Source organism: Petromyzon marinus, chromosome 2 (genome assembly GCF_048934315.1).
Source record: "Petromyzon marinus isolate PM22_M1 ecotype Great Lakes invasive population chromosome 2, UKy_Petmar_22M1.pri1.0, whole genome shotgun sequence".
NCBI lineage: Eukaryota > Metazoa > Chordata > Hyperoartia > Petromyzontiformes > Petromyzontidae > Petromyzon > Petromyzon marinus.
In genome coordinates this window covers 19,684,425-19,744,635 of record NC_133668.1, presented here as the reverse complement: position 1 = coordinate 19,744,635, position 60,211 = coordinate 19,684,425, and the positions used below count along the sequence as shown (strand labels likewise).

At 43.6% G+C, this 60,211-nt stretch overlaps 1 protein-coding gene across 7 annotated transcripts; it reads right to left on the bottom strand.

Annotated features, from left to right (window-relative positions):
* Positions 1 to 11,687: 11,687 nt before the first annotated feature.
* On the bottom strand, positions 11,688 to 59,905 carry LOC116945437 (leucine-rich repeat-containing protein 3-like). Of its 7 annotated transcripts, none has more exons than XM_032959759.2 (4): positions 59,800 to 59,905; positions 58,359 to 58,537; positions 35,506 to 36,391; positions 11,688 to 19,729 (listed from the first exon to the last, which is right to left on the bottom strand). In XM_032959759.2, exons 3-4 carry the CDS (start codon positions 35,959 to 35,961, stop codon positions 19,328 to 19,330), a joined length of 858 nt encoding a protein of 285 aa, XP_032815650.1. In that variant the 5' UTR covers positions 35,962 to 36,391; positions 58,359 to 58,537; positions 59,800 to 59,905; the 3' UTR covers positions 11,688 to 19,327. The 7 variants fall into 7 exon arrangements, with proteins under 7 accessions (XP_032815650.1, XP_032815667.1, XP_032815693.1 ...); XM_032959776.2 differs by having other exon boundaries at positions 58,359 to 58,470; positions 59,800 to 59,893; XM_032959802.2 differs by having other exon boundaries at positions 58,359 to 58,467; positions 59,800 to 59,877.
* Between the last annotated feature and the right edge of the window lie 306 nt (positions 59,906 to 60,211).

Below are 60,211 nucleotides of genomic sequence, written 5' to 3'. Positions count from 1 at the left end.
TTGATAGAGGACATCTTTTTCAGATGGGCATCCCACTCGGACTTTTTTTTTCTCAAATAAATTACCTGCCTGTAAAGGATTCGACTTTGTGGTCATTCTCCAGGGATATTAAATCAGCTCCAAAATATTCATTACACTACGCGCGCATGTGTGTGTGTGAGGCCTTCAAAGTTAGCATCAGTACATTATTTCAAGACCTGGTTTGTGACCCCACTAAATCTTGATGGATGAATCATTCTTTTCTATGTGGTTATGGTGTTTTGGGTCTGAAAAGAGTTGCCGTCAGAACTGACATTTAAAAAAAAACCTTAACGTTTGGACATAGCGTGGTTTATTTATTCGAGGGCTTGCTTAGATTGTTTAAAGATAAGGTTGTCTGTAGTTTTAAGAATGAAACATTATTAACAAATTACGCATTGCTGGAATTTGAAAATGCGAATTGCTTAATGTTTCTCATACAATTAGTGTACGTGTAGTGCAGTCCAACCACGCGGAGACGAGGTATTCTATAAGGGCTGGCAGCCGTTTATTAATACACGCTCTCACACTGCATCCTACACTCACACCAGTGTAGGTGCACTCCATTCTCCGTCCTTCACTTGGACCTGGGATAACTATATACGTCGGGACCACTTTGGCTACCCCTAGGCTCTCTCACCCGTCTGACCGGGGCGGGCACATATACCCTGCCCACTTCAATCCACCATCAGAGCACTTGTGCCACGCCCATTTTTTGAAACCTTTAAAAACGGTTGCCATCGGTGACCCTTCCCGCTCTTTGCTCCTGAAGACGATCCCTTGTGTTGTGATCGTAACGTCGTGGATTTTATTTTATTTGTATGCTATTTGTTTATTTCTATCTACGTGACTTTACCGAAAGAAGCAAAGAATCGAGCTTAGGTCAACAGGCTCAGAAGCAGAACTTGAAATCCGTACATTATGTTAATAATATTCTTTGGGTCTTTCGGTAAAGCCACGTAGATAGAAACAATAATACAAAAAAATAATGACGTTTCGATCGCAACACAAGCAATCGTCATCAAGTGAAAAAACAGCGGGAGAGCTGCTGAGGCAGGATGTCATAAAGGTTTGAGATGGGTGTAGCCCAAGGGTCAGGGTTTCTTGTTCGTGTTTTTGTTTGTTGTGGTTGCACCCGATTAAAGAGTTGAATGGCTCACAGGGCTATACCAAAATAAATAAACTGAAGAAAAAAAACTGAACTGAAAAAAATAAGCGAAGTGGGCGGGGCTAGTGATGAAATTTGCATGTCAATGTAAGATCGGGTTAATCGGAGAGCCACCTCCACGACGACGAAGCTGCGGAGGTGGCCATTGTATTGCGAGAGGTTAGCATGATTTGAAGCTTTCGTGACTGCAGGAATCCATACTCTTTGGTTCTTTCGGTAAAGTAACGTGGGTATAAAATAAAATAAATCACGACGTTTCGATCCCAAACACAAGCAGTTGTCCTCAGGTGGAAAAAATTAGAATCCAGCAGTGGAACTGCTGAACCAGCGAGAGAGCTGTTACAACAAGAAGTTATAGATGTGGCGATGGGCAAGCAAGCGGGGTCTGAGCTGGAAAGGAATTCCATCCCCGGACGCAAGCACATCAATTGTGTTAATGGGGGAGATTAGGGAGAGAGGGATCAGGGAGGGAGATTAGCATTAATGAGCTTCCGTCGCCGCATAAGAGTATCATGCCCGCATATGCGCACAACAACAGTGTTAGTGAGAGATTAGCACCATGAGAGTGCAATCCAAAGGGCTTGTGAGCCTGAGAGGTGCAATCCAAACACAGTATGCAAAATCCGTGATTAAATCCCATCTGTAAAGGATGTGATTCCTGACATGCAATACCCTGGTGTCTACAAACTGAGTTGTGGTTGTGTCAGCAGTTACATTGGGGAAACGAAACGACATGTCTTGGACCGCGTTCGTGAACACAAGGCAGATCTGAAACACGGTAGGACCAATACCTCTGCCATTGTTGATCATTGTTTTAACGCTGTGGGCTAACACGAAATTTATTTTTCCAAGACGGAGGTACTCTGCAAACCTCCCGGCTACCTTTAGAGATTTGTTCATGAAGCCAACGAGATATATAAACACAGACACAACTTCAACCGAGAAGATGGGTACAAACTGAGTAATCATTGGAAATACGTTATTAACCAGGTAAATTCTTAACTGACTGTGATGTTTCCATTCTACCTGCCTATGTCAGCTGTTATTTCCGACTCTCTGTGTGTCTATCTCTCTCTCTATGCCTCTCTCTTAGATCTCTCACATCAGAATCAGAATCAGAAAGGGTTTTATTCGCCATGTAAGTTCACACCGACACGGAATTTACTTTGGCAGGATGGTGCATACATTCAACATATAGGAATCTAAAATCTTAAATAAGTTTTAAACAAGTCTTACTATAATAAGGGTTAAAAGTCTAACACCAAGGGGCTGAAGTATATAAAATTGAATAAATATCGAATATAAAATAGCTTTAAGATATAATTTAAAAATTAAAAATACAAATCGGTTAATACCGGCAAGGTGTCATTATGTAGATGAAATGTTAAAAACAGTGTAAGCCCTTGGCCTTGTTTAACAGGCCAGCAGCAGATGGGAAGAAACTGTTTTTATGGCGTGAGGTTTTGGTCCTGATGGACCGAAGCCTTCTGCCGGAGGGGAGTAGCTGAAACAGAGAGTGTCCAGGGTGGGAGAAATCGGCCATAATCTTCCTCGCTCGCCTCATGGACCTTGTCGTGTGCAGGTCCTCGAGGGTTGGTAGATTACAGGCAATTACCTTCTCAGCAGTGTGGATGATACGCTGCAGTCTGCTCTTGTCCTTGGCAGTGGCAGCAGCGTACCAGACGGTTATGGAGGAGGTGAGGATGGATTCAATGATCGCTGTATAGAATTGCACCATCATTGTCTTTGGCAGGTTGAATTTCTTCAGCTGCCGTAGAAAGTACATCCTCTATTGAGCTTTCTTGGTGAGGGAGCTGATGTTCAGTTCCCACTTGAGGTCCCGGGAGAGAATAGTGCCCAGGAAGCGGAAGGACTCTACAGTTTTGACTGGGGAGTCTAACAGGGTGATGGGGGTGAGTGGGGCTGTATTCTTCCTGAAGTCCACAACCATGTCAACTGTCTTTAGAGCATTTAGCTCTAAGTTGTTCTGGCTACACCAGGTCACCAGATTGTCAGCTTCCCACCTATAGTCAGACTCATCCCCACCAGAGATCAGCCCAATGAGGGTGGTGTCATCCGCAAACTTCAATAGTTTGACGGACAGATGATTGGAGGTGCAGCTGTTGGTATACAGGGAGAAGAGCAGAGGGGAAAGGACGCAGCCCTGAGGAGTTCCGGTGCATGTCCTTTGGATTGCACTCTTATGGTGCTAATCTCTCATTAACACTGCTGATGTGCGCATATGCGCACATCCCTCCCCCATGAACACAACTGACGTGCTTACGTCCGTGGATGGAATTCCTTTTCAGCTCAGACCCCGCTTGCTTGCCCATCACCACATATATAACCTTGTTGCAACAGCTCTCTGGCTGGTTCAACAGTTCCACTGCTGGATTATATTTTTTTCCACCTGAGGACGACCGCTTGTGCTACAATCGAAACGTCCTGATTTGTTTTATTTTATACCTACGTGACTTTACCGAAAGAACCAAAGAGTATAGAGATTAGCATGTCAATGTAAGATCGTAGAGCCACCGCCACATCGAGGAAAACGAGCAACGGTGGCTGTGTTAGTGAGACATTTTACCTGTTAATGTAAAGACATTTAACTTGTTAATGTGACACCAGAGAGTTGAAAATAATTACTAACATCAGATGTTATAAAGGTTTGAGATGGGTGTAGCCCAAGGGTCATAAGCGAAGTGGGCGGGGCTAGTAATGAAATTTGCATGTAAATGTGAGATTGGGTATGTTAATAATATTTGCTAATTTGTAAAATAAATTTAAAAGGTACAGTATATAAAACCATTACGTTTAGTATAACCAGTACTAAATTGTGATCTGTCAGTCATAGCAGCATCGTGATATTGCTACAAGAAATGTCCAGGGTGAAATCATAGGAATGGCGGTTCCTTCAAGTTGTACTGGCGATTCCTTCCCATTTTAAAGTCCAAGATCACGACCTTCTATTCTCTTCTCTCTCTAATACTGTCTGTCTCTATAAAGAAGCTTCATTTGGCCAATTACTGGACTGTCCTCTCCTCTCCTTCTCAGTCTCATAGCTTTTGACCCTTCCCTCGCTTCCCTCTGAAAAAAAATATATTTAAATTAGGTTGACATGCATATCCCTCCTAATTGAATGTCATACTGAAATGTTTGCGTTTACCTGCTCGATAAATCACTAAACAAAAAATAACTACGTAATTTTATGGAAGTAAGGGAATCAATTCATCTAAAACTGCAAAATTGATTACTCTTGGAAAATCCAAAACTGTATCGCTCTCTAACGCTCAGTGATCGCGAGTACTCTTCTGCTTTAGATCCATAACTCGTATATATATAAAAAAAACACTGTCTCGTGGAAAAAGTGAGATTTCCAAATCATCACTCTCTAACTTTACATTCTGTAGCGGCTGTTACAAGGCGAGCACTTCCGTAATTACCAGTGTAAAATAAGCCACAGTTTGCAGACATAATAATGTCTTTCTCGCTCTGCTGCATTCATATTGTCTGGACAAAACGAGACCCGAAGAATTGTCTGTGATCCTACAGTATGTATAACAATGACGTGCCTGCTTCTATTTTAAAAGCGATGGTGTGTGTAATCTGTGTTCGTAGATGCAAATCATAAGCTATTTGAGTTTCTATGCTCTTAAGAAAGCTTTTTTTTCGATAGCCCGAGGGGAAGCTGAATGAATGGCTGCTGTTGGTTCACAATGCGCTTTACAGTTTGGTCATGGTCTCAGCAATGGCATTCCAGGCTTCCTTTGATGTTTCACTCATGAAGGTGGTAACCGGATCTGGTGTGCGCCGTGCGGATTCAATTGCTTTTGGGGAACATTTGGCGCCAGGTGGTTCACTCGTGTTATCCGGCATCACGTGTACGCTTGTTTGGGATGTCACTGTCATCCCGGTGCTGCCTCCAACGTGCCCCGGCTATTTGCCACGCTGTTTCGTGGGGCAGGAGTCTATTCTGTGGTTTGTTTCGATGCCGTGGTTACGAGATGGGTACAGTTGCATTGGCTTTGGCACGGTCGTATTCACAACCAACGTCGGTCGTGCCCGCTGCGTTTCTAGTCACCGGCAGCCAAGGAAGAGGAGTCGAGATGGGCGTTGCCGGTGATGGCTCGCATTACTGAGTATAGGACGGGGTCCAGGTGTCTGCTCCTCGCTCAGATAGGAGTACGCGGGGAGTACACGAGGGCTGGGCTGGTGGTGCGCCGAGTTCCCGTGTCCGCTCCCCAGCTCGTATCCTGCGAGCTTCCTAGACTATGATGTTGGTTCGCGTCTTTTCTTTCTCGAAGATATCCGCCATCTCAGGTGTTCTCTGTGGTCGATGCACAAGGGATATGCCAGGTTGTGCTCGTGCTGCGTTTATTCACCGCAGAATGTTCAACCTTATGTTCGGTATTCACTTGGCGATTATTCAAAGAGATACTATCCATTGGCTACATTGGAGAAACTTGCAGCTAAGCTGTGGCGTTCCTAAAATCTTAAGCCACAAAATTGTTCAACGCTTTTTTTCAATTAAGCTAACAATTACGCTCATCATAGTAACATGTTTTTTTTTCTAACAGCGCTGGACTTATAATTTGAAGTTCTTAAGTTCAAATCCCATTGAGTTCGTTCTCATGGTCAATGAAGTGAGTATCACTTTTTGGAAAATCCAATAGCGATTGGCTTATAGAAATATTTACCCCTGCGATGTAAATGTGAAATTTACATCACTTGCTCACGGATGAGCATAACACTTTGAATTGTTCAGCAAATGTGCTCACCACACCTCTAATTAGCAGGGTCGGCTACGTACCATACGAAAGAAGTTCAACGTGCGTAAAAAACACATACATCTCATCTCCGTGAATCACATCACACTTTCTGTACAGCGTCTTGAGATGCATTTGCATTTCGTTGATTTGTAAATACAAATTGTGTTTTGTTCATTGGGAGGTGAGGCACTGTATACGGGTACTCTGCGGTTAAACTCATCATACCATCAACAATGTTGTGTGTGAATCTGTTATCTGCTGGGTGGTCAGTGTTTCTCTAGTGTTCTTGAACACTGTGTACTCTTTGCCAGTGGCTTCTTGTTAAACATAGCTTCCACATTGATTATAATCAGACATTACAGGAGGATGTTGCATCTGATGCTGCTATGTAATAGTATCTTTAGATGAGATGAGTTCGGCGCTAAATGTTTCATGCTATTTGAGTATTCACTCTAAAAAATAATAACCTGAATCGTGACAATGAAGAATTCTTATTTGGCAGTAATGTACTCTTGCAGTTTCCCGTTTAAAGCATCAGACTAAGTACAGTACAACACTAAGCATGACTAAAAACGCATGGGGGTGCGAGGGAAAATCATCATAGAATATCCTGAGGGCTGAAGCTACGATCTCTTACTTTAACTCAAAGTATTAATATCTTATTATAATTTACATTGTGCATTAGTCAAGGCACTGAACAAATACTGCAATTAACTCTTTGTACAGCAGAAGTGTGATGAGATGAGTTGATGAGAAGGATTATGGGATGTGACTATGATGATGCGTGAAATAAACGATGATGAAAGTGACAACGAGTAGTTTTATATATATTTTATTATTTTAATGTTTCCCTTCAACGTGACTTTACCGAAAGAACCAATAAGAATTACTGCAGTCACGAAAGCTTTAAATCAAAAGTTAGCGATGAGTTAATATTCACACCCACACACTCTACTCCTGAATTTACCTGAACAAATCTTGACTTAAAGCTTTCATGACTGCAGCAATTCATATTCTTGGGTCTTTCGGTAAAGTCATATAGATAGGTTCAAAAATAATAATAAAATAATAACAGAAAACTATGCCGTTTTGATCGCAACAAAAGCGGTCATCTTCAGGAAAAGGGGGGTTAGCTTCCAAGGCAAACTGTTTATAAGGGTTTTAAATGGACATAGCCCAGATGTCCGCAGCCAAAGAGTGGTGGGCAGCCAACCCGACGGTGGTTGGTTTTCCACCAATCAAAGGGCTGCCAGGTGAAAATTAGCATGTTAAAGAGAGATTAGCATGTTAATGGCAGATCGAAGAGCCACAACCAAGGGGTCGGCGCACGAAGTGACTGTGAAAGCGCAAGTTTGAAATGGGCGTAAAGCACAACTAACATCGGAGGGTGGTAGGATGGGAACATCATAGCCAATTATGACTTAAACTGGTTGATAACGTCCTTCCAATGATTGCTCAGTACCCATCTTCTCGGTTGAAATTGTGTCTGTGTCTATATATATGGATAGCTTCATGAACGAATCTTTGTTGATAGCCAGTGGGCTTGCAAAGTACCTTCGTCTTAGAGAAATAAATTTCGTGTGAGCCCACTGCATTAAAACAATGATCAGCCACGGCCGAGGTATTGGTCCTACCGTGTTTCAGATCTGCCTTATGTTCACGAACATGGTCCGAGACATGGGCGCCATCCTTGATACATGGCCTACCAGCTGTGGACCAATTCTTCAACCACATCAATTCCATACACCCATCCATCAAATTCACCATGGAGGTGGAAAAGGATGGCAAGTTACCATTTTTGGCTGTTTTAATCCAAAAGAGACCTGATGGTTCAATAGGACACTCTATCTACAGGAAAGCCAGCCATACGGATGCCTACCTAAAACCTGACTCCCACCACCATCCATCCCAGAAGAATTCCCTCATCAAAACTCTACACCATAGAGATTGATGTATTTCCGACCATCACCACCTAGCCAGTGAACTGGAGCACGCACACCAAGCCCTCAAGAAGAATGGCTATTCAGACTACAAAATCCATGAAGCTATCACCCCAACCGTTGGGAAAGAACCATCTGAGGACCCAATCAAAACCATCACCTTGCCATATATAGCAGGGGTCACCAAAAAGATTTCCAAAATCATGAGCAAACACAAAATCCAGGTACGATTCAACACAGTACAGAAAATTTGTGATTTGATCCCATCTGTGAAGGATGTGATCCCTGACATGCAATACCCCAGTGTACTCTGCAAACCCACTGGCTATCAGCAAAGATTCGTTCATGAAGCCATCCAGATATATAAACACAGACACAATTTCAACCGAGAAGATGGGTACAAATTGCGCAATCATTGGAAGGAAGTTATTAACCAGTTTAGGTCATAACTGACTGTGATGTTCCCTTCCTACCTACCTATGTTAGCAGTTATTTTCGACTCTCTGAGTTACATTCACTAACATAGCCACCGTTAGCTGTTAGTAAATGGCGGCTTTCCATGTTTTTCCACCTCCATGTGGCGATGGCTCTTTCCGAGCTCTCTCCGAGTTAACATTTACAAGCAAATCTCTTACATTGACATGCTAATCTCTCACAAAAAAATGGCCACCCCCACAGCTTCGTTTCTGAGTTACATTCCTTAACACAGCCACCGTTAGCTGTGTTATTAAATGGCGGTTTATCATACTTTTCCACCTACATGTGGCGATGGCTCTTTCTGAGCTCTATCCAAGCTTACATTTACAAGCATCTGTAAACATTTGTAAACAGCTCTTTGAATGGTGTCGACCTACTGCAGGTCACGGAGACCTCTCCTCCATTAATATTAGCTGCCCTGCCCATCTCTAAACCTTTATAAACAGCTCTTTGATTGGTGTAGATCTACTGCCGGTGTTGGAGCCCTCTCCTACATTAACATTAGCTGCCCCGCCCATCTCTAAACCTTTATAAACAGTTCTCTGATTGGTGTAGACCTACTGCCGGTGTCGGGGCCCTCTCCTACATTAACATTAGCTGCCCTGCCCATCTCTAAACCTTTATAAACAACCTGCCTTAGCAGCTTTCCCCCTCTTTTTTCACCTGACGATTGCTTGTGTTGCGATCAAAACGTCGTGATATTGTTATTATTTAAAATTTTATTACATTTTTTCTATCTACGTGGCTTTACCAAAAGACCTAAAGAATATGAATTCCTGCAGTCATGGAAGCTTTAAGTCAAGATTTAATGGTGGGACAGTAATGTGTATGGCCAGGTAGTGGCTCGCTTGAGACCATCAAAGTGACTGCATGGGGGGAGGCTTTCCGAACTGAGGTGGCAATGTTTATTTTTGCTTGTCAGCCTCAGGGCTTGAATCCAGCATCTCAGCGTTACTAGCTCAGTGCCCAGACATTGCTACATTAAAGCTTTGAGCCACGCAACTTCCAATTCACATATCTCCTCACTGTTTCTCATTTATCTATTTATAAATTATGATTTCATATTATTTATGACTAAGAAAAATATCAAAGCCATACTTGGTGTGGATCGTGCTATAACAAAGTCTAATATCGACTAGATAGTTTTACTGTCACATAATGCTGATGCTGAAGAATGGTAGGTGTGAACACTGCTGTGTTGGCTACCATCACATTTGTTCAGAGGCCCCTCTGCTATAATATTGTGGTGGGTTCAACTTAGGCACACACTTGATCTTGGAGGCAACACATTTATTAACTATCACCATAAAGTAAATATTAACATTACGGGAGAACGACTTCGGGTGGTGACCACTACGGCTAGCTACACACACTTTCGATGGGAGAACTATTCAGTCGAACCAGGACAGCTAATACGCTGCCTGGTCCACGTGCGCGAAGACCGAAGACCGAGGACCGAGGAACGAAGACAGCGGATTTCTTCCCTGAGATGAACAGCCTCGATCGGGCTCAGGACTCGGCTTTTATGGGCCTCGGCGTGGAAGGGCTCCACTCCTGGCCACGCCCCCTTCCAGATCCTTCTCGAAGACTCTGGCCCCTACATCACGTGTCCCTCCCACTCCCTTCTGGGCCCCCCTTGCCACCTCCTCCGGTCACGTGCCCTCTCAGGTTCACTCAGAGTACCATGTCCTCGCCCGACCTCTCTCCCACCGTCACCAGGGCTATGCCCCCTTGAGAGCCTTTCCATGCCATACTCACTCTGGTGTTCGAGACTTAATACATGCAGTTCCACTCTTCTCTCGATACTGGCGCTACACTACCATGGCTCCATATAGATCCCTACACTATGAATGAGCACACTCATGCAGAACCTCAACTCAATGGAATGTTTTCTCCGATGGTGTTTGGTAGAAGTTGTAGGATTTAAAAAAGTGTAACCATGCACACAAACAATCCACAGGAACCTTTAAAACCCAAACACACCATACAGAGGCCAAAAAAATGCTTCTGAAACATGAAACGTCATAAAACTATGAAATTACCCATAAATGACTTAATTAGGGTTACACATAGCAATCAACCCCCCCCCCCCCCTCCTGGCAGACTAATGTCCACTTTCAGGCAAGTGCTGAGTTGTTTTGTGCCACAGGCACAGTTGCCACTGAGGGATACCTTCGAATGTTTGAAATGAGATGTGACATGAAGCACTTTGAGTTGCTAAGGGATTGAAGTGCCATATGAAATGCAGACATGATTGCTATTAATCTGTAAGTAGCACTAGGATAGCATTGACATGGCTCAAGGGAAGTCAACAATCGTTGTGTTATTGAGGGAATGGGCCCTGCCATAGGAAAGGTGGGATTACCACCACTGGCTCAAGGCTACTGATGGAGATGATATCAACCCATGGCTCATTTGAGCAAGGACACTCTTCGAAGGTAACCAGGTGATTATTGATCAATCGATTATTGCTTTCACTCGACTATCCATTAAAAGTCATAGAATGGATAATCGAGTCCAGTTCAAGCAATAATGGCCCTCCACAGTGATGGCGATGCTATTTTCAACAACATAAACTGCTGCAAACATTCCAATGTTGAAATTCAGTTTTGTCTTGAACAAGCAATGCATGGCAAGAGGCCATTATGAAAAAGTTTACTTTAACAAAACATCTGTCCCTTTGTGCTCAACTTGGTTAAAATACAGTAATTCATACTTGCTATTGAAATACACCGTAAAAAAAAACTGCACTCATTTCCTGGACTACCAATGGTAGAATGCACTGGTTGTTATCCCCTCGAGTTGCTGTCTCAATTAATGACTTTCTCCTATCTTACTGCATTTCATTTTGGTAAAAAAAATTGTCTATCGACTTTCTTTGTGGCTGCAGCTGAAAGCTGCTGCAGTGGTACTTAGGGAAACGTTATATTTGTGTTTTCATGATTTGGGCGTTAAATTATACTGGATGTTGTGTTTTAATTTCAGTCTCTTTAAAATATATGCAGCCAATTGTATACGCATTACTCCAGCATTTCATAATTGTGGTTAAGATCCCTAAAAAATGACACATCGTAATCTACAGAACTCTCACCATGCTTTCCTATGCTCAAAATGAGTGTAACATTGAGATCACACAAAATGTAAATGAGAAGATGTGTACATTGCAACCCTGGTTTGTGGTGAAAAAATTAAAATTTTCTCTTATATTTTATTTGCTGTTCAATAATAGTTTAATGTACATTTTTATATTCACGAGATATATACAATAGAACAAAGTACTACCCTTTTTCCAATTAGCACATTGTGATGAATAAATCAAATGGTCCATTCTCAATGGACAGCTTTATTTGACATTACAGGATGCACAAGTCCACTTATTCGTCTCACAGAGTTACCTAGCAATTTGTTTCCACATGGATTAGGCATTGTTACAGACGTCTGATATTTCCACATCAGTCCCCAACAATAAAATGTTCCACTGCTACTGGCTGAGCTGATGGGTGGACAGCACTTACATTCATTACCGTTATTGAAGATAATGTGTGGTAGTTCTATAGCACTGTTTATATCAAGTAAATGTATGCAGTATACAAAATGTAGTCCTCTTTACACAATTATAATAAAATGTATTGACTAACTACAGCAGTTTGGAATGCCGTAAGGAGATCAAATAAAGCCAATGCACATTTAAAAAAGCATAGCGTATATTGAACTGGGAGACAACTCAATGAGATTTTTTCTTTTGTAACAGAGTTCTGAATTCCTTCAGTTTTGTAGGAGCCAATTTTCATTTCGTTGATGTTAAAATGCAGTTGCAATGTGATTTAGGCTGTGACATTAGCATAGAATGGCCAACTCTTTAAAATAAATTCAAGGGGTCTTGATCATCCTATTTATAGCAGACCATGCGCTTTGGCAATTCCCACAAAAATGTCACTTGGCAGGAATCTAACCCTCGCCTCCATGTAAATTGGCGCAGCGGCAAGCACAGTGACCAGCTGCTTATTACTTGCAATCGTAAATTTTTTTAAACAATAAATGAAGTCCACAGAGGTGCACTAAATGCGTTCACGTTGTGTTCTTGTGATACATTTGGGACTTACTCTCAACATAACCGAAAGGAAGGCTGCGATTGTCTGGTTATCTTGAGTGTAAGCGGTCCCAGGCTACGATGGTCATAGGGAGAGAGGCGGCCGAACTCGGTGAGATACAGCACGGGAGGTAGAATGAGACCTAAGTCTGATTCAAGTAACGATTAATCAGCCAGCGACCAGATAACGTGTCATGATTCAATACAAAACACCTCCAATAATAATTTGTGTCTCGTTTTTTTACGCTCTCATTTGTATTATTTGTGCCTATTACATAATTTGTATATATCGTCGCTCAAGAATTATAAATATAAAATTAGCATATATTTTGGCAATGATATTTAAACTACCTTTTCTCGTCGTACGATTCGATGCGTGTATTGTGAGCATAAGAATACATTTTAATGTATGCACCATGACATGCTTCCTAAGTACGTGTCTGTGCAATGTCCATGTGCAAGATGCAAATCAACGTTGGGCTTGAACAGCTACACAACAAATCTCCACCTTTGGAAAGGTTCACAGAGTTAACGCTTGTTACCCAGTGATGTTTCCAGCAAGCGCTATGACTGTTTCTTTTTAAATGTTGTGAACAATAGACAATACATATTACGACGTGCATTAATACTGTGTATACCATTTTTATTTGTGCAAGCGTGACTTTTTGGTTGATGTTTTAAAAGTCGTGGCTATGACATGAAACACGTGTGGCAAATGGTACCTTAACCTCGCCTAGGTCTCCTCTAGGTCAGCTCACCCTAACATGAGAACCTATTGTTACGTGCCTGCGTCAACAAGCACACTTAGGAAACAAAGGTGGCTGCGCATGGTGCTGGGTACACGACCTCCTAGTGTGGTTTAATAAGTGCCTGTAGCAGTACTTGTCCTGACAGTGTGTAGGGCTTAAAGAGGGAAAAATCCTCGAGCTCACTCGCTGCTCGCCTCAAAGGTCTGGAACTAATCATGCCAATCAGACACACACGACACAATAAGTATTTACTAATAAGGCAGATGTAGATGCTCCTTCAATTCCTAATCATTACCAATGAGGCCATTACATTGATGGAGTGAGGGTACAGGCAAGGGGGAAATTGATTGCCGATGCACAAGATGGAGATAAGAGTGTTAAAGTAGGAACGCTTACATTTTGACAAGGACAGTCCATAGCTGAATACACACAGACACAATAATCCCCACAGCCATGAAGCTGTTGTTCTCGCAAGTACTGTAAGGGAGCATCTATTAAGGCTAATATCTGGCCAGTGCTGATGTTTACGTACTGCAACAGGCACCCGTGTCAGGCCAAGTTAACCGAGTGCAGGCCTGGACAGGTTCATATCGTAGATTCTACTGAAGTCATCCATGCCGAGAAAGGAAGTTGGGTTATCTGGTTCGGGTCGACCACTGCACCCCGTCAACACATACACTATCACCGGCCTATACGATTGCCACATTGCGGGGCAATATACACACACATATAAAGAGTGTATTTCCACACTGAAGACACATAGACAATGCATTCTAATCCTATTACGTCTTCAAATGCTGTCGACTCTGCTCTGCCTAAAATGGATCTTTATTGATTACGTCTCACGTGCTTGCCTATACGGAGTAATGCTGCCGTCTCGGCCAAAGCTAATTCCATGTGCTGTAGGCCACTACGGTTTGAAGTATGATTATATAAAGCAATAGTACTTGCGATTTTACATTACAACCGAGAGTATTGTGAGATCGTGTTCAAAGAAACAGGATGTTAAAAAGTAACAATAGGCACAGCGGGAGACAAATTAAGCGCATACATTTTGCATTTTTAGGGGTTCCTTTCTTACAATATCTAAGCACGAGATTTAGCAAATATGTCAAATAAAGTATGTAATGCACGATGAAAATTATAGAAACTAAGATAAATATAAAAGCATTCCCGTAAAAAAAATCGAGTGGCAATGATTTTTAAACAACAGCAATACACTTGTAAAGTGCCACAGGGGTATGAATGACACATTTTTGTGCTCAATTATACGTGATGTGTGCCGGAAATAAAGACTCTACTGACAAAGAGGTCCAACAAAACGAAGGCAACAACATCAATGTATTTTAACCTTTGTAAAATAAATGCTCAAATAACATAAAGTTGGTCCATCCATTAAATGGATTTAAGTGGCTAACATTTCTAATTCCTCTTCTGGTCACACGATGCTGCTTTTAAAACACGATTAATTTTTTCAAATCTTCATTCCGCATAGGAACTTAACCTCATGCCAGTTGTCACCCCATTCTGAGTGATGAAAGTGGTAATGCGTTTGTAATTTGACTGCAAGCCAGTGCACTGTGTAACCTCAGAGCCATTTTTTGCAACATTTTACTGCAAATGCATCGCCAACGAAAAACCAAAACCAAAATGTGACACTGAATGACATTTGACTTATTAACTTCACGTCTAAATTATGTTGATGGTGTAAATACCAAACTACCCAACACATTCGTTAAGAACACTGCCTCAAAAGGAAATATATAATAGGTGACATTTGGGCAAGAAGGGTCATTGCCCAAAATGTCGCCCATTATATATTTTTTCTCTTAAGGTAGCACTATTGACAAATGTGTTGAGTTTTTTTTTGTTATTTGTGCTTGTGCACGACTGGCAACGCATTATAGCCAACTTATTTGTTCAATATTTGGCATGAGTATGACCAATGCTTTGCTATTTATACCAACTTGGTCCGTGTTTCTCCAGAAAATTGGTGGAAATTTATGATTAGGGGCCAAAATGTTTACAAATGTTTATAAAAATAAATTTACCTATTACGATGTTGCAATAGATAAACTCCGTACTCCTGTGACCAGTCATGCTTTGCGTGCCAAAGAACCCGTGAATGTTATTATGTAAGATCATAATAGAAGCTTTGAATATTTAATGACCCTTTATGACAACACTACATGTCAGTATACCGTTCTAACAAGGAAAACCACTTCATCCAGATAAAGCTGGAGGCTGCACGTGTTGGTCCCTGAATTATTTGTGTTCTGTGATGAATCCTAATCGGGGTATTCTGTGCCACTGAGAAAGACTAAGCCAATGATTTGAGCTCCCGTCCTTTGCATCAACCCATGATATAAATGAGAGTGTGAGTGAATTTCTTAAGGACTGTTGCAGACCAGTGAATATTAATGCAGTAAATGATGATGGTGGTGAGACTTTTCAGTTTTATATTGCTTTACAATTTTCATAACGGACCAGTTACAAAGGAATTCCAGAAACAAACTATTTGGACATATTCGTGGCACAAATTTAAACTGAATCTGTGAATCTGACATTTAAACAGTGGTAAGTGAAAGTGGCAGCATATGTATTCAGAAATGATGATTCATACAAAAAAATACAAACCAAGGCACATTAATGGGACAAAATTACAATAGCATTTACCAACCAACCTTAAACAGAATCCCTCCATATGGTAATAATGAATGACTGACAATAGAGGTTACAGGACTATGCATATAAACATATTTTAAATTTCCTCTGGAATGTACTTCTGAACCACAATTTGCCTCTTCTTTGGTTCTTTCGGTAAAGTCACGTAGAATGAGAATAAAATGATAAATTGATAAAATAAAATAACACAATAATATTAAATTTATTATTTTATTCTCATTCTACGTGACTTTACCGAAAGAACCAAAGAAGATGAATCCTTGCAGTCACGAAAGCTTTAAATAACAATTTGCCTGTATTATGGTGGATGCTAAGTTACCTGAACTGCTGACTTATGTCCAAAAGCCTATACGACATTATATCAATGTTTAACAAGCACACGGATTAAGCAAGGCTTCAATACGTTGGGCTAGAATAGCGAATATGGGTACTACTTCAAGGTAAGTTGTATGACAGAAGGGTGAGACTGAGTTGCGGGGGAAATAGGGCATTTAACTGGTAAGTAAACATGGGGTTCGGGCTGTCACACAGGCAAATTTGAAAAGTAATATTTTCCAGCTAAATAACGTAGACAATTCATTTAGGCTGATTGGGTGATGGATAACATTCCATGAGCTGTTTTCTGGTCACCCAGTCCAACCCTGAATGAAAATAACTTAGGAATCAAACTGTCAGGCTTGTGTAACAAAGCAGCTAATTTCAGGATGAGAAAAGATAGCATTTGTGGAAATCAAGTAGTTAATGACAAATTAATCCAGATTCTAAAGTCTAATGTTATGGAGAGCAACGGGCATTGCTGTGACTTTTAAAGTAGGTCATATATTTATGTTCTCATATTTATATTTTCCGAAAATCACGTGGTCAATCAATTGCAGTTAAAACCACTTGACTGCCAGTATGGCTCAATGATACCTCATTTGTCAGTGCCCGATTATATATTGGGAAGTCAGGATGCAGAGACATGTATATGCATTTTATTAACCTATATACGTAGGGGGATATGAGGTGACATTTACATATTGGCAGTGAGCCATTAATGTCTGGCACAGCGCTCTGTATATGCAGTTTTATGTTGGCTGCGCCAAAATTGAGTGTCTGCCAGTTTTACATGGTCCTTGGCCAAAGTGTGACCCATGTCTATAAAGTTCCAGGAAATTAACGTGCATTATCTCGCAAACCGTTTACCCAGCTGTGTCTCGATATGAATGTGTCTGTCCTCAGTATTTTCCACGTATTGGTCTCTATGTCTTTATCTTCGTCTTTACTTCACTCCCATTATTTATATTCTGGCCTCTCCCACATCCACTACCCCGACCTGGCTTCCCCTACATTTTCGATCTATATCACTCACATCTTTTTTTCTCCCTGTTTCTCATTGCTTTCTCTCAATCATTCCATTAATCATTCTCTGCAATAGGGCTGTAGAGAAAGGAGAAGAATGAAGCTCAATTGGACGGGATGCTGGCAAATCCCCAGCATAACTGTCTGAATTAACGTACTAAGCAATATTTGGACGGTCCGCATGGGACACGGTAGACTCGTCAAGTATGTACATTTCATAATTTACACTGCAGGTGGCTATTGACTAAGATGGGAGGCCTAAAAAACGCAGCTCCTCACCCCAGCCGACAGCCCTTGAGTACAATGTTTGGCGTCTCATGGGGCCCCTGACTTTGAACTTTAAAATGACCCCTGTGAAGATGGTGCAAGTCGCGGCACATTAGCGTCAGATTAAGGCATGAAGGAACCCTGGTGCAGGGTATACCAATCCTCATTGGAAGGCCTTGACTAGCTGGGATTGGGGTTGAAGAGGTCCTAGGGGAATTGGAGAGGTGCTGTGGGGTCAGGGAGAGTTGCTCCTAGCAATAGTAGCAGAGTATCATCTATTGCAGACGAATAGGATCTCAAAACATAAGCTAAACATTCAGAGGCCCTATTTGTTGACAGTGCATGATACTCTATTGATATCAGGCAGTGTCACTGCACGTGCATGCAGACGACAAGTCAGGACACCAATTAATGTGATCTGTTAACTACGATAACTACACCTGCCATTCTCTTACTGTTGGAAGTCAGAAAATAATTCATATGCTCTCCGTACTCCTGTGACCAGTGATGCTTTGAGTGCCAAAGAACCCGTGAATGTTATTATGTAAGATCATAAAAGAAGCTTTGAAGATTTAATTGCCCTTCATGACAACACTACATGTCAGTATACCCTTGTAACAAGAAGGAAAACCCAATCATCCAGATAGAGCTGGAGGCTGCACATGTTGGTCCCTGAATTATGTGTGTTCTGTGATAAATCATAATCGGGGTATTCTGTGTCACTCAGAAAGGCTAAGCCAGTGATTTGACCTCCCGTCTTTTGCATCAACCCATGATATAAATGAAAGTGTGGGTGAATTCCTTAAGGAGGATGGCACGTGCCCCCCCAATGATCCGATCGAAATCCCTAATTTCCATCAGATCATTGGTGTTTATTGGTAATAAATCGGCATTTTGCGACCCCTACTGCCACTGTGTGGCATATTATTACGTGCCAGGGACTCTATGAGATGATAGGACAATAGTCTGAGTCCATAATTGCCAATAAGTAATGGCAAAACAGTTATAAGTGACTCAGAATTGTGCGCAGTTGCGTATACAGAGGACACGACTTCCCTGAAGGCATCAACACCTTCAGCGAGCGCGATGCCGATCACACAACGCGGTTCGAATTCGACCCTCGATCGATGGCTGTGCCATCGCCGGACACGCGTCGAATAAAAAGCAAGGGACAAGTCCTTACCGACTAATGCAGCCCTCGTCTCCTGTAGAAGGAAACGTGACTTTGTGAACTGCGACCTCAATGTTGTGCACATATTATCCCCTTCCTCCTAAATGTAACTATCGTCTTGGTTTAGGTAATTTAAGACATGAAAGTGAGAAAAACACAAGTGAAGCCTAACCTCACTGCTTCCGTTTTTATTTTCACCACAAAATATTCAAATAATATAACTATATCCATTGCTCACCAAGCTAAAGGCCACACTCCTTTTTTAAAGGTCTCGGTCCATCCCATATGCCGACCGACTCTATTCATCCATTGTAACGGATGTACCATTACGATAATATAACGGTCCTTCAGTTACTGTGCAAAGCCTCCACTGAGTCTCAAGATGTATTCTCACGAGCATTTCGCTTGGGCCATTCGACCAATCCGTCGGCGAGTATTTTAGCGCGAGACCAAAATGTAGCGCCTGCACAGAAACAAAAAAAACAATCGCACAGGTGAATAACACTCACGAATCTATGTATACGGATTGGTCAGCCACCTGCTGCCAATCAAGGTGGGCGCCCCATGCCCAACCGTGGCCTGTGCGATCTACCAATAGTCTGCAGAGCCGCCACAGCATGAGCTCAGGCTCCACACTGGCACCCAGCGCGACTCAGAGTCCGCTGCTCACAGTGTCCGCCTCCTCGCTGTCGGCCTGCCCTGGCTGGCAGCTCGGCAGGGACTTGAGGTACTCGAGATGGCGCCGCGTCTCGGCCTGGTTGCGCCGCACGTACACGACGACGTAGACGATGACCATGGCGAACCATGCGGCCATCGTGAGCAGCATGGCCACGTCCGTGGTCCGGCGCCGTCGCCCGCCGGCGACCGCCGAGCCCCCGCACAACGCGGGCAGGGCCCGGCTGAGGGTCTTCCCCGCCAGCTCGGGCACGAGCGCCGTGCGACACAGGGCCTCGCCCACCGGGTCTGCGTCCATGACGCCCGAGAGGGCCTGCTGCAGGGCGCAGTCGCAGTGCCATGGGTTCCGGGAGAGCCTCACGCGCACGCTCATCATGCCCTGCGCACGCACAGCACAAGCCGCGGCGGGTTGCACACTCTGCAAGGGCACACAGCGGCAGCTGTCGATGGAATCGTCGTGCTTGGTCTGTGGAATCGCGACGTGTCTCCAAAGCTCAGGCGAGGGAGGGTTCTTGCAAACTTTGCGAGCGAGCCAGTAGAAGGTATTTCACATTCCCATGACATTTACGAGTATATACATATAAATGCACTTTTTTTTAATTTTAAATCAAGGAAGCGATTTTTTCAAATATAAATTTCAGCCCCAGGGAGGAATCTGCCTGTGATGATAATCATTTCAACATCCCCTACAAATAAAGGGGTCTAAGCAGCTATAATCGTAATGGACATATGTAAACAACCTTTCAACTCTGGAATATATTTAATGTAAATAATTAACAATATAAAGCGAATCAACAACTCTCTCAAAATATCTAATATTTCTTCTTAAAAAGGTGTCTCGTTTTACTACGAAATCGTTTTGAACCTTTTCAAACATTTAATAACTACATGGCCCCCAATGTGGAATTTCCACCACTGACTTGTTCCCACAAATAAGAGATGAAGCATCACCCCATACTCATTTGACCAGGGAGACACCGATTTTTAAGGTGGCTACACGCATTTGCTGCAAGTTTGTTTATTGGACAACTCCTGTGCAGGCTCTTATTTATTTATTATCTTGGTAATTTTAATATTTATTTAAACATAAACTCAATGTGGTGTGTGTGTGTGATTGCAGTCTGGAATTTTTTATTCCTAAATGTTTTTGACTGTTATATATATATAGCCTGAAAAGACTGCTGGGGCAAGTGTTGTTAGCGAGCACTTAAGAAGGCCGGTACGGCACACGAGGAGGTGGGTGGCCAAACACCATGCTTGGCTGCCTTTGTCTCCCCAGTGCTGATGTTTACACACTGCACCAGGTACTCATTAAAGGCTGAGTTGACATAGATGAGACCCTGGAACGGTTTAAATATTTGTCATGGGTATTGGCTGTGAGTGGGAATGGAACTCGGGTCGCCAGGTGACACATGTGTTAGAGCTCCCAACTCACGGACCGAGCGACGGTTGTGGGTTTGAATCCTTGTCGGAGTTTGACTCGGGGTTTTGTATTGTTTCAGGGTCATTAAAATGTAAGCATTGCCTCGTGGGAATCAACAGTGGTGAGACTGAAGAGAAATTGACCTTTGCCATAAGAACATGGACTTTATATGAGCAGCAATATGTTTGAGCAGATACGCTTTTCCTTATTTGTAAGGACACAAAATAATCGTGAGGAAAGCGTAGTTTGGTCTAGAACTTGCAAAACATGATGATCAGCGCATGTAAACCGAATGTGAACTATCTGCATTGATGTTCTTGTGCAGCTTGTAATGTAGTGAGCTGGCGAAAGCCTATTATGTGTAACATACTGCACTGATTTGGGAGTGTCGTCATGGAGCGGAACAGAAAACATTTAGGCTCTAATGTTCAAATAAACGTTCATTACATAGATTAATACATCATTTATTTTCCACATCCGTTCAGTATTTTTTTTTTATCAAAGCACTTAATGGGCTGTAAAAGTTGTACTCGAGATGGAGTCCCAATCCGCCATTCCAAATTATAAAGATATCCACAGATAAAATGTTCACAAATTTATGTTATACTACATTATGCAGAGTATTGACTTACCAGTCTACATTGCAAAAGACAGAATTCCATTTCCCTGGACCTTTCTGTGGTTTAATTTTTTAAAAAGTTAACTGTAAAGTGAGTGGGAATCATGACATGTGAAAGAATGGCCTTGGACATAAAATTACTATAAAACCATCTCGGACAAACAACACTGAGGCACTGTATAAAAGGTGTTCCAGATGTCTTATGACCCCCATTTCAGTCTCTAAATCTTCATATTTTTTTAAGTCATGTTTGCTCAGAACAGGAATGAATATGCAAAGCTCTTTTTTCAGAAGCGACCTGGCCACAAATGATAGCTCAACGAGTTGGCTTATGTGGAAATGTATAGAATATTCTTTGTTTTTTTCCGGTAAAGTCACGTAGGTAAACAAAATAAATGAAAACTAAATTAAATCACGACGTTTCGGGCGCATCACAAACGTCCTTCTTCAGGTGAGGACAACGTAGCGACAGCACAAACGCTTAAGTGTGTCTCAGAGATGGCTGTGACGAGGGATTGTATAGTCGCGGGGCATGGAGGGATGGGGGGGGCATGGTGAGTGTGGGGGCGCGGTGTGGGCAGGGAGGACAAGTTGCAAAACCGAGGGTGCACTGGGAGACAACTGGTGGAGCCGAGACTGAGGCTTTGTGATGTAGATGGCGGAAGTAAATAAGCAAGCCAAATGACGAAATATCATCCACGTATCTCTTCCACAGGGAAGGACACAGGGTGGATGTCTGGATGGCGTCCGCTTCAAATTTCTCCATGAAAACATTGGCTATCACTGGTGACAAGGGGGAACCAACAGGGGTTCCCTCATTTTGTTTGTAGAAGGTACCATTCTAGGTGAAGTCAGTGTTGGTGAGGCAGTGCCTAACCAGCGCAGGGACATCAGGGTTCAGTCCATGTTGGACTAAATCTTCAATTATTATCATGGTGTCAGACAAATAATCTAAACGCATGTTGATGATAAATGTTGAAGAAAAACCCACAGGACCCAGAGAAAAATCCATGCGACCACAGGGAGAACATGCAAACTTCAAATATATCGGCGTCAGGGTCAGGATTTAACCCATGACCTCTGGGACAACCAGGTGAGGTATTTAATATTTCACCACCGTGGCCTCAAGATATTATGAGGACCAAGAGCTTTTTTTTTACAAACCCTGTGCAGTGATTGTGAAGATATGTCCTTAAGAAATACAAGGTGTGGTATTTAGAATGTTTTGTTCAATCAGATTTTGTCTTCCACGCTGGCTAACATAAATATTTTCTGGGTTTCATGGCTTGCTAGCCGCGCTGGTAAGGGCACTTCAAGACAGCCACATTTCAAGTGCTGCAGGGAAACAGTGAGAAATTAAAAGAGCACATGAATAAGACAAGTTTTTTGTGATTAATCTCAGGAATCTATTCTTGTCAAATGCCTGTCAGCTAAAATAATGCAATGGTCATGTAGTTTCTATTTATTTCTTGAGCCAGGATATTGTTTTTCCCCCACAGTAAATTTATGAGAGGACCAAAGAATACAGTAGATATCAAGTGGATTCTGGGTATTTATGTATGTATGTAGAACTTCATATTCTTAGTTTTTTCGGTAAAGTCACGTTGAAGAGAAACAACAAAATAACAAAATATATATAAAACAATAAAAAATTCTCACGACGTTTCGACCATAACCCAAACGGTCATCATCAGGTGTGTCGGTTTGCATAAATTTATTTTGAAAACGGCATATTTATTTATATATATAAAAAAATAACGTTTGCGTCACGCGCAACGATTGGCAGTTTGCCCAGGACTAGTCCATCTATTTTTTTTTTTGAAAAGAGGAGGGGGGAGACGAAATTTGTTTTTATGTATGCTGTCTGAAAGCCACTGTAAGCGTGAACAATCAATCAATAACTGAAATGATTTATCAAATCTTTCCAATGATTGCTAAGATAGAATCCATCTTCTCGGTTGAAATTGTCTCTGTGCTTGTATATGTGGATAGCCTCATGAACGAATCTCTCATGGAAGCCAGATGGCTTACAAAGAACCTCCGTCTTGGAAAAGTCAATGGCATGTGAGCCTACTGAATTAGAACAATGATCTGCTACGGCCGAGGTGTTGGTCCTACCGTGTTTAAGGTCTGCTTTATGTTCACGAATGCGGTCCGAGATATGGCGTTTGGTTTCTCCAATGTAACTACTACCACAGAGGCAACTTAGTTTGTAGACACCAGGGTATTGTATGTCCAGAATCACATCTTTTACAGACGGAACCAGATCACGGATTTTATGTAATGTGTTGAAACGGACCTGGATCTTGTGTTTATTCAAGATTTTGGAGATCTTTTTTGTGATCCCAGCAATGTAGGGTAAAGTGATGGTTTTGAAAGGCTCCTCAAGAGGGTTCTTCTTCATGGTTTGAGTGATAGCTTTGCGGATTGTATAGTCGGAGTAACCATTAGCCCTAAGAGCTTGGTGTACGTGCTTGAGTTCACTGCTTATGTGTTCCTGGTCGGATATGCATTGGGCTCTATGATACAGAGTCTTGATGAGAGAATTCTTCTGTGATGGATGGTGGTGGGAATCCGGTTTCAGATAAGCATCCGTATGGGTAGCTTTCCTGTAGACAGAGTGGCTCATTGAACCATCAGGTCTCTTTTTAATTAGGACATCCAAAAAAGGTATCTTGCCATCTATTTCGACTCCAAAATCTTGAATAAACACAAGATCCAGGTCCGTTTCAACACATTACATAAAATCCGTGATCTGGTTCCGTCTGTAAAAGATGTGATTCCGGACATACAATACCCTGGTGTCTACAAACTAAGTTGCCTCTGTGGTAGTAGTTACATTGGAGAAACCAAACGCCATATCTCGGACCGCATTCGTGAACATAAAGCAGACCTTAAACACGGTAGGACCAACACCTCGGCCGTAGCAGATCATTGTTCTAATTCAGTAGGCTCACATGCCATTGACTTTTCCAAGACGGAGGTTCTTTGTAAGCCATCTGGCTTCCATGAGAGATTCGTTCATGAGGCTATCCACATATACAAGCACAGAGACAATTTCAACCGAGAAGATGGATTCTATCTTAGCAATCATTGGAAAGATTTGATAAATCATTTCAGTTCTTGATTGATTGTTCACGCTTACAGTGGCTTTCAGACAGCATACATAAAAACAAATTTCGTCTCCCCCCTCCTCTTTTCAAAAAAAAATAGATGGACTAGTCCTGGGCAAACTGCCAATCGTTGCGCGTGACGCAAACGTTATTTTTTTATATATATAAATAAATATGCCGTTTTCAAAATAAATTTATGCAAACCGACACACCTGATGATGACCGTTTGGGTTATGGTCGAAACGTCGTGAGAATTTTTTATTGTTTTATATATATTTTGTTATTTTGTTGTTTCTCTTCAACGTGACTTTACCGAAAAAACTAAGAATATGAATTACTGCAGTCACGAAAGCTTTAAATCAAAATTTATGTAGAACTTCTTTCATTCCGTACATAGCTAACTGAGGTGCGGAGAAAGGCCAAAACTAAATACAAAAAGCAGTTCTAAAGAAATTAGTTTTCAATCTAGATTTTAAAATGCATAGCTCCAGTGGGGCTTCCTAATATCAATACCTGGTAATATCAAGTTATTTTGATATCCATTGCCTACAAATTGTAAGTTATAGAGGACACCAGCAAGACGTACATATATTCGTAAAGTGTGTATACATTAATGTATCTGTGTGTAAACTTCTAATTCAACAGATGAGATAAAATATTGATGTGTCCTCATATCGGAACTACAGTAACTGTCTGAAGGTTATAAGACAATAAAATTGGTGGATGAACATCTATATACATAAAAGGGAAATTTCCAGACTGTACACCATTCAAAAATGATCAAAAATAGACTTTGGTATATATTTTTTTTTTGGGGGGGGGGCGGGGGCGCAATAATGAATTTATTTTGCACGGCAAGAGAGCTGTGACGTCACATCTGTCACGTGACCCGCACATGTGTAGTGCTTAGCGCGCTGCACCACGGACCCGGTGACCCGAGTTCGAATCCCGCTCACGGCCACCACCAGTGACGATGAATTGAACCGGTCCTGGGCCTCCCCTAGGTCGACTCAGCCTCAAACGAGTAACTAGTGTGGTGTGTGAACATCGCCACTGGGGAGACAAAGGCGGCCCGGCGTGGTGAATCCAAGTCCCGGGCGAAGCCGGGTAATAAAGCTAGTTATGTATAACAAAATGTTTGAGAATGTATGCAGTTAAAAAATTACAAAGGGCTTTGTGTCCCAGCGTAATCATTTTAAAAGTCCTGTAGAGGCATGACACCTTAATGTATTTAAATCTTAAAATGTCGATCAGTAATGCCCTTGTAAATTTACATGATTGTCAAGATTATCTTAATGGATTGTGTACACTTCATAGTCTTGCTATAAATGGCAGGGTGATGCATCAATATAACAGCTTTTTACCAAGAGAAGACCACACGCTGGAAACTTGGGGTTCTTTTGAGTAAGTGGATGTGCCTTAGGCGATGGTTGAGCTAAACCACAGCGCCTGCTGGGAAAACGAATGGGGCATTTTTCCTGCTTAAGACATAATACTCTAGCCTAGAATCGAGGATGTCGTGGGGTTTCTTGTATGTGATCAAATGGTCACCTTGGAATGGCATCATAGCTAAAACTCAGGATTAAGGATTGTCTATTGGTGTCCTTGGACCCCATGAACGATGATCGTAATTAAGATAGCAACACTCAAAAACCATGAAAAGACGTATACGTATTCTTGGTTCTTTCGGTAAAGTCACGTTGAAGGGAAACAATAAAATAATAAAATATATATAACATAGTAAAATTCTCACGACGTTTCCACTGCAACACAAGCAGTCATCATCAGGTGATGATGGTGATGATGACTGCTTGTGTTGCAGTCGAAACGTCGTGAGAACTTTACTGTTTTATATATATTTTATTGTTTCCCTTCAACGTGACTTTACCGAAAGAACCAAGAATATGAATCACTGCAGTCACGAAAGCTTTAAATAAAGACATATACAGTACCGTAAAAAGCCTATATTTAGCACCAGTGCGAACAGCACATTTTAAAGAGAATATATAGAAATATTTTGCTAGATAAGAGCTACCGCATTTCTTAAATTGAGCAAGGTCATACAATTTTGGGGAAAAGAGAGGATTAAAGGAAATTTCTAAATCGAGCAGTGCGAGCGAAGAAGCAGAAAGGGAAGTGGCCGAATAGGGTGAATGAGACGAAACAGATTGGTAGTCCTCAACAAGGGTACGGTAACCATGGTAGTGCAATAGAAGAGTGATAACAAAAATGCTCTTTGTGTTTAGTTTGTTGTCCTTCCCCCCGCACCTCCAATTAGCACGGTGGTCTTCGTACGGTGTGAAAGAAGTTTCTACATAGATATATGCATAAGGCGGTGACTAACCGCTGATCAACGAATGACTGTAGTGAACCAGTGAGTGCTGGATCATCAATCACCCCGACTATTTTACATTGAATTCTATAAAACACATTGAGGTCGGAAGCTAAGTGGTTCACCTCAGCCAATTAGTAACGACCCTCTGGCTACCCCTAAATCCACCCTCCAATCCTATCCATGCCCGCTTGCCATTTAGCGAAACCTCAATCTGCTTTTCCCACACGTTTTATATTATTTGCCTTTAGCTTTTGGGAGCTCATAAAACATGTGTTGATTTCTGCATACAATGCAATATATGTGTGAATATGGTAAAGAGGTACTGCATCAAATACCATACGAAGCTCCCAAACGCCAAAAGGTAAACAGGGATCAAAGTGTACCAACCACTATCAGCTCCGTCACTATAATCGTCATCATCATTATCACAGCAACATATTAAGAAGCTCCATGAACTCACTAAGTGTTGCACAAATATTATTACCCAACTTTACAACACTCTGTAGTGTAACTAGGACATGGTATGACATGGAGGAATATATTTATAAAGTATTCAATGATATTTCTTGATATATTCCAATTACAATATGAACATACAGATTCATTTGATAACAATATGTATTTTTGATTGAAAGCTTTCGTGACTGCAGGGATTCATATTCTTGGTTCTTTCGGTAAAGTCACGTAGAAGGGAATCAATAAAATAATAAAAATATAAAACAATACAATTATCACGACGTTTCGACTGTGAAAACCACAGCAAGAAAATGTTCTTGCTGTGGTTTTCACACCTGATGATGATTGCTTGTGTTGCAGTCGAAACGTCGTGATAATTTTATTGTTTTATATGTTCATTATTTTATTATTTCCCTTCTACGTGACTTTACCGAAAGAACCAAGAATAACAATATGTATATTCTTAGTTTTTTCGGTAAAGTCACGTTGAAGAGAAACAACAAAATAATAAAATATATAAAACAATAAAAAAATTCTCACGACGTTTCGACCATAACTCAAACGGTCATCTTCAACGTGACTTTACCGAAAAAACTAAGAATATGAATTACTGCAGTCACGAAAGCTTTAAAACAATATGTATATTCCAAAACATCTTTAAGCAAAACCTACTTGGATTTAGCACTTAAGTATATATCAATAATGTCATGCAACACTTTATTTATAGCTTTAAATAATATTCAGCCTGTTAAAAGTTACAAAAAAAGTAGCCCACTGTCTCTGCAAACCGAGAGCACATGCACGCACACACACACATCAGATTCCAATTGTAAGGTCTATTTGTCAGGTTATGGGTATAACATCCCAAACCTTGGTACCTGTAACACAAAGAAGTATTTATCAATAGATAACCCAGAACAGGTCATCAAAAGAGTTTTAAACCAGCCAGTTGTAATCCTGTTGCTGATCTGCAGTAGAAAATCGCATGGATTATGCAGGAGTAATATTCTTATAGGTGAAGGTGGTATGGCCCCACAATTGCTTACTCAGACCACCGCTGGCAGAAACCCCTCCACTGGAGTGAACTATACAGGGCATTTGGTCTACTTTCCCACGTTGAACAGACGTGTTGGTCGAGGTAAAGCACACTTTACCCCAACCACAACGCGACCTGCCAACCGACTGAGTGTGGTGTGCCCATTTATGTGATTGGAAAGTAGTGGGGGGGGGGGGGCATGGAGAAACTTGCCCACAGTTGTTTCAACTGCCGTGCCGGAAGTAGGAATCGAACTGCCAATCCTCTGGATTGCAAGTTCAGTGTGCTAACCATTCCACCACGGCAGTATCCCAAAACACTACAGCCAGAGCTTCATTTCAGCCATGTCTGTCTGGGTTGGTGTTCTGGGACAATGTTTTACACCCGGCACACCACACGTAGTATACTCCTCGCCGTGGCTGTGGTTATCAGCCTATTCGAGTTCAACAGCAAGCTGGAAAATATTCAGTGGTTTATTACACCCTGAATATTGTATAGATAATAACTGGGCAGTTATTACAACTAGCTTCAACGGGCGACAGCCAGATTTCTGAAGAAGTTCACCTGTGTTTCGTTCCTTATGTAGAGGGGTAGATGTGATGACAACACTTGTGCGCTCTTCTTGCGCGAAGTGGGGGGGGGGGGTTAATGAATCAACGTCCATTATAACACGTAAGCTTTCGCAACCAATATCATCCATGAGAGGTTTTTTTGGGTTAAATATGTCGTTAAAACTCGCAAATCAACAGGGCATTGAATGCCAAAACCAAATCAAATAACACGAGCATTGAAACTGCCCAAGTAATCAAAACGATCGAAATACCGTACATTGTGGGAGTAACTGATATAGCCAGATGTTTGGAAAAACAAAACATCCGAGACAGATTTGACATGTACATATAAAATACAGAAATAATATCTGTTACAAAAGATGTATTACCGAAGCTACTAACAGAAGATGTGTACCGGATTAATTAAACTTGTGGCAAATGTTATGTTGGGCAAACAAGACGAATGATCAGCACGAGACTAAAATAACACGAAAGAATATTCTTTGGTTCTTTCGGTCAAGTCACGTACAACACAAGCGGTCGTCACGATGATGACCGCTTGTGTTGCGATCGAAACGTTGTACTTTTTGTTTTTATTTATATTTATTATATTTTTCTTATATTTAAATTACTGAAAGAACCAAGAATACGTTTACATTATAGACTGCCAGTTCGCTCACTCAGGTTAAGAACCAGGCTACAGTCTACATTATAGACTGCCAGTACACTCACTCAGTTTAATAATCATTGCTACAGTCTACATCATAGACTGCCAATACGCTCACCAGCTTGTTTTTGTTGTTTATTATTTTTTATTATTTTTATTCACATTATTCATTTTTTTTAATCTACGTGAATTTACCGAAAGAACCAAACAATATGAATTCCTGCAGTCACGAAAGTTTTAAGTAAAAATTTAACACCAAAAAAATATTAAATACTCCCAAATACAACTGTCAGCAGTAGCAGAACACACGTGCCAACAAGGACACTCAAGTTCTGTGCAAAACTTGTTACTACTGGCCAAGACTAATTACATAATCTATAGAAATTGATAAAGATAAAAAAATAATTGTAACCATTCGAATAAGTACAGACTTAGTGCTGCTTGGAAGCGAATCATCAAATAACACATTGTTAAAATGTATGCCTATACAGGCCACCATACTTCAACCATTGAACCTCTGTCGTCCCGACAGTTCTGTTCTTTCACCTGAAGAAGGCTACTTGTGTTGTGGCCGAAACGTCGTGGGAATCTTATTTTATTCTCATTCTACGTGACTTTACCGAAAGAACCAAAGAAGAGGGATTACCGTTGGTATGGCTATTTTAATACACATGTAGTGGCATCGGTGGGTGTCACTACATGTCGTGTGAAGCCGGCCTGCGTGAGGCACGACACACGCCACTCACAACATCTACAGCACTGCAGTGGGAATGTAGTACCGGCCCTAGCGGGGGGTCAGCCGGGATCGCCAATCGAGGATGGCACTGCACGTGGAGTGAACGGGTCCAGCCTCTGGAGGTTAGGGGGCGAGAGTGCAAGGGATAGTGCAGGGGTTCACAGGGGGCCATGGCACTCTGTATGAACCCGGAGGCCTGGTGACCGGAGGCACCGGCCGAGGGACCCCAAAAGAGGGGGCTGGGGGACCACGGGACCAGGACCAGTTCCCTCTCGAAGGCTCGAGAAGGGGGGCGTGGCTAGGGACGGAGTAAGCCCCGGGACTGATCATATAAGCCGGACCCCTCAACGGGTCCGGCTGTTGTTGTACACCTGAAGACCTGAAGACGTCGCCCTGAAGAGAAGCCCCGAAGATAAGACCCGGACCCGAGTCGGGGTTCAGTCTCTGGTAGCCTCCCCAGTTGTGTTAGGGCCTCGTTAGCCCGAAGGGACTACCTCCTTCGGTTACCTGGTGGAAGGGGCAGATACCTCTTTGTGTTAGGGCTTTTGTTATCATAAATGTGTTGCCTCCATAGAAGTATATCTCTCTCTCCATTTGTACCCACTACACACACAATGGATAGGAAGTACAAGATCAATGAGCTTGCATAATGTACGTTGATTCATAAATTCCTCCCCCCCCCCCCCCCACTTCTCACAAGAAGAGTGCACAAGTGTTGTCATCACATCTACTCCTCTATATAAGGAACGAAACACAGGTGGACTTCTCCACAAATCTGGCTGTCGCCTGATGAAGCTAGTTGTAATTACTGGCGAAACGTCGTACTCGGATTGTAAATATTGTGGCTTGGCTCTCCAACACACCGGTGTGCTGTACTCGTAACGAATTGGCACGTTCTGTTTATGTGACAACCCTTACTAATTGTCTGTGTCGGGTGATGGCTGGTTTGATGACACATTTATATATACACGATCTAACCCAAAAAACGTATATTATGGATGATACTGGTTGTGAAAACTTATGTTAAACTGAGGAAGACCAGTGTTTACTTCCCATAAAATTACATATTTTTATCAACTGTAATGGTGGCCACTACCAAGTAAGAGCACCAAGCATGTAATGTTAAGACCCAGTGAAGACCCAGTCAGGGGACTGGGTAGCTCAGGTCAGAGTGCTGTGCAAGCATTGTTGACCACCTAGGTTTGAATATAGGTAACCACCTATGATTAAATTGGGTTCTCAAGTATAGTCGTTGATGGTCTCAAACAAAGGCTCTTTTCAGAGCCACCCACCTCTTCTAAACTGCTTGCGTGCCAGTGTTACCAAACTGTTCACGAAATAAACACTTTCTAAATGGAGCACATGTCCTGGGTTGTTGCACGCCAATTCCTCGTGAGCGTGGACCGGGCTGTTCCCGTGGATGCGCGGTGGCTCGAGGTTCCGTCTGCTGCCACTCTGCTCGGTTAAGATGTTTTCATGTTCATGTTTTTTGTTTGTTGCGGTTGCACCCAATTCAAGAGCCGAATGGCTCACAGGGCTATGCCAAATAAATGAAACTGAAACTGGTCACCAATTTAATAATAGGGTTTTTCCCCTTTTTTTCTGGCAACAAAACTGAAACCTTTTTACAAGGATTCATGTCTGCATTAACCACAATATCTGCAGTCAAAATGCAAACAGCTGTACAGCTGTACGCCTTTTGGCGTCATCTGGTCGAGCACCAATTGGGTCGAGGCTCAAAAGAAAGCCGTCCCTTGGTGTGGACCAATCAGTTTCAAGGACAATGCATATATTATCATAGTATGTTTTTTGTTTGCATTTTGACTGCAGGTATTGTGGTTAATGCAGACATGAATCCTTGTAAAAAAAGGTTTCGGTTTTGTTGCCAGAAAAAAGGGGAAAAAACCCTATTATTATATTTTGATACTGGCAAAGGAGGTCTAATGATGGTCACCAATTAATACAAAAAAATAAAACCACGATTTTAATGTGGGTTATTCTAGCTCCGAGGACTAAAATAAAATTAAGTTTAATTACAACATGACAAACACCTCTCTCTACAATAGGACATGATAATAATACAATTTGTAACGCAGGCAATGTTGTGGACAGAAGACACACTTCTGAGGTGCAGAGCCAAGCTTAGTGTCAAATTGCATCGCGCGTCCAGTGAGACTCAGTTAAATTTAGAGCTGAAGAGATGCACCTTTAGATGTTTTTTTTTAACAAAGAAAATGATTGATCGTTACAGATGTGAATATGGATGGCATTCCAGATAACGGGGGCTGCGACACAGAAATGACGATAAGCTATTACAGTCCTTGTCCTGGGAGTTTCAAGGAGGTTCTGCCTTGGAACTACTAAGGTTTCTACGATTCATTGAAGTGTAAGGCGTGAGCAGAGAAGTTAGGTACAGTGGGTAGGCGGAGTTTACGGCACGGTAGCAGAGGCAAGCGTTCTTAAAGGTATTTCTGGTCGAAATGGGAAGCCAATGAAGGGCTAGCAGGATGGACAGGGAGTCAGGGCAAGGGTTGCAGGGGACCTAGACATCTCGGGCAATGTGATTTTGGAGGCAATAGTCGAGCCATGACCCAACGATGCTGCAGGTGAGAATATATGTGATTTTGGAGGTGATGAGCAGACGTAGATGGTGTCGGGTCCTGAGATGGTAGTTGCAGGACTTGAGAACAGAGGTTGATATGAGTTTCGATGGGCAGAGAGTGGGATCCAGAGTGACGCCGGGAAATGTCAGATGGTCAGAGAACTGAATTAAGGAACAAGCGATTGAGATTACCGAGGGGAGTGAGAGTGAAGCCAGTCTTTTCCTAGTGCCAATTAAGATGGCCTCGGATTTGGTAGACTTTAGGGAGATGGCATGATATTGAAACCAGTGCTGTAATGCGGTTGAGAAAGCGGAAAGATGGTCGATGCCCGAGATGTTTGGAGGCGATGAGAAGAGTGTCGTCAGCGTAGCAGTGGTAGCAGATATTGAAGCTGTCGATCAGTCAGCCAATGGGAGGTGAATAGGTGGAAAATAGCAGGGGGCCCAAGACTGAGTCCTGAGATACTAAGCATGTCAACAGAATTTCGTCAGATGAAGTAGCTCCCACTTTGATGGTGAAACACCTGCTGGAGAGAAATTAGGAAATCCAGTTTAGTGCCGTTCTCCTGATCCTGAAGTCGGACTCGAGGAGATTGATTCGGCGTTTGTGGTTCAAGGTGTCAAAGGCTGAGGAAATGTCAAGGTTTACGAGTAAAGCAATGGAACCGGAATCGATAACGCTGAGGATGTCGTCCAGGATCCTATTCAGATTGTTCTTTGTTGAATAATACTTACGATAAGCCGATTGAAAGGGGCAGAAATTCTGTAAGGATGTGATTTGAGGCTTGAGTTTGGTGAGGGCGAGATGCTCGAGAAGTTTAGAGGTAGCAGTGAGGCTGTTGATCGGACAATAGTTAAGACGGGTTAGCAGAGTCCAAGTCAGGTTTTTTGAGCAGCGGGGAAACCTGGCCGACCTTTAAGGTAGGCGGAAAACAACCAATGAAAATTTAGGCATTGGCAATGTTGGTAATAATGGTTGCAAGTTCCACGGCGCAGCAGCCGAACAGATGGGCAATGAGAGTATCCAGAAGGGATGTCTTGATTTGAAGTGAACGGATTAGGGCCAATACATATTTTGAAGAAACTGCTGCGAATGATATTCTTGGTTCTTTCGGTAAAGTCACGTAGAACTTTCGTGACTGCAGGAATTCATATTCTTTGGTTCTTTCGGTAAAGTCACGTAGATAGAAAAATAATAATAAAGTGAATAAAAATAAAATAGAAATAAAAACCACGACGTTTCGATCGCAACGACCACTTGTGTTGTGTTCGAAACGTCGTGGTTTTTATTTTTTATTATTTCTATTTTTATTCACTTTATTATTATTTCTCTATCTACGTGACTTTACAGAAAGAACCAAAGAATATGGTGTGAATAAGGACAAGAAAATAGTTTGGTGAGTGGAGGGCAGGGTAATGATGACGTATGAATGGTGATTGGTTAAGGATGACTTGATGGAGTCCGCAATAGTGGCGAGCTTGTTAGTGAAGTTTAGGCCTGAACGAAGCTGCAAGGTTCATTGACGCCAGCTGGTCATTATTGTAAAAAGATTATCCTGCGTGGAACAGAGCCTTGAGGACTTTCCATGGTATCCGAGGGTTGCGAGAGATGGTTTGGATTCGTTCGGAGATGTACACAGAGCATGAGATGAGAATTAGTGCGTTAGCTGTCTCGTAACGCAGCACAGTAAAGAGCCCGGTCAATAGTTCATCCGCTATGTGCAATAGTCCTTTTGAGCCTCCTTCTCATTTGCTTGGGCAGGATAACAAAAATCATGTGAAGGTTATCGAGTGTTTTGAGATTTTAGGGGTGCGATCTTGTTGAGCATAGCCATAAGATCAATATGAACTGCTCAGCACAGATAATGGGGTCGAGTGATGGTGAGAGGATGGAAGGAAAGTTTGCGATGAGATTTCGAAGAGTGGTGAAATTGGTGTGACTGAAATTACGTGAAAGACGGGTGATCTTGGGGATGAGTGGCCGGGGAGACTTAACGGAGGTGATGATGAGGCTATGGTCGGAGTAGAAACTTGGAAATTGACTGGAAGAAGAAATGCGATGATCAGAATCCAGCTTCATGATGAGGTCGAGCATGTTCTTGCTGCCAGTGGAAGAAACACGGTTAGGGCCGAGGTTGAGAACTTCCAAGTTATGAGAATTGAGAGTATCGGCAAGGTGACCATCAATGATTGATTGGGTCATGCCAGGGCAGTTGAAATCGCCGGTAAGCACGAACCCAGGGGATGAATGGGAAGGGAGTACATAGGTCCGATAAGAGGTGCAATAAATAGCACAGCTTAGAGGCAATCAAACTGAGCTCAACAGTAATTACATGACGAAATTTTCTGGTATTTAATATTATATGATGTACAGGCTCACGGTGGGAGTTCCATGTGTAAATTTCCTTGCCTCATGACATGATGCCAGGAGCACAATTTTGGAGTATAATTGGGAACAGACAAAATCAAACGTTCATCATTTATAAACCATGGGTAGCTCATAAGCATGAGTTTTCCACGAAGCAGGATACGAATTTGACATTTTCCAACAGCAGCACCATCCAGCCAGATAACACCCCACCACAGACTGGCAATCACAGTCATCCACACAACCCACCTGGAAGATTTCTGGGCGCAGGGTGGTGAGCCTGTTGTCGGAGATGTCGATCATCTTCAGCGTGTCCTCCAGGCCAGCGAAGACTCCGGCGGGTAGTGTCTCGAACAGATTCCCACTCAGGTTGAGCTCCTTGAGCCGCCGCATGCCCCTGAAGGCGCCAGGCCGCACGCACGTGATGTGGTTCGCGTCCAGGGCGAGGCGCGTGACGTCGGAGGGCAGGTCGCGGGGCACCTCGGTGAGGCGCGCGCCGCTGCAGCGCACGGCGAGCTCCCCCAATGGCTCGGCCGAGCACCGGCACGCCTTGGGGCAGAACGGCACGCCGGCCGAGGCGGAGCGGCTGCACGAGCACACTGCGGCGAGCACGCAGCAGCAGGCGTGGAGAAGCAAGCAGGGCGGCACGGCGGAGCGCAGGTACGCGCCGTAACCCGGGCCATAGTAGCCCCAGCCGTGGCCCATCGTCGAGCGGCCGCGGGTCGCGCAGAGTCACGCAACCCGCATGCACCAGGTCCGGCACGGGGGTGATCGTCCGCCCTGGCCGTGCGATCTAAAGGTTCCGCTTCTCCGCGATCGTCAGCGCCGCGTGCGTCTCCGGGTGTGCGTGTGCAGGTGCCGGGCAAGCGTCAGGGGCATGAGCTGCCTTGAGACAGCGTGGCAGGAGAGAGGCTCGAGTTGGCATGCTTCACGACACTCGTCCTGGCTTGCCAGTCTTGTTGCTTCTCGCGGCGATGTTGCAGGACCTGGCATGAGCGGGCGAGCGGAGAGCTGGGTGCCGCGTGGTAGGCGGTGTCGTGATTTGCCGTGCTTGCCGTGGTGTGCCCCAGTGTTAATGTGCTCAGCGCTGGTACCGCCATCCGCCACGTCTCCCACCTCGCCACACATTACATAGCTTCAGCAGAAACAAGAAAAACACAACATCACGTTCTAGCAAACACTTCACAAAAATAGCTCTTGCAGATTAATAAAATACTTCAGGACTCATTATATTCACAAACCATTTTAACCCTGCATTAACGTGGCTTAAAACATTATTAAGACATGATCATTTGTAACTGTCATGGTTTGTATAATGCATGCCATGGCACAATCAGAATTACTGTATCAGACAATAGTGGTAACATCATAGCATTAGCTGTAACAAATTACGCACATCATCCCCCCAGGATAGATACAATGAGTGATATTCTGTGAGAGGATAACAGTCCACTAAGGATGTGAAGTATATCACTGGAACAGGACCATAAAAAAGACAAGTTGATTAAAGAGCTACTTTGACGTGTCAACATTCAAACCTTTAATGACAACTGTCTGTTAACTCAGGAAGATAGAAAAATAATATATTAACTTGTAATTGTTATATTCTTTGGTTCTTTCAGTATAGTCACGTAGATAGAAAAATAATAAAAAAATAAAGTTAATAAAAATAAAAAATAATAAAAATTAAATGAAAACAAAAACCACGATCTTTTGATCGCAACACAAGCGGTCGTCATCAGGAAAATGGGGGGTTAGCCTCTAAAGGCAAACTGTTTATAAAGTTTTAGAGATGGGAGTAGCCCAATTTTGTCAGCAGCATGGGTGGGGGAGCTAATGTTAATGTAGGCCAGTAGTGGGTCTCCACCAAAAGGGCCTCCAGGAAATCATTGCACCTCGCTCCACACACCCACTCTGCTGACGTTGGAGGTTGACAAGAAAACACAAAGTCATGACCCAAAGTGGTTGATGACATATTTTCAATGATTTCTGAGTTTATAACCATCTTCTCGGTTGAAATTGTGTCTGTGCCTGTATATATGGATTACTTCATGGACGAATCTTTGTTGATAGCCAGTAGGCTTGCAATGTACCATCGTCTTAGATAAATCAATTTCGTGTGAGCCAGCCGCATTAAAATTATGATCAGCCACAGCAGAAGTATTGGTCCTACCATGTTTCAAATCTGCCTTATGCTCACGAACAAAGTCTGAGACATGTCGCTTAGTTTCCCCAATGTAACTGCTGCCGCAGATACAGCTTAGTTTGTAGACGCCGGGATATAGCATGTCAGGAATCTTGTCCTTCACAGATGGGATCAGATCACGAATTGTATGTACTGTGTTAAATCGGACCTGGATCTTGTGTTTGTTCATGATTTTGGAAATATTTTTGGTTACCCCTGCTATGTATGGCAAGATAATGGTTTTGATGGGATCCTAAGATGGCTCTTTCCCAGTCCTCATAAAATTTGAGACTTCTCAAAAATAAGTCCGGTTATCTCAAAATCAAGTCAGTGGCGGTTTCAAAACTAACGAGGTTGCGCGAGGATGGCGAACAAGGGCAAAGGCAAGAGGTCAACGCCGTTCCAGAAGTCGCACGCCCTGGAATACGCGCTGGAGATCGTCTCGACGGAGGCCAATGGCAACGTGACCGTGCGGTGCAAGTTCTGCCTGCACGAGGGCCGCGACGTCGTGGAGGTCGGCGTGGCGGGGCGCGAGCGCAAACAGCGCAGCGACATCCAGTACTTCAGGAAGCCGTTCGCCGCGTTCAAGCATCGCAGCTACCACGAGGGGCAGCACGCGTCCTCGTGGACGAAGTACAAGGACCTGTCGGTCGAGGAGAAGAAGCACTACTTCGACGGGTGCGTCAAGCTCACCAACACGCTGCACCACCACGTGGACCTGGCCACCGACACGCTGCAGTTCTTCATCAATGCCGCCATTGTCGAAACGACAATTGTCAGCGACCTGTTCTTTCGCGACGACGAGCAGCTCGACGACATTGACGACGACCAGGGCGAGGAAAACGCAGCCGACGCGCTCCGCAAGAAGCTCGCCAAGAAGCAGAAGGAGAAGGCTAATGCGATGAAGCTGTTCATTCAGGAGGAGGACAAGGCCGTCTACACGGTGACGATCAAGGACGTGCTGCGGTTCGACCTTGCCATGGACTACATCGGCATCGGCATCGGCCTGTCGTTCCGGCAGACGGTGGCGGCCATCCAGAAGGCCAAGGACCGGACCAAGATGGCGAAGCTCACTGGCATCAACAACGGCATCGTCGGGCAGTACACGCACATCCTGGTCGCCGTCGCGCTGCAGGAGATCACGGTCATCCTCGATTGCGAGAGCGTTTGGGCCATGTCGTTGGCTGGCGACGGGAGCACGCATCGCGGCCAATCGTTCTTCGACCTGCGCGTGCGAGTCTGCTATCGCGGCGAGCTGGTCAACTTGCATCTCGTCGCGATTCCGATGTTCGAACGTCATTCCGCGGTCAACATCTTCAACATGATCGCCAAGTTCATGGACGCGCTCTACGTCAAGTGGCGCGCCAAGCTGATCGGCATGTCGTCGGACGGCGAGAACACCATGACGGGCCGTCATGGAGGCGTCGTCACCCGCATCGTCGCGTGCGCCGAGAACAACGTGCTGCGCATCTGTTGCGCGCCGTATCAGGACAACCTGATCATCAAGAAGAACGTCAAGTGCCCAAAGAACACGCCGCGATGGGTGCATCTCGGCTGCCTGCTGACGTTCTACAAGTCGTACCGTCGCCCGAACATGGAGTACAACAAGGACAAGCGCCCCGACATGCTGCCGACGGACCAGTGGTGGGTGAGCACGTACTCGGTGTCGCCCGCCATCGACTCGATCAACGTCACGCTCACCACAACCGTGAGGAAAGAGTCTTTCCTCACGTTTGGGGTGATGGTTTTGCGGATTGTGTAGTCAGAACATCCATTCACCTTGAGAGCTTGGTGTACGTGTTTCAGTTCACTCGTTCGGTGTTCATGGTCGGAGATACATTGAGCTCTATGGTGTAGCGTTTTGATGAGGGAAATCTTCTAAGATGGATGGTATCGGGAATCATGTTTTAGGTACGCATCATTATGCGTTACTTTCCTGTAGATATAATGGCTCATTGAGCCATCTGGTCTCTTTTTGATTAGGACATCCAAGAATTTGATGGCTGGGTGTATGAAATTGATGTGGTTGAGGAATTGGTTCAGAGCCAGTCGGCCATGTGGCCAGATGACGAACGTGCCATCCTCTTCCACAAGGACGTGCATAGAGTGGATGCCTGGATGGCATCCGTCTCAAAATTTTCCATGAAAATATTGGCTACAACCAGAGATAAGGGAGAACCCATGTGGGTGCCTTCAGTTTGTTTGTAGAATGTTCCATTCCAGGTGAAGTATGTATTGGTGAGGCAATGTCTCACCAGGGCCGGTACATCAGCATTCAATCCTTGTTGGACCAAATCTTCAATGATTGTAATGGTATCGGGCACAGAAACTTTGGTGAACAAATAAACTACATCAAAACTAACGAGCAAATCACCTTGGGACAGTGAAATGTCATTAATTGACGATACCAGGTGAGCTTAGTTAAGTACTGTACATAAGAGGTGATCTTACCAGTGAATGGCTGCAAGGTCTCAGACAGATATTGGGCCAGTTTGTCGGTGGGTGAGCCTGCTGTTCAGCACACCCGTGCTGGTGAGAGGGGCCTGCTGTTCAACACACCAGTCCTGGTGAGAGAGGCCTACTGTTCATCACACCCGTGCTGGTGAGAGGGGCCTGCTGTTCATCACACCCGTGTTGGTGAGAGGGGCCTGCTGTTCAACACACCCGTGCTGGTGAGAGGGGCCTGCTGTTCATCACACCCGTGCTGGTGAGAGGGGCCTGCTGTTCATCACACCCGTGTTGGTGAGAGAGGCCTACTGTTCATCACACCAGTGCAGGTGAGAGAGTCCTGCTGTTCAGCACACCCGTGCTTGTGAGAAGATGGCGCCGATGATGGTAGCCTCAGCCGGTCGATGCGCCCTGTTTTGTTTAGTTTTGTCTGTTAATTCAGTGTTTTGCCAATATTTTCGGAGTTCTCTAACAAGAGACGAACTTTTAAATATCAGGGAAACAACTCCTGTGGATTTAATTCCTACTTTTCTGCTTCCAGCAGCAGAATTAGTAGGCATGCTAGTCAATGCCGCGCTAGGCTTTGCTCAAGCAGCGAAACGCCACCCAAGGGGTAAACGGTCGGGGGCTCTTGTACGGCTACGCAGACGCGGGATACGAACAGTGCTTCCGAGCTTTTTCCTCTCAAACGTACATTCACTGTGCAACAAAATGGACGAACTTCAGCTACTGATGGTGAAAAACAGAGACTTTCTTTCATCTTCTGTTTTGGGCTTCACGGAGACATGGCTGTGTGATTTGATTCCGGACACTTCGCTACAACTAGCAGGATTCCATCTTGTAAGATCGGATCGTGACATAGCACTCTCCGGCAAGACGAAAGGCGGTGGTATTTGTTTTTACATTAACAGTGGCTGGTGTGTAGATATCACAGTGATTCTGCAACATTGTTCTCCACTCCTTGAATCAATTTTTATAACCTGTCAACCGTTTTACTCGCCTCGCGAGTTTGCGTCGCTCATTTTGGTCGGAGTTTATTTGCCGCCGTGTCCTCAGGTTAAAGAGGCCCAACGCATGCTCGCCGATCAGATTCTGAGTGTGGAGCAAGCAAATCCAGATTCGTTGGTTATCGCACTTGGCGACTTTAACAAAGGTAATCTCAGCCACGAACTCCCCAAATACATACAATTCATTAAATGCCCAACCAGAGAAGGGAACACTCTGGATCACTGCTACACTACAGTCAGTAGAGCCTACCACGCCATCCCCCGAGTAGCACTAGGACACTCTGACCATGCCATGGTCCACCTGATTCCTGCATACAGGCAGAAACTAAAACTCTGTAAACCTGCTGTGAGGACATCTAAACAGTGGACCAGTGAGGCTGTGGAAGATTTGCGGGCGTGCTTAGACTGTACTGACTGTGATATGTTCACGACTGCTACCAATAGTCTGGATGAACTCACAGAGGCTGTGACGTCCTACATCAGCTTCTGTGAGGAATGCTGTATCCCAACACGTACCAGGGTGAACTTTAACAACAACAAGCCTTGGTTCTCAGCAAAGCTCAGAAGGTTGAGGTTGGAGAAGGAGGAAGCATTTAGGAGTGGGGATAGAGACAGATTCAAGGAGTCGAAGAACAGGTTAAGCAAAGCGGTGAGAGAGGCTAAACGACTGTACTCAGAGAGACTAAAACACCAATTCTCTACTAACGATTCTGCTTCTGTCTGGAGAGGGCTCAGGCAGATCACTAACTACAAGCCCAGAGCTCCAAACACCACTAACGACTCCCGCCTGGCCAACGACCTGAACGAGTTCTACTGCAGATTTGAAAGATAATTGGACTGTCCTGAACTACCCCTTCCCACCCAAGAGTCCCCATCCCCCACCCATACTAGGGAGACGACTCTCTCCTTAAAGGAGGGATAAGTTAATAGACTTTTCAAGAGACAGAATCCAAGCAAAGCAGCTGGGCCGGACTCTGTCTCTCCAGCCACCCTCAGGCACTGCGCTGACCAGCTGTCTCCGGTGTTCACCAACATCTTTAACACCTCCCTGGAGACATGCCATGTACCAGTCTGTCTCAAGTCCTCCACTATCATCCCTGTGCCCAAAAAGCTAAGGCCAACAGGACTAAATGATTACAGACCGGTCGCCCTTACATCTGTGGTAATGAAGTCTTTTGAGCACCTGGTCCTGGCACACCTCAAAGCCATCACAGACCCTCTCCTGGACCCCCTTCAGTTTGCCTACAGAGCCAACAGGTCTGTGGACGACGCAGTTAACATTGCCCTCCACTTCACCCTACAGCATTTGGACGCCCCAGCATCCTACGCTAGGATCCTGTTTGTGGACTTCAGCTCTGCCTTCAACACCATCATCCCTGCCCTGCTTCAGGACAAGCTCTTCCAGCTGAACTTGCCCTATTCCACCTGCAGGTGGATCACAGACTTCCTGTCTGACAGGAAGCAGTGCGTTAAGCTGGGAACACAAGTCTCTGACTCCAGGTCCATCAGCACCGGAACTCCTCAGGGCTGCGTCCTTTCCCCACTGCTCTTCTCCCTGTATACCAACAGCTGCACCTCCAATCATCTGTCCGTCAAACTCTTGAAGTTTGCGGACGACACCACCCTCATTGGGCTGATCTCTGGTGGGGATGAGTCTGACTATAGGTGGGAAGCTGACAACCTGGTGACCTGGTGTAGCCAGAACAACTTAGAGCTAAATGCTCTAAACCCCCATCACCCTGTTAGACTCCCCAGTCAAAATTGTAGAGTCCTTCCGCTTCCTGTGCACTATTCTCTCCCGGGACCTCAAGTGGGAACTGAACATCAGCTCCCTCACCAAGAGAGCTCAACAGAGGATGTACTTTCTACGGCAGCTGAAGAAATTCAACTTGCCAAAGACAATGATGGTGCAATTCTATACAGCAATCATTGAATCCATCCTCACCTCCTCCATAATCGTCTGGTACGCTGCTGCCACTGCCAAGAACAAGAGCAGACTGCAGCGTATCATCCACACTGCTGAGAAGGTAATTGCCTGCAATCTACCAACCCTCGAGGACCTGCACACGACAAGGACCATGAGGCGAGCGAGGAAGATTATGGCCGATTCCTCCCACCCTGGACACTCTCTGTTTCAGCTACTCCCCTCCGACAGAAGGCTTCGGTCCATCAGGACCAAAACCTCACGCCATAAAAACAGTTTCTTCCCATCTGCTACTGGCCTGTTAAACAAGGCCAAGGGCTTACACTGATTTTAACATTTTATCTACATAATGACACCTTGCCGATATTAACTATGTTAACCTATTTGTATTTTTGTATTTTTAAATTATATCTTAAAGCTATTTTATATTCGATTTTATTCAATTTTATATACTTCAGCCCCTTGGTGTTAATTAGGCTTTTAACCTTTATTATAGTAAGACTTGTTTAAAACTTATTTAAGATTTTAGATTCCTATATGTTGAATGTATGCACCATCCTGCCAAAGTAAATTCCGTGTCGGCATGAACTTTCATGGCGAATAAAACCCTTTCTGATCTGATTCTGATTATCTGATGGGACGAAGGGGTGTACCTTGTGATTGCTTGAGAAACATTTTAAAGGTACATAGTTAACTTAGGGGTGCAGTTCCAGGCAGAGAAATTATCCAACAACTTGGATTTTCTAGGGTTAACGCTTCAATTCCACAACATGTTCAAATCCGTTGCAGGCTTAATTCAACAATACTGTAACTTCCACCCTATGTATGACTTCATCCAGTCATACCTGGCTTTGCTGGTAATACATGTATCAATATTGTATTGCATGCCAGCAAAGCCAGGTATGACTGGATTTAGGGATATCCACTGCTGCCACCAGTCCTCGCCATTGCTTCTTTCTGCTGGAACCCATAGCTGTTGCCCAGTCGCAACACTAAAAGTGTTTTTTTTGCAAAGACAAACAGATAAATTGATTGTACATCAAGGAACACTAACACGTGGTGTGAGTTCAGAGCACTGCACCACTATCAGAGAGCTTTGATCATCGGCTCACAATAGGATAGAGCTTCATTGTGAGGCTGACAGCACCAGCACAACTTGTACTAGAAAAAAGTAAAATACATTCCTGCTCAAATGAGCACTGGGGCAGTGCTGATCTCCACTGAGTGTTCTGATCCAGTGGTGAAAAATCCACAATCCTATTGCAGGAGCCAATCTCTCTATACGATGAACAATGTTGACTTCCCACAAAGGTGGTAATATTATCAATAATGAAGGGATAACTTAATAGATCCCTAATCAGGATTTGAATTTACATTTTTTCAATGTGTTTTCAGCATAATTCAGGGAATAATTCAATGTGTGGATTTGCTCACAATGTGCATCTAAGAATCGATTCGTTTTGATGTATGCTGGTATATCTTCAGGCGAATATGAGAATCACAATTGTATGTATCCTGGAGAAATCCGATGAGCTATGAAGCTCTTTTTTACAGATGTCCAGTAGCGGCAGGTCACAAAGTTACAACAAACAATACAATGCAAAGTATAGGAAAGGTAAGCAAATCACAAAAAAATTATGAATACATAAATATACTAACACTAAACTCTTTGTTTTATTTAACCAGGTAAAGCCCCCTAAGCTATTATTTATTTTTCAGAATTGACCTGACCACAAACGATAGCTCAACGAAGTGGTTTATCACGTGAAAATGTATAACAGCCAAATAATTTAAGCGCTTTTTTCTAAATGTGGAGGGAAAAATCGGAGGACCCAGATCAAAAAAATCCACGCGACCACGGGGAGAAGTTAGGGTTGGGATCAAACCCACAACCTCCCGTATACAAGGTGAGGAATATAACGTCGCGCCACGAAATTTGGTTGTGAGATGTAACAAATAAAATAAAACCGCCATGAGGGTACACTGATACAAGATTATTGAGCGTTTGGCAACAAAGCCACCTGGCTGGGATCTATGAACATGGATAAATCCAATCATCGCAATTTTTTTTAAATACAACAGTATTTGACAATACGAAACAACCATCTATCCGTAGCGAGCAACTAAATAATTTTTGATACGTTTGAAAAAATCAGATTCCACTGACACTATAAGCAGAGGTTGTAAAACCATGACGCATTGTGAGGTAGCTGTGGCCCAAAAGACTCATGCCCTTATCAGATAACTGAGCCAGCACCTCTGAGATCCAGGGTTACGGCACTGGGCTTACCCCTCGTGTAATGAGTTAGATGGTTTCTGGCTCTCAGCTCAGTCACTGTTCATTGCACAGAAAGACCATCATAAAAGTGCTAATGGATCTTTATTCGGCCAAATCCAGCTATGCTGCTGCCACGGCTGCTCGCAAGATGAAGGGGAAATGGCTGTGGACACTCGTCTGCAGTTGCCAGAGTGTGCTATATAGGCCAGAGGGGTTCCTGGCGGTTTTTCGAGTGAAGATGCCACACTGCTGCCAGCAATAGCTCTGCCCGCCCCCCCCCCCCCCCCCCCCCCCCATTATTGTTATTAGTGTTGCATCGTTATGTACGAAAAAGTAATAGCTCACATTTACAACTCGAGCACAGGCTAATTCCAGCAGAGCAATCATACGACTGTGTAACCAATCTAAATACCACTCCATTGCCTTCATGGACCCCTTAGCATTTTATAGATCTCATGTAAAACACTTAGCTTGGAGATGCCTTACACTGGAAACCTTGATTAGTGGTTCCCAGTTTCAGAATCTGGAAGCTACCAGAGGGCAACTAGGGTGGTAGGTGGAGTGGCACACACACATAATCAAGCTACCTAGAGGTGGACGAGCAGTCTGAGATGGAGCAATCGTTTATCAGCGATATCTGCCTGCAGGTAAACACGGTGGTGCTTGTGGGAGGCAGCAGAGCGAGTAGGTTGCCGATCGACACATTTTTATTTGCGTTCTCCTCGCATGCACGGGCATCCTGTGGTCACTTCAGTTTTCTCCCATTATACCAAAAATTCATAGAGAATGTTGCCAAGCATATCCCGAGCAGTACCCGTTAGAACAAAAGTTTACGTTTAATCAGTGAGGCTTTCCTCAGTAAATAGTTTTATTGTTATTAAGGGCAGAGTATATGATTGCAGACAGTAAAATCCTCTGTTTCATTCTAGCATTTTCTTAGCAGGACACCATCAGCGCCAATGTCCTTCTCAATCAGGATGATGGGAAAGTAGAACATGAATTAAATATCTGGTAAATTAAACGTTTATTTTATATATGGATACATTTTGTACTATGGGATCAATAAGAATCACACTTTGATGATTGTACATTTAAGTTTTGTTCCCACCAGTAGCAGGATTTTTTCAAAATATTTATTGATCAAAAAGTATGAAACACAAATCATTTATGACCAACGAGGCAATCGTTTCATCCGGCTGGTGAAAAAGAGGCAGAATGTTCCGAATGCAAACTGTGAAAATAAACAGTGCTATACACAGGAAAAACACCCAAAAATAAACAGGGTGATGCAGTCGTAACACGTGTGCCTCACAGAAAGAAGGAACTGGGTTTGATTTCCGACTGGGGCACATTTTTGCGTGAAGATTGTATGTTTTCACCCTATTCTGCATGCGTTTCTTTCAGGTTCTCCGGTTTCTTCCAACAGTAAAAAATATATATACGCAATGTAACTTGAATTGGCCATATGTACCAAATGCTCAAAAATTACCTGCTATTGGGATTGCACATTGCAACATCACCTCCTACCGTAAAATACTTGGCAGGTCCCTCCTCAAAAAGAGTCTTGAGACTCAGTAAATATTTCCTGTGTAAACAAGTATAAATATAGAAAAATGGTGCGAATGTACAAGCATGTAATTTAGTTTGCAATAAACGGATTCTAACTTAGTGACTTATCAGGATGTGCCAATATCTGATTTGCAATCGGTGAAGCCAATTGTGTTCCTAAGTATTCATTCAGTTAGACATTTTCAATTGCCAATCATTATTGAGAACTCATCTCCATGTACAGATTTGATGGTACTTGCTGACCATGCAAGAACGGAATAATATTATTTTGATTAAAGTACGTAGCTACAATGAGACAGGAGGTTGTTCTTAATAACAATAAGGAACACATTTTACACGTAGCTTTAACCATATTATGCATTTTTTAGTTTGTGGTGGAACTCATAAAAGTTATATAGCAAATATGCATATTTAACTATAATATACAAAGTTTCTTCATGTTCAAAGGGGTCCCGAGATATTGGTGAAAATTCCATATTACTATGGCTGGGACCAGTCCCACTAACGTGGACTTGTCAGAGAGTAACACTAATTTTATCAGCCCCAAAAAGGGTGATATTCTTGGTTGACCTCTGACTGCAAGTCCAGTACTCTACAGCATAGCATATTTTAATTACAGGATCCTGATAATTCATATCCAACGGAAATCCAAAGAGGGCAAATATACTGGCTGAAAATAAATAATATTCGGTGCGAACTGGCGTTTTCAAGCAGGGGCGCTCATGTGTTCATGTTGTCACTTGGTATTATTAATCAATGTATCATATCGGCATGCCTGCAATGTGGGGTTTCGGAGGCAGGGTTGATGGATCACACGTAGAACACCATGTGCTGTGAGACTCTCAACCTTTCGAGCTGTGAGGTGGTAAGATGGCAGTACAGCAAGTGGGTTCCTTATCCAACTGTGTGTGTTTTGAGTGTTATCCGCTGTTATACATGGGTTAAGCTCCAGGTTCTCGGGGCTCCTACCACGTTGAAATTAATGGAATCTGAGACCCAGTGAGGCTTTCCTTGCAAAATAATGTTGAATCACATTATCATTTAATGCTTTGGCAATTGCGTACCAGACAATAGTTTGCCGATGAGAGTTGATAACACAAAACTGGTCCAAAACTGTCACTGCACAATTACCACTCGAAAATATTGATAATGAACATCTTTGAGCTGAGATAATAACAAAAAACTTTCCAGAGAATATTGCTTGTTGTGATTAATCTGTTTGACTTTATCAAGGAACCATTTGTGAAATATATGAAAAGAATAGGATTATATGAAATTTTTGATTTAAAGCTTTCGTGACTGCAGGGATTCATATTCTTGGTTGTTTCGGTAAAGTCACGTAGAAGGGAAACAATAAAATAATAAAAATATAAAACAATAAAATTCTCACGACGTTTTGACTGCAACACAAGCAATCATCAGGTGTGAAAACCACAGCAAGAAAATTTGAAAAACGTGGCGTTTTTTTTTAACGTTAGCACCACGGAGAGCGATTTGGCAGTTATTCAGATGGACGAGTCCATCTATGTTCGGAAAAGAGGAGGGGGGAGGCGAAAATAATGGATGCGGTCTGAAAACCACCGTAAGCGTGAACAATCAATTAAGACCCGAAATGGTTTATCAAATCCTTCCAATGATTGCTAAGCCAGAATCCATCTTGTCGGTTGAAATTGTCTCTGTGTTTGTATATGTGGATAGCCTCATGAACGAATCTCTCATGGTAGCCAGATGGCTTGCAGAGAACCTCTGTCTTGGAGAAGTCAATGTCATGTGAGCCTACTGAATTATAACAGTGATTTGTCACGGTCGAGGTGTTGGTCCTACCGTGTTTTAGGTCTGCTTTGTGTTCACGGATACGGTCCGAGACATGTCGTTTGGTTTCTCTAATGTAACTACTACCACAGAGGCAACTTAGTTTGTAGATGCCAGGGTACTGTATGTCCGGAATCACATCTTTTACAGACGGACCAGATCACGGATTTTATGTAATGTGTTGAATCGGACCTGGATCTTGTGTTAATTCAAGATTTTGGAGATCTTTTTTGTGATTCCCGCAATGTAAGGTAAAGTGATGGTTTTGAATGGCTCCTCAAGAGGGTCCTTCTTCATGGTTGCAGTGATTGCTTTGCAGATTGTGTAGTCGGAGTAACCATTAGCCTTAAGAGCTTGGTGTACGTGCTTGAGTTCACTGGCTATGTGTTCCTGATCGGATATGCATTGGGCTCTATGGTGCAGTCTTGATGAGGGAATTCTTCTGAGATGGATGATGGTGGGAATCCGGTTTCAGGTAAGCATCCGTATGGGTAGCTTTCCTGTAGACAGAGTGGCTCATTGAACCATCAGGTCTCTTTTTTATTAGGACATCCAAAAAAGGTAGCCTGCCATCTTTTTCGACTTCCATGGAAAATCTGATGGCTGGGTGTATGGAATTGATGTGGTCGAGGAATTGGTCTAGAGCAGGCCGGCCATGTGGCCAGATGACAAAAGTGTCATCCACGTACCTCTTCCATAAGGTTGGGCGCAGAGTGGCAGTCTGGATGGTGTCAGTCTCAAATTTCTCCATGAAAATGTTGACTACAACTGGAGATAGGGGGAAGCCCATTGGGGTGCCCTCAGTTTGTTTGTAGAAAGTTCCATTCCAAGTGAAGTATGTATTGGTTAAGCAGTGTCTCACCAGGGGAGGTACCTCAGTGTTTAGTCCTTGATGAACCAAGTCTACAATGATTGCGATGGTGTCAGGTACAGGAACTTTGGTGAATAAGGAAACTACATCAAAACTGACAAGCAGGTCATCTGGGGACAGGGAAATACCCGTGATTGTCGATACCAGGTGAGTAGAATTTTGTACCGCAGAGGTGGTTTTTCCAGTGAAAGTCCGCAGGATTTCATACAGAAAACGAGCCAGGATGTAGGTGGGGGAGTTGATAGTGGTGCTGGCCACCCACCCCCTCGTGTGCCGTGCCGGCCTTCAGAGGTGCTCGATAATAGCACTTGCCCCCTACAGTCTCACAGGCTACACGGGGGATCTTTGTCTTTATCCTGTGTGTGTGTGGGGGGGGGGGGGGCAGCGACTGCGTAGCGATTCGCGCGCTGCGCTACGAACCCGGCGACCTGAGTTCGATTCCCGCTCACGGCCACAACCGGTGACGATTATTTGAACCGGTCCTGGGCCTCCCCTAGGTCGAATCAGCCTCAAACGAGTAACTGGTGTGGTGTGTGAACATCGTCACAGGGGAGACAAAGGCGGCCGGGCGTTGTGAATCCAAGTCCCAGGTGAAGCCGGGTAGTAAAGCTAGTTCCATTACATACTGTGGTATTATTGCATTAGTTTTTTTTCTGCATTGTTGTACCAAACATTCATTGCTTTGCATCCCAGGTCTCGACTGAAAATTATACTTATTTTCTCTCAATGTGCTCTCACCAGACCATACAGCAGTTCATGTGTGTGGGTGATGATAACGACAGATCATGAAGATGTTGAGGATTAAAATAATCAGCATCAAGGTACTGATGAATAAGACGAGGTGACAGAACTGTGCTATAGAGTGCATTCACTCTGTGCTAAAGCCCGAGATGAAATGCACTGCTGTTAAGTCAATGTTACACCAACGATGTAAGGTGACAAATACAATTTTCTAGTAAACTACCTTAACATTTCGTGTATTTGCTGTGCAACTTAGCACAGAATCACACTTTTTGTCATTATCACTGGGTTATTTTAGATACATGCATATGTAATTGGAATTCCTGTTAAGTTTCTTCAAGTGGAAACGATAAGTGGCATGCAGGCATGTGTAGTGGACTGTGAATACCTTGCCCCATTGGCAATGGAGATCGGTAAAGGACAGGGATGTGTATTGTGTTATGTTGGTATATGAGGTCAGAGGTCAGGATGGGTTAGGAGTCTTAACTGAAGCATCTTGGAGACCAGGCAAGAGTTTTTCAGTTCCAAAGATTTAGCCAATTGGGGATGAGATTGTTAAAATGGCTCACAACAATAACAACAGGGGTGAGGGCTGTTGGTAGTGAGGTGGTGATGGAGATGACTTTGGTGCCATCAAGTCCAAGTCCAAACATCATAAATCTGCTTGGCTGGAGATTTATTTAAACATATTCTTGGGTCTTTCGGTAAAGTCACGTAGATAGGTTCAAAGAAAATAACAAAAAAATAACATAAAACTACGACGTTTAGATTGCAACACAAGCGGTCGTCTTCAGGAAAAGGGGGATTAGCTTCCAAGTTAAACTGTTAATAAGGGTTTGAAATGGGCGTAGCCCAAATGTCAGCAGCCAATGATAATGTAAGTGGTAGGCAGCCAACCCGACGGTGGTTGGTTTTTCACCAATCAAAGGGCTGCCAGGTGAAAATTAGCATGTTAAAGAGAGATTAGCATGTTAATGAGAGATTAACATGTTGATGGCAGATCGAAGAGCCGCAACCAAGAGGTCGGAGGCTGTGCTAGTGTGAACCCTGTGAAAGCGCAAGTTTGAAATGAGCGTAAAGCACAACTAATATCAGAAGGTGGTAGGATGGGAACATCATAGCTAGTTATGACTTAAACTGGTTGATAACGTCCTTACAATGATTGCTCAGTTTGTACCCATCTTCTCGATTGAAATTGTGTCTGTCTCTATATATGGATGGCTTCATGAACGAATCTTTGTTGATAGCCAGTGGGCTTGCAAAGTACCTTCGTCTTAGAGAAATCAATGTCATGTGAGGCCACCACATTAAAACAATGATCAGCCACGGCCAAGATATTGGTCCGCCCGTGTATCAGATCTACCTTATCTTCACGAACACGGTCCGAGACATGTCGCTTAGTGTCCCCAATGTAACTACTGCCGCAGACACAGCTTAGTTTGTAGACGCCGGACTATTGCATGTCAGGGATCACATCTTTCCCAGATGGGATCAGATCATAAATATTATGTACTGTGTTAAATCGAACCTGGATCTTGTGTTTGCTCATGATTTTGGAAATATTTTTAGTGACCCCTGCTATGTATGGCAAGGTGATGGTTTTGATTGGGTCCTCAGATGTTTTTTTTCAAATGGTTGGGGACATTATCAACCGGTTAAAAATACTTCCAAAATCATGAGCAAACACAAGATCCAGGTTCGATTTAACACAGTACATACAATTCGTCATCTGATCCCATCTGTGAAGGATGTGATCCCTGCCATGCAATACCCCAGCATCTACAAACTAAGCTGTGTCTGCGGCAGTCGTTACATTGAAGAAACTAAGCAACATGTCTTGGACCGTGTTCGTGAACATAAGGCAGATCTGAAACACGGTAGGACCAACATGTCAGCTGTGGCTGATCATTGTTTTAATGCGGTGGGCTCACACGAAATTTATTTTTCTAAGATGAAGGTACTTTGTAAGCCCACTGGCTATCAACAAAGATTCGTTCATGAAGCCATCCATATATATAGAAACAGACACAATTTCAACCGAGAAGATGGGTATAAACTGAGCAATCATTGGAAGGACCTTTATCAACCAGTTTAAGTCATAATTGGCTATGATGTTACCACTTTACCACCTTCCGATGTTAGTTGTGCTTTATGCCCATTTCAAACTTGCGCTTTTGCAGGGTTCACACTAGCACAGCTACTTCACGTGCCGACCTCTTGGTTGCGGCTCTGCGATCTTCCATTAACATGCTAATCTCTCATTAACATGCTAATCTCTCATTAACATGCTAGTTTTCACCTGGCAGCCCTTTGATTGGTGGAAAACCAACCACCGTCGGGTTGGCTGCCCACCACTTACATTATCATTGGCTGCTGATATTTGGGCTACGCCCATTTCAAACCCTTATAAACGGTTTGCCTTGGAAGCTAATCCCCCTTTTCCTGAAGACGACCGCTTGTGTTGTGATCGAAACGTCATAGTTTTTTTTTATTATTTTTTGTTATTTTCTTTGAATCTATCTACGTGACTTTCCCGAAAGACCCAATAATGTGAATTCCTGCAGTCACGAAAGCTTTAAGTCAAGATTTCTTTAAACAGCTCGCTAGGAGCATTTGGGAAATTCGTGTCTGGGTCGTGGTGCGCATTCCTCAAGTAACCTGAGAGCGTGTGGCGAGATGTGCCACCTCTCCTCGTGCTCATTCAATGGCAGAGCCCGCCTGATGGAGCTCAGCAGAAGCCTGAACTGCTCAGCTTGACCACACGTTCTGCTCGTATGTTAGAGACAATATTTGCCAGGAGGCTCCCTTTGAGCTGTGTTTTCATATTATATTGTGTAGCCAAGCAAGTGTCATCTGTGACGGGACATTACCGAGTCAAGACATACGACTGGAAGTGCCTCTGTTTGTGCTGCATCACCCGATGCCACGGTGAGACATCCACCAGCATGTTCACTACCAAGGAGAACAATTAACACGTCATTGCATAAGCATGAGGAATAGAGGTGCATAAATAATGCCACTGGGCATGAGGCTACTCTGCTTCCAACAAATAGAGGCCCCTAGAGCGACACAAACAAACACAATGCTGGGTGAATAAAACAAAGTGAATTGGCAGAGTAGGGAGGCTAATTGGTGAATCTGGTAGTCATCTCGGTCTTTTGAATGATAATACTTGAGCCGTTTATCATCTGCATTGCCTCAACTTGCACATAGCCTGGAAAAAGTTGTCACATTGACTTCACTGCCGATCGATCGCGAGTGAACAGTGTAATCTCATTTGGATATTACATAAGTATAGTTCAAGACCTCAACACACACACTTTAGTCACAGCATTTACTATAATGCAGGTAAGTTTTTATCAAACTCCTACTTTGCATTTCATTGATAAACTTTGTGCACATTTATAGTGATTAGGGGTCGTCCATAAATGACGTCACGCGATTTTGGACGATTTTTGACCCCCCCCATCGTCACACGGCGTCACAAAAAGTCAGCCCCCCCTCAAATATGACGTCACAAAGCTCTGCCCCCCCCCCCCCAAAAGAAATATAAAACATACTTCAAATCGCTTTAAACTATTGTCATTGTAGTGCGTATTTAATGTGCCGATGTACTCTGATGTTGTAGGAGAAAACATTAAAAAGTCTAATTAATTAAATAGAACGTGTTGTCTATATTTATTAAAAGTTGCGCATTTTTACGTGACGTCACATTTCTCAACCCCCCCCCCCCGTCACACATCGTCATAAATGTCTGACCCTCCCTAGGTGTGTGACATCATTTATGGATGGCCCCTTACATATTCACAGCCCATATGCATATTTGAGACCAACTCCTTTAAAGCTCCAGGTTACAAACTACTTATATTTGTAACTATATAAACCTTTCAAATGAGGCTTTCTCTACACTCCAGAAATCTTATTTGTCATCTGCTGAGGTAAACTATTATTACAACAAAATGAGTCGAGTATTCTTAGCCTGAACTTTTTGACTCCTTTTAAAATGTATATTTTTTGGGTTTCTTATTGCAAACAAACAAATGTAGGACAGTGGTCACAACCATTGGTGGCACCAAGCCAGTGGTGGAAATTCCACATTTCCATGGAGTGTACCAGCCTCTCAAAAATACAATCTTTGTAAACAACGGAGGACAGGCTGACAACCCGCAATCTGGATTTAAATTTACAAAAAATGTCAACAATTTAAGATCAATCTGGCCTAAAACTAGATATTGACATAATTACGAGTCAATACATAACACAGTAATAGTACTCTTAACCATTATAATCACAAGCAATGTTTATGTATTTATCTACCTACACCCACGCTGCACATCTGCTGTAAATCAATGGTCATTGGTTTATATAGACGCGGATTAAACCTTAGCAAGCAATTTCACATTAAACAGCATGGCCTCCTCCTATGCAGAAGCTGATGATTATAGGGTATGCAAATTGCCACACACGCACAGTACAAATATATGCCAACACACAAATACACAGACACGTACAAAGATCTCCTGTATAGCCTTTAACAGCCACATGCTGTTAGTGAGAAGCTACAAAGGCTGGCACAGCACGAGGGAGTGGTATGGCCTACGCCACGCCTGGTCCCCTTTGTCTCCCGACTGCTTATGTTCAAATACGGTACCAGGTCTTCATTGAAGGCTGAGTTGATGAAGGGAAGGCCCAGGACCGGTTCGATAATTCGCCACTGTTATTATCCACGAGCGGGACGCCACCACACACATACGTGCACATAAACAGAGCCTTAACAGACTGTTGGGGCAAGTGCTGTTAGCGAGCACCTATGAAGGTCAGCACAGCACACGAGGGGGTGGGTGGCCAACACTATGCCCGGCCGCCTTTGTCTCCCCAGTGGCGATGTTTACACACCGCACTAGGTACTCATTTTGAGAATGAGTCGACCTAGGGGAGGCCCAGGACCGGTTCATATAATCATCACTGGTGTTGGCCGTGAGCGGGATTCGAACTCGGGTCACCAGGTTCATAGCGCAGCGCGATAATGGCTACACTACTGCTCCCCACGCTACACTACCGCTTCCCTACGTGCACAAAGATACACAAATACACGTGCAAGTGTAATGACCATTTGAGATGCGTGCTCATCCCATGAATGACAGCACGTGTTGTTGTGGTACACGCCTGTAAGCCACTGCTTTGGAGGTGAGTTTTGTGGATTGTGCAGATTACATAATTTCTTCAGCCTTTCAAATTTTCAGGGTTACAAGGTAATCATTATGTGGCAGGAGACTAACTAGGATTTTGACCTGCGTTGATTTTTTTTAACAGTATTCCGTCACATGTCTGGGTTTTCTCTGGGATCTCCGATTTCCTCCAATAATCAAGGACACTTACTAAGGAATAAGCTGACACCCTCAGCAAAATTTCCCCAATGTTAAGGTGAAGTTTTCCCAGATAAAACTAAAGCACTACGAATACAAATCAGCAGTCATTCTATTACAAGACGGGCCCCCGGCTCAGGGCTTCAAAAGGAGATGGACCCCATGACAATCATTGTGGTCACCCAGAGCATAACGTGGAACAAATAACGACTCAATGCCCAATCACAAATATGAAGGATGGAGGTATCGTCACAGCGATTACACCACTTAATTTACCCCTGAAGCATTTATCTGGCTCAAGCACCTAAATGTTGTTGCTCTATATTAATATCAGCCATATAAAGAAGAATGAGCAGGGAGACCGTTTTATGGCTGATGGCGGATGAAGGCTGAGATTACAGTGTTGTAGCGATTTGATGTGGGATTAAATCGTAAATATATTAATTGTGAACATTTAGATGTAATTATTAGTTGTTTATGACGTGTAAGTGCCATTCAACTTAAGCAATTATGCATTCTTAGGCCTCCTTTGCCACTACCAAAATATAATAATAGGGTTTTTCCCCTTTTTTCTGGCAACAAAACTGAAACCTTTTTACAAGGATTCATGTCTGCATTAACCACAATACCTGCAGTCAAAATGCAAACAAAAAACATACTATGATAATATATGCATTGTCCTTGAAATTGATTGGTCCAGTTTTATTATTATCAATTATGCATTATTTACTGATATGCAAAGTCGCCGACATCCCGTTAACAGTCGTACTAGCTTGGAGAGGTTCGACTCTTAAGCCGATTCTCACTCGGTTCACAACGAGTTGCACTGACTGCTGGTGATCAATTACAGTAATTAACCAATCAATAAGTCATTCACGAAAATAACGACCTATCAACACATCACCTATTCCGTATAATCTAAATCATATTGCGTGATGCTGTAAATTATTAACGGTGTGAGTTTAGCTTGAATGTTGTGATATTTTCTAATCAGACTGAGAGATGTCAGCTCGCCTTCTTTGCACGGTGACTTATCGACTGTGCCTAAACACACAACAATGATCAATGATGAGCATCTACATCATTAGCCCTCCTTTGCAAGTACCAAAATGTAATAATTGGGTTTTTCCACTTTTTTTTCTGGCAACAAAACTAAAACCTTTTTACAAGGATTCATGTCTGCATTAACCACAATACCTGCAGTCAAAATGCACACAAAAAAACATACTATGATAATATATGATGCATTGTCCTTGAAACTGATTGGTCCACACCAAGGGACGGCTTTCTTTTGAGCCTCGACCCAATTGGTGCTCGACCAGATGACGCCAAAAGGCGTACAGCTCAAAGTTCAAAGCTGTACGCCTTTTTTGCATATATTATCATAGTATGTTTTTTTTGTTTGCATTTTGACTGCAGGTATTGTGGTTAATGCAGACATGAATCCTTGTAAAAAAAGGTTTCAGTTTTGTTGCCAGAAAAAAGGGGGAAAACCCTATAATTATTATTATTAAATGATCGATGATCTTTGCAAAAGGACAACTGCTTTCTGGACTTCAACGGGTTTTGACAAAGACTAATGCAAACTTGGTCGAATGCGAGTTTGGCAATACGGTGCAGCGCAGAACATGCCAGTGTTCATTTGTAGCCATGCTGGTCTATACAAATTGTGCCCTTTATATGACGAAGTGATATTGGGACTGGAGGATTTTAGAGGTAGAATGCGTAAGATACTAGAGTCGAGCATATGGATCTGTGCTTGTCCGATGGAGACAATGATGCCTGCCATATGAATGTGGATTTTTGTTTAATTCCCACTGGCTAAGAACTCTCAATTGGAGATAACCACTGCCCCGTGCTCATCTTAACGTGGAGATCATTTCACTTTCACCATTACGTGAACATAATACGGTAAAAAAAAACATAGCTACCATGTAACACATCTTCAATACTACTACAGTATGTAAATGGTGTAACAGTATTTTGGCAATTATGTGAGACCAAGTAATGATAATTACACCACCGCATGTCAATGCTATTTCACACCTTCCAAGCCCCAATTTAGTTTCTATAAATACTATAGGAGGGCAAAACATGCACAAAAGCAACAGGTGGGTGTTCGTTGCTTGCTTTTGCCTGTTTCAGCTGATGACTTATATATGCTCATTCACACGGTGTGTCTTGAACACCTGCCAGCCTACACCCCCCCCCCCCTAACCTATCAGCTCACTCATCAGATCAATAAGATACACTCACCTGTCTGACCATACTCGCTCACGCGTCACATCGCACAAACACACCTATCAAGAAGACATACACACTCACCTATCTGCACGCAACATACGCACTCAACTGTAACACCACACACATTCGCCTTTTAGAGCAAAGCTTATTTTTTTTCTGTCGAACCACACAATCACTTGTCAGATCATACATCCCCATCACCTGTAAAACCACTCACACACACACACCTGTTTGACCACACACGCACTTGCCTCGCACATCACACACTCGTTTGGTAAAGCACTTACTACTCACCTGTCTAAACACACAATAACCCCCCCCCCCCCAAAGCACACGCGGTCATCTGTCAGAGTACACACTAACCATGCACACACACTCTTTGGTTCTATTGGGTAAAGTCACGTAGGTGAAAATAAAATAACAAAAAATCACGACGTTTCGGCCACAACACAAGCGGCACACACACACACACACTCTCATTTCACAAACTACTCAGATCGCACAAACACACATTCACCTAACTCACACATACACGCTTATCGTCTACAACACACACACACACAAAACCACACACACTCACACCTCTGACCACACACTTACTTACCTGTCCGAGTACCCACTCACAGACACCACGAGGTACACCACACAATTGCTCACCTGCAGGTCACGGCTGCACACCCTGCAGAGGGATGCATGCACGCTGCTGCTCCTCCTCATCCTCCTCCTCGGGGAACAGGGCGAGCTATCCTTGCAAGCCTTGCTGCTGCTGCTGTTGTAATCCCGTACACATTCGAGTCATCCGAGCAGATGGCAGGGTATCTTTAATACTGCGCGTTCTAATTTCAAAACGTCCGCGGTGCGAGAGAGGACAACAGGAGATAGACCTTCAGGCACAGACGCAGAGAGAATTACTCGCACGCGGACACGCGCAGATATACTGACAGGTTCACTCAACTACGCACACACACTTGCGAATACTGTCGATGAATTCGGAGCGAATGTACTAATCACCCGAGCAAGCGGATGGGCGGGTACCCTGCACATCGTTCCTGCGCGACGTCACGCAGACTCCACACAACACACACGCGCAGTCACACAGATGATGATGTGCACACAACAACAGATACAAAGGTCCCCCCGTGTAGCCTGTAACAGACTGTTGGGGCGAGTGCTGTTAGCGAGCGCCTAATAAGTGCGGCGCGACACACGGACGAGGGTGGTTGGGGGTTGGGTGGGCGAGCACCACGCCCGACCGCCTTTGTCTCCCCGGTGGCGATGCTTACACATCGTCACCGGGGACTCATTTGAGGCCGAGTCGACCTAGGGGAGGAGGATCAGCGCTTGGTGTTGGCCGTGAGCGCGAATCGGACTCGGTGTGGACGGGAGGGTTTGTAGCTTAGTGCGCCAACCACTGCGCCACCGCTCCCCAACACGAATGAGGCTGTACACACGGTCACACAAACACACATTTACAGGACAATACGCAAACACGACACCAAAAAAACACACAGTATACATAAATTGCAATATAGTTACATACACCGAGGAACGTACTTGCAAGCGCACATGTAATATCAACGTCTACACAAAACGCATGCATTCGCGCACTATATATAAAGCCTTGCATATACTGACACACTTCATGCAGACATGTGTCATGAACGATACATATACGATGTGATTGTTTACGGTGTACATAAAACACAGCTTAATACCATACACGCGTATACCGTAACAACGTGTATATCGGATAAACATATATATACACACACACACGGGTGTTACACAAATACACACACACACAATTGATGCACGGTACGTACTTCCAGACATGAATCTCACACACACGCACGCACGCGCAATACGCGCAGGGTAATGTACACGTTGCTCCACTCTCCGTGCCGGTGACTGCTACACCTGCGACACACGCCACCAAATAAGCAGGTGCAAGCAAGCGGCAACACGTCCCTCTGTTCGGCGCGCATGTGGTGATGTTGGCACCGGAGTGGGGGTGTTGGTGGTGGTGGAGGGGGGTGGGGTTAGAGCTTACGCAGGAGCAGGAGCAGCAACAGCACCAACCCAGCCCGGTTGACCTTACCCGAGCAGCTTCTGCTGTTGTTAATCCGCCACGGGCACGATGTGGCTCCGATTATTAGGGCTCTATCACGGCATGGGGGCATTACCGGTGGGGGGTGGGTGGGGGAGAAGGCGTGGACTGAGACGGCGGTGATCGTGGTGGTGGTGGTGCAAGTGGAGGGGGTTGGCGGCGTTGTTGACCAGTGGGATGATGGGATGTTCAGTGTTTTATTGTATGTACATACACGTCTGTTGGACTTCTTTCGCACCGTACGTAGCCAGCCGTGCTAATCGGAGTGATCACGCAATGGAGCGCGATTTTTTTTTTTTTAAAAAGTAATTCCATCACGGATCAATATATCAATTAATGGGGACCAGTTTCAACAGGCACATTTGGCACAAAATCAAACGTGGTTAAAATAGTATGCTTATTT

Bases quoted from the DNA above. Each gene is read 5' to 3' on its own strand.
- LOC116945437 (XM_032959759.2), bottom strand. From the start codon at position 35,961: ATGGGCCACGGCTGGGGCTACTATGGCCCGGGTTACGGCGCGTACCTG. The intron at 19,730-35,505 runs GTGGGTTGTGTG...GTGCGTGCGCAG, and splicing joins TGCGCCCAGAAATCTTCCAG to GGCATGATGAGCGTGCGCGT.